The sequence below is a fragment of the Amblyomma mixtum genome, chromosome 2 (assembly GCF_055824585.1).
Source record: "Amblyomma mixtum isolate Tamu chromosome 2, ASM5582458v1, whole genome shotgun sequence".
Classification (NCBI taxonomy): domain Eukaryota; kingdom Metazoa; phylum Arthropoda; class Arachnida; order Ixodida; family Ixodidae; genus Amblyomma; species Amblyomma mixtum.
In genome coordinates this window covers 107,313,965-107,386,053 of record NC_143013.1, presented here as the reverse complement: position 1 = coordinate 107,386,053, position 72,089 = coordinate 107,313,965, and the positions used below count along the sequence as shown (strand labels likewise).

The following is a 72,089-nucleotide window of genomic DNA, read 5'->3' as shown; positions in this document are numbered from 1 at the left end:
GTGAGCCGCGACGGCGCTTAGCACATTCAACACTCCGCATAGTCCGCGTGGTGAACAGCCGAGGAGTAACGACATTTTTAACAAGCTAACATTATTGTTGTAGAGCGCAAAATCACCGTATTATTTCACAAGCCACATTTCCTTTTTTTTTACGAGAAGGTTATTTGCCCCCTCACTCTTGTTTTTGTGAGGATGCATGTTTATGAGGCGGCTGTTGGCATAATATACAACCGCGAAAGGAAAATACCTTTCGGAAAGCGCATCTATTTGGCAACATAAGCTAGGGTAGATCTCGTGACATGACCTAGTTTGATTTGCATCCTCTAGAAATGGGGCAGTTCTGTCTGATATGTAGCATTACAAGCTGTCAGTGCAGCCAGTCATAGCAAGCAATAGCGAAATTAATCCCTCCATCACCGTCAATCGGAACGTCGGACAACGAGCGCAAGGTCATGTCTGCGAACTACGTTAAGTTTGGGGTAGCACAGAGTGAACGGAAAAGCATTGAGTACGTAACATAGTGGCCGATACGCAAACGCTTCTCGTCGTCTGCCCCGGCGCCTATCATTAACGAGTGTGGTAGTCAACGACGGTAGACACGTTCGGAGAAAGGCAGGCCTGTGGCTCGGCGAGTTCGTTTTAATACGGAGAGCGTGGTAGGTGCACTTTAAGGAATAATTACTTTGGTGCTGCAGTGCCATTACCAGGCCTGAATGAAAAAAAAAAACCGCCAATTCCAGGCTTCTCGCCGTCTGCTCCTGGGACAATTTATGTTTGACTCTTTTTTTTTTTCGTTTTCGCAGCACATTCGTTGGTAGCGCGCGCTTGAGCCGTAGCATGAATGGCGGTATATGGGCACAGAAAAAAAAAAGGGGGAAAGATATAGGTCCGCCATTTCCGATCGCCAGTATACGAGGTCTGTTAGAAAAGTATCCGACTTTATTTTTTTTTTTTTGCGAACACCTGATGGATATGAAACAAGCTCGCCTACAGCAGCCGACCTTCAATCCTCGTGCGCATGCACGAATTTTTTCCTGCCTGCCGATAGCGTCAGTCGCTGGGAAGCAGCGTTTGAGTGAGGCAGTGCGCAGTGCTCTCGTCGGTTTTTTGTTGCAAGGAAAATGGCGGAGCGAGAGAAGCAGCGCTACTACCTCAAATTTTGCCAGAAACTTGGCGATAGCCAAGTGGAAATCATTCGAAATGTTCAGACGGCTTTCGGTGATGATGCTATGAGCAGCACACAGATTAAGCAGTGGTGCAACTGGTTTAAAAACGGCCGCACATCCGTGGAGACAGAGCCACGCTCCGGTCGGCCATCAACATGCCGAAATGACCAGGTAATTGCCGTAGTGAACACTGTGGTGATGCGGGACTGTTGTGTGACCATCCGAGAAATTGCGGAAGAGGTGGACATCAGCAATTTTTCTGCACATTCCATTATCACCGAAGATTTGGCCATGGAAAGAGTTGTGGCGAAATTCGTGCCGAAGCTGCTGACGGTGGAGAACAAGCAGCTTCGTGTCGAAGTCACACAGGAGATGCTGGATTCCACAAACAGTTACCCTTACTTCACCGACGCCGTAATCACTAGTGACGAGTCTTGGGTGTACGGGTACGACCCGGAAACCAAATCCCAGTCATCACAGAGGACGCATTCCACGTCACCAAGACCAAAGAATGCCCGCCAAGGGCGCAGCAATGTCAAAGTGATGCTGACTGCTTTTTTGACTCCCTCTGTGTGGCACACCACGAGTACGCACCCCACAGGGTCAAAGGATGACCAAACAGTACTACAGGGATGTCCTCCATCGCCTACGTGGTGCTGTGCGGCGCAAGAGACCGGAATTGAGGTCAACAAGAAATTGGCGCAACACTCGCGGCATTGCTCCTGCACATTCCTCGCATTTTATTCAGACTTTTCTGGCAAAAAACCAGACTCCTGTAGTTAAACAGGCTCCTTACTCTCCTGATATGTCCCCCTACGACTTCTGGATGTTTACCAAAATCAAGAGGTCATTGAAAGGAGCGCGATTTCAGAAAAGAAAGGACATTATGACTGCAACGACAGCAGAGCTAAATTCCATTCCGAAAAGGGCCTTTTCGGAATACTTCCAACAATAGCAGCACCGCTGGGAGATGTATATGGAGCCCCAAGGAGACTACTTTGAAAGTTATGCCAGTTTTTTTTCTTCGGCCAAAGGTCGGATACTTTTCTAGCAGACCTCGTATAAGCATTTCTCGGTATTGTCTTTTAACGCATAGACAAAAAACACTGCATCGTTCGTAATGGCCTTATTGTTTTAACGAGATCGGGTCGCTCAAGGCATAGTAGCTGCGAAGCAAAGTTTATTTTTTTTTTAAATCAGGCTTTGCGCATAATTTTCACTATTGATGGCAGTACTGGGAAGCAATATATCATGCGGTCTAGTGAAGAAACGCTGAAGCAAGTGCTCTGATGGGCAGTGGAAGCGGCAGATAAACCGCTTCTATTTACTCCGCAGCATTTACTTGCTGAATTCATTGATTTAACTGGTTGGCGTAGACCTTTCCGATAGCCTCTTCAAAATTTTGAGCGAAAGAGCTGTCGGAGCGTAATTCCTTGTGCCGGCGGAGGCGCTGGTAAAGTTGCGTGGAAGTTTGGCAGTGTGCCGCAGCGAAAGCATTGGAGAGGGGGGGGGGGGGGGGGGGGTGATTTTGCGAGGACGTAGGCGCCGCAACGCAGTCGGCGTTGATAGCAACCGAAGGCCGAGCATGCTCGACCTCGCCGCGCACGCGCCGAGCGCGGGCTGCGTTTGTAAGCGTGTGTACGTGCGTGTGAGTTTTCACGTGCTGTTTCTGACGCTATTCAGATAGCATGTCGGTCAAACGGGGAGCGTCGCTCTATAGCAGTTTGGACGTTGACTATTTGGAGCGGGATCGGAGGGGAAATCAATCCGGAGGGGAAATTCCTCCCCGTTGTCGGAAACCAATGCGCAGCTCGTCGTCTCGAATCAATAAAATTTGCATCTTGAAGTCACTCTTGACAAGTATATAGGTGGATTGATAAATTCCGCCGCCAAGTTGGTGCTTACGAAAGGCGCTGATTGCAGTTGGAAGAATCAAGGTAACGTAAAGAAAGCAGAAATGACGCGCAGACCGCAGCGTAAAATGCTAGTGTGCCAAAAATACTACTGCTGGGAAGCTGAACAAAAGACTACGTATGCGGGATGCGGATGTAATGGCCGAGCGAGAAAAAGAGAACGAAAGGAGGTAGAAACGGAAAATAATAGAAGCAAACAAACAATAAGGTCATTCAACATCACATGCCCCTTCCTTTACTGTCGACCATGTTCGCATTCTTTTTTAAAAAATCATGGTATATGGAACTACCGCGGTCAACACTCTCTCATATCTGTTTTCAGGCAAATGACTTTTTCCCGCTCTTCTTAAGCTCGTAAATGAAAGCAAAACCCAGTACCACAAAACATCGCAAAAGTAAAAATTTTGACAAACAAGAGAAACAACTTTGGGCCGTCCAGCAGGTCATCGAGGCACTCGCCCGGCAGGGATCCAGCGAGCCGGCAACGGCGAGCAGGGACCCAGGCCGCGCGGCCGGCGCCCAGAGGACGACGGCCCCGTCCGGAAAGCGCGCGCGCGGGCGCGCGTTCTACTGCAGGCCCCAAATAAACGTTTTAACAATCCAACAATCTAAACCTTTCCATGAAATTTTTATTGCGTAAATAAAATAGATTCTACCAATATACCTCGTGTTACAGGAAACCCTGCCACTAATTTTTAAAACTCTGACTTTAAAGATTAATAGAAGCTTTCACACCCCAGTAATGCCTCTTTTTCCAGGCATTCAAAATCAGGCGAATGATATTAACTAGTTAAGGGATTAACTAAATCAGAATAGTAAAATTTTAGCTATTTCCAAATAGGCACGTGATTGCAATTACAGATATGTGACACGGGATTTCTTATACCCATACCAGCTTTTAGAATTTCTAAAGAGCGACTACCCTCGGCACTGCGGCTGGACAAAACGCGGTTATTTTGACTAGTTCCGTGCACTGTAGGGGTTTTTAGCTATCACCAAATAGGCACCTGATCGCAATTACAGATATATAAAAGTGGGCTAGTTATCCTCATATAAGTTATTGGCAGTTCTAAACATCGATTACAATCGGCACTGTGGCTCGGCAAAATATGGTTATTTTGACTACTTCCGTGCACTGGAGGGGTTTTTAGCTATTACCTAAGAGGCACCTATTTCAATTACAGATATATGACAGGTGCCTAGTTGTACCCTTATCAGTTTTTAGAATTTCTAAAGAGCGACTACCCTCGGTACTGTGGCTCGACAAAATGTGGTTATTTTGACTAGTTCCGTGCACTGGAGGTGTATTATTTTTATTTTCATTTATTTCAACATACCCCTAAAGGCCCTCTTCACGAGGGTATTACATAGGGGGTGGTAAATATTTCAACTTGAATACATAGGAGGAAGATTAACATGAGTAACAGGGCAAAAAAAATGAAGCAAGAAAAGAGCAATAACTGGTAGTCAGCAAGAATCGAAATGTGGCGGAACAACAAGACACAAAATAAACAAAATAAAAAAACAAGAAAAAAAAACACAAAGATAAAAACAGCGGAATAAACAGAACGAAAAGCAAAACTCGAATACATTGCGGTGAGCAGAACAGAACTAGAAGAAAACTACACATGGCTTTGATTTTTTAAAAGTTCATGAAATGATGTCGCATTTGTTTCAGTTGCGATTGTGTAAGGCAGCCGGTTCCAATCAATAATGGTTTTGGGTATTAATGATTTAGCATAACTTGAAGTCCGACATGTGATGCGTTTGATTTTGAAAAGATGGTCTCGCCGTGGAAACACTGCTGAGGGTAAGTGAAAGAAATCGTCGTGAAGCAATGGATGATGGTAAATTTTGTGAAAAAGAGTTAAGTGAGACAGTTTACGACGATGGGAACTGTCAAGTCCAGCACGAGCTTTTAAAGCCGTGACGCTAGTAAAACGTGAGTAGTCAGAATAAATGAAACGAGCAGCACGGTTTTGCAGATATTCTATGTTATCTTTGATGTAGGTTTGATCTGGGTCCCATATGGCGGAAGCGTACTCAATTTTAGCTCGAATTAATGTAATATAAGTAAGTTTACGCACATGCGCCGGAGCATGTCGAAGGTTACGTTTTAAAAGGCCAAGCGAACGGTTAGCAGCTGCTAGAATCAAGTTAATATGATAGTTCCAGGCTAAGTATGATTGAAGGTGAACTCCTAGATACTTGTAAGTGGAAGTTGTCTCAACTGTTATGTCATTAAGAGAGTATGCGGTTGGTATGCGATAAGAATTTCTAGTAAAGGAGACGAGCTTTGTCTTAGAGGGATTTAGGGTCATAAGCCACAATTGACACCAAGTGTTAATAGAATCGAAGTCAGTTTGTAAGGATTGTCGGTCACAGTCATTTGTAATGGTTCGATACACAACACAGTCGTCAGCAAACAGTCTAATTTGTGAAGAAATGCAATTTGGCAAGTCATTAATAAATATTAGAAAGAGCAGGGGACCAAGCACACACCCCTGAGGCACACCAGATGTGACATGGGCCATTGTAGAGTTAGAACCATTAACAGAAGTGAACTGAGCGCGAGATGAAAGGAAGTCTTTAATCCATGCTAGTACCTGAGGGTGAGTATTAAGGTGCGATAGCTTGAGAAGTAGTCTATGGTGGGGAACCCGATCAAATGCCTTTGAAAAATTTAAAACCAAAGCATCGACTTGAATTCCGACATCTAAAGAAGTAAATAAGTCGTTAGTAAATCCGGCGAGCTGAGTGTCGCAAGAAAATTCCTTGCGAAAACCGTGCTGATATTTAAATATGATGTTATGATCTTCAAGATAATGAATGATCTGAGTGTGTATGACATGTTCAAGGAGCTTAGAAAAAGTGCAAGTCAATGATATGGGTCTATAGTATAGAGGATCAGAGCGGACGCCAGATTTGAAAATTGGGATTACTTTGGCTATACGCCAGTCGTGCGGGATGGAGCCAGAAAATAAAGACTGAGAAAAAAGTACAGACAAGACTTGGAAAATACTATGAGATATGTTTTTTAGTATTTTGTTGTTAAAGCCCAGTGGATCCGCGCTTGTGGTAATTTTAAGATTACTTAACAAAGTAAGAATACCATCTTCCCTGATGACTATTGGGGGCATTGAATAACCTCGAAATGGGTTGAGAACTGGAGAGGTGGTGATGACTTCTTGAGTGAAAACAGATGAAAAATCATTGTTGAAGAGCTGAGCAGAATGGACATCGTCCAGCTGGTCACCATCAGAACTTGTCAAAAAAGAATCGGCACGCAAATGAGCGTTAATTACTCTCCAAAACCCACGGGGGTTATTTGATAGGATGGTAGGCAAAACGTCATTATAAAACTGGCGACGGGTAGCTTTAAGCCTTTTTTGGTAGTTTTTATCACTTTGTTTGTACTTTTCTCATGTGTTTAATTGGTTGTCAGCAACTGCCTGCCTATACAAACGTTTCTTGTTATTAGCTCTTCGCAGCCGCCCACTGAACCAGGGCGCACTTTTGCTGCACTTAATTGTGATAACCAGTATGTGTTTTGTAATGAGGTTAATTAGAGTAGTTTTAAACACTATCCATGCAGTTCTGTTCAATGGAACGGAATGTAGATTCAGCCAAGAATCGCCCAGAGAAAGAAGTTAATTCACGGTTCATTTGGTCAAAATTAGCTCTGCTATAACACCTGATCATCTTGGTGGTAGTTTTTCTTTCGATAATTCTGCAATTGATATACCCAGTAATAATGTCATGGTCAGAAAGACCATTAGGGTGAAATATTTCAGAACAAGCATCGGGATTATTGTTTGGAATCAAGTCAAGAATGTTTGCTGTGCTACCTGAGGATCGCGTGGGCTTTGTAACGAGCTCAGTTAGGTGAAAATCAAGACAAATCTGTAGGAAAACGTGCGCATCCTTATCACTTGGAGGAACAGATAGTGTGTCACAATTGATGCCTGGGAAATTAAAGTCGCCAAATATAATTAGGACAGAATTTGGAAAACAAGTACACACATCGGTCAGTAAGCGACAAAATTCATCTGCAAAGCCATCATACAGGTCGGGTGGGCGATACAACACACCAGCAATAATGTTCGTAGCAGTACATTTCAAGGAAACGAATACACACTCGAGAAAAGTAGAAGCAACAATTGGTATAGATATGAGCTCTTGCTTAATCGCGATAAGCACACCACCTCCTCTTCTGTTCTTTCTGTCGCAACGAAAAAATTTAAAACTTGATTCGCATGAAAGGATGTCATCTTCTGAGATATAATCGGTAAGCCACGTTTCAGTTAGTGCTATTAATGAGGTTCCAGACGAGTCGATAAGGGAGGAAAGGGCACCACTTTTCGCTGTAACGCTTCTGATGTTAGTATATAAGAAGCAAATGTTATCTAAACACTTCGGTCCCGGCAAGATTGGTAGCGCACGATCGGAAGCACCATGATGATTTGAATGTTGTCAATTGGTGGAAGGCTCACTTAGACGCACAGCCCGGTTGCCAGTAGTAGCTATTACAAATTAGTAATAGCTATTACAAATTAGGTACTTGATTGCAATTGCACATATGTGACAGGCAGCTAGTTATACTCATTTCAGTTTTTAGAATTTGTAAACAGCGACACCCCCGGCACTGTGGCTCGACAAAATGTGTTTTTTTTACTAGTTGCGTGCACTGTAGGGGTTTTTAGCTATGACGAAATAGCCACCTAATCGCAATTGCAGATATGTGACAGGGGGCTAGTTATACACATTTAAGTTTTTAGCATACTTAAAGAGCGACTACCGTCGGTACTGTGGCTCGACAAAATGTGGTTATTTTGACTAGTTGCGTGCACTGGAGGGGTTTTAGCTATTACAATTTAGGTACTTGATTGCAATAGCACATAAGTGGCAGGGGGCTAGTTATACACATTAAAGTTTTTAGAATTTCTAAACAGCGGCACCCCCGGCACTGTGGCTCGACAAAATGTGTTTTTTTTTTTACTAGTTGCGTGCAATGTAGGGGTTTTTAGCTATGACTAAATAGGCACCTATTAAGGCGAAAACCTTCAATGCCTCATGCTGTCGTTAGCAATCCGTGTCGGCAGCCGTGTCTGCGTGCGTGTCTGGAGCCGTGTCTGCGTCCGTGTCGGCAGCCGTGTTAGCCGTGTCGACAGCCGTGTCGGTAGCCGTGTCGACAGATGTGTCCGCGTTTTCACGGGTGTCCACTGAGATATGTGAGATAGTAGCTGCGTAATTTCCTTTCCTCAAATACAATTTTGAGTTTCTTCATTACGGCCCCTCTTTCTTCTTTCACTGCCACTTCCTCCCTTCCTGTACAGTGCGGTTAAGGTGTCCACCGAGATGACTGAGAATTACAGCGCCATTTCCTTTCCTCAAAAAGCGTTGCGTTCAAAGGGTAAGGGATAGCGCCGAACGCATGGTAGTGTTCCGTGGACTCCCTGCCAGCGCTACAACACGCTGTCGCGTTCCACTCCTAAAAGCGAAGCTTAAGCGCCATTAATTAGCAGTAAATTAGTGCTGAGTGATTAATCAGTAATTAGTCATTTATTATTAATTTTTCATTACTTCGTCATCAATTATGTGGGACGTCATCCAGTGGTGACGTCACCAGTGTCACATAGGCAAAGTGATGCGGAAAACGCTTTCGCCTCTACGCACTTTAGACAATCAAAGTGCCCCCTGAATTTTTTTAATTACAGATATATGACAGTTGCCTACTTGTTCCCTTATCAGTTTTTAGAATTTCTAAAGAGTGACTACGGCTCGGTAGTGTGGCTCGACGAAATGTGCTTATTTTGACTAGTTCCGTGCACTGGAGGGGTTATAGCTATTACAAATTAGGTACCGTCTTTGTCAAAAGTAATCAGGCTGCATGGTTTGCTTCTAGCTTGTATAGTGCACCCCTTGTAACTTCCCTAAAGACCAAAAGTTGTTGGAAGGTAAGAAGAGCCCCAGTCCTTACCTTTAACGACCATTTCAGCTTCAGGGAAGCTGTAAAGGCTCCACTGTATGGGTTAGAAGCAAATCATGCAGACTGGTTACTTTTGACAAAGACTGTACTTGATTGCAATTGCAGATATGTGCCAGGGGGCTAGTTATACCCATTTCAGATTTTCAGAATTTCTAAACAGCGACACGCCCGGCACTGTGCCTCGACAAATAGTGGTTATCTAGACTAATTCCATGGACTCGAGGGGATTTTAGCTTTTACAAAATAGGCAAACAATTGCAATTACATATATGTGACAAGGGGCTAGTTATACCCATGTAAGGTTTTAGCAATTTTAAAGAGCGACTACCCTCGGTACTGTGGCTCGACAAAGTATTGTTAAAAACTATACGAAGGGCAGAATTAGCGGCATGGCCCTCAGGATAATCAGTGGGGCAGCAGCCTCTGCTGAGAAGACACCCATACAACACATCATCTGGGTCCCAGGCCACGCAGGCGTAGCGGGGAACGAAAGAGCAGACAGCCTAGCTCGAGGGCTTACATACCGAGCAGGCATGTCAGATGTTCTGGAACTTCAGCTACTAGCATGCGAGGGGGGATACACAGAGACATTACAACTATACAGGGGGACTAGATTCAAGTACCCACCACCACACAAAGCCCTCACGAGGGTGGAAGCAGTCGGCTGGCGTAGGCTACAAACAAACTCCTTCCCCAACTTGTACATCTATAACAAGATGTCACCAACACAATACAGAGCAAACTGCCCCTGGTGCGGCGACACACCCACACTATACCACAACACATGGGAGTGCGAACGAAATAAAGCATTCCACCAACACGAATTCCCGAGTGCGGAGCAATGGGAGAGCCGGCTCACCAACAGCGAGCTCGCGGCCCAAAGGGCCTTAGTGCGGCACGCTACTGATGCAGCGCGACTCAGTGGAGCCCTGGACTAGGGGCCCAACCTTGCTGAAGAGAAGCCTCAAGTCGCCGGCGCCACGAAAGACGACGGAGGCTTCGAATCCGCGAATCTCTTAAAAGATCTCAATAAAAGTTTTCTACTACTACTACTATTTTGACTAGTTCCGTGCAGTGTAGGGGTTTTTAGCTATTACCTTATAGGCACCTATTTTCAATTACAGATATATGACAGTTGCCTAGATGTTATTGGGTATCTGTCCTCGCTTCGCCGAGCGCGGCTTCGGCCGCTTGTCTGTTTTTTCAGCAGCGTCCGCTCCGGCGGACGCAGTTGTTGCTGCGACGCGCGTCTTTTCTTTCCTTTTTCTCTTTCCTCTGATCTATTAACTCTCCTCTGTCTGCACGTGGCAGCGGTGGTGGCTTGGCTTGAGCCAGTAGGCAGGCCCGTGCAATTTCCTTTTCATTCTTCTCTCAGTCACAACAACAACTACTTATCAGTTTTTAGAATTTCTAAAGAGCGACTACCCTCGGTAGTGTGGCTCGACAAAATGTGGTTATTTGGCTAGTTCCGTGCACTGGAGGGGTTTTTCCTATTACAAATTAGGTACTTGATTGGAATTGCAGATATGTGACAGGGGGCTAGTTATATATACCCATTTCAGTTTTTCATTATTTCTAAACAGCGACACGTCCGGCACTATGGCTCGACAAATAGTGGTTAGACTAAATCCACGGACTCGAGGGGATTTTAGCTTTTACAAAATAGGCAATTAATTGCAATTACATGTATGTGACAAGGGCTAGTTATACCCGTATACGTTTTTAGAATTTCTAAACGGTGACTACCTTCGGCGCTATGGCTCGACAAAAAGTGATTATTTTGCCTAGTTCCGTGCAGTGGATGGGATTTGAGCTGGATGGATTTGAGCTGAGCCAGAACGGCGACAGTAATAGCGTTTTCTAAATTCCAAAAATTGGTATGGCTATTACAAAATACAGGCTACAAATCTCTCAATGCAATCTGGTACCTATCGGCAACTGTTTTATTTATTTACTTACCGTCAGGGCTGAATAATTACAGACAACGGTGGGTAAGAAAAACAATTTCATGAACAGAATTAGGGCAGTATTACCGCGGCGTATCATCGCTAAAGGCACTATTAAACATGCAGATGTCTGTAATGGAGGCGTTCGGAATGGGAAGGTGGTTTCGTTCCTTAGATGTCTTCAGGATGAAGGATGCGAAATACTGGTTGATGCGACTGCTTTGTACGTCAGCCTTGAACCGGTAGTTGCTGCGTGACAAGATATATGGTGGCGGCACAACTAGCGAATCTAGAGATCAGGGTTATAATGGTAGATTTTGTGAAAAATACATGGCGTAATTTTAAGGCGAATTTAAATATTAGAGAAAGTAAGATTTGTCTTCATTTGAGTTATACTTGCAGTTCGATGATAGATAGAGAAAATGAAACGAAGAGCCCGATTTTGAATGGATTCGATCTTCCCAATTAGCGAGGTAAGTTTAGGGTCCTATACTGATAATGCGTATTCAAGTTTCGGTCTGACTCCAGTTTTTTAGAGTAGAAGTTTCAGGCTAGTGTGTGCCATGGAAAAATTACGTCGTAAGTAACCGAGTGTGTTATTAGCGTTGCTTGTTATGTAGTCCACATTAGTTTGCCAGGAGAAGTTGCTATAACTGTGCAGAACAAGTTACTTAAAGAGGACACCTGGGTTAATGGAATATCATGAAGCGAATAATAACAAGAAACCTCATTAGCAGCATGACGGAAAATTCTCATTAATATGCATTTAGTAATGTAAAGCTTCATTAACCAAGAATAACATCAAGAAGAAATGTACTTACCCAGTCATGAGCAAAAAGTTTTATATAAGAAGATATGCTATTAGATAAGCACTTTCAAAGGACTGCGGAAAAAGGTTGGATAACAATATTGAAGAATGCACTTCAGTGTAGTGAATACGCTTATTCCATCATAACCCGGTGTGGAAGAGAGCTTAATGCCATGTATTATTTGCACATTCCAGTCCAATCTATGATGACAGGATCCATAACTGGCTAATCGAACTGAGAACAATAGGAATGGTGCAGGAAACCGCTTTCAAACAAATTGCTTACAATTACGCTACTTCCTAATGCGAAATTTGAGCGCAGCTCATCAGCTGTTTCAGCTTTTCGATAGATTGATGCAAAGAATTCGAAGACGGTGATGGTAAGCTTCTGCTTCGGCGGCAAGCACCTCTGTATTCTGGCGGCGACGGCGCTGGGCCTCTGCTCTGCCAGCTCGTTTACCAGCAGCGGCAGACGAAGGACTTCCAACGGTTGCCTCGCTCATGGCTCAGAAAGAACCGACAGAGAATAAACTATCTATATAGGGAGGCGATTCGCAGTGGCGAACGGCGGCGGCTATGCTTTTTGGCTCGGGCGGTGCACATGTCGAGATCCTCCGCCACCAATCCGGCGCTCAGATTGCTGCCGCGCAGGGGCAACATTGGCAAAGAGAGGAATTTGTTATCGGGAGGTTGCGGGAGATGGCGCCAGGAGCGCGCGCAACTAGAGCAGAGCGCTGCCCCGGCTGCGGAGCTGGTTACACGGGACAACGGCGACGCCGCGAAATGCAGGAACGGACGCCAAAGAACTGCGCTCTAAAAGCACGATGCAAATGTCTAGTTTAACAAAGTATTACAGCTTTCTTTGGGGACAACAGTTGTGTCAGAAGCGAGTAATTCCATCTGTTTCCTGTCATTACCGCGAACAACATCCATGGCCATGGTACCTCGATTACCGTTGTCTGAATACACCCATACGCGAGTAGGTACATGTGGGGCTCTACGGCCCTTTTATACATATATAAATTTTTCAATTTCTGGTGACTATTTCTGGGGATATATATATATATATATATATATATATATATATATATAGCCCCAGAAATAGTCAACAGAAATTGAAAAATATAACAGGATTTCATTCACGACGTTTCAGCTGGAGGACCAGCCTTTTTCGAGCTGGTCCTTCGAAAAAGGCTGGTCCCCCAGCCGAATTGTTGTGAGTTAAATCCTGTTATGTTTTTCAATTTCTGGTGGCTTTATCTCATATTGATCAATCAGCTGCCAAGAAATCAGCTTGGATATATATATATATATATATATATATATATATATATATATATATATATATATATATATATATATATATATATATATATATATAGGCGCTCCCCCGCGCGCTGCTTTCCCCGCCCTTATCAATTCATCGCCCCAAGGATCACATGCCACATCTCGCGAGCGACAATTTGGTCACGCGCAGTTGCGCTGCACCCGTACCCAGCTAGGTGGCTCGAACACAGCCGACGCAGTTTCAATGTTTAAGAATAGAGCCGCAGAGCCCCACAACATGTACAGTCTGTAAAAAGTAACCTTGGTTCCATGGTTTGCTTCTCGTTCGTATAACAGAGCCATCACGGCTTCCCTAAAGATCAAAAAGTTCTTTGACGGTGGGAACAGGGGTTCTTCTTACCATACAGAGATTTAGAGCTTGAGGGCTTGCATAATAGCTTTAATATATGACTGAGAAGAAAAACGTGCAGTCTGCTTACTTTTGACAAAGACTGTACATACTAGTGTATGAGTGTGATCAGATAAGGACGGTAATAAGAGATATCAGGGGCTTCTTTTGACTTACGAATGAAGGTAACCAAAACAACCACCGAACCAAGAAGCTCATAGGCACAGTGGTATTTTTAAACTATCTGATCAATGGAAGATTAAGGTGTGATTACCTCATCGCTTAAATAGAACTTTTAGAAAGCAGAATACAGAACAAACACGTGACGATGGTGGGATCCGAACCACCCACCTCCGAGATTCAGAGGTCACTTCCTTCACCGCAAGGCCGTCCTCCAACTAGAAACTAGAAAATGACAGCCCTCTAAAACTCATTCAGAGAAATATAACAAAGAGGAACTGCCGAGCATGGCGGCACCTGCCACCCCTCCATTTCAAAGGGTGCTCCTAACCAACACCGATTCATCCATGCATATAGGAGGGACGTTGAGTGCGCAGCATGAGAGGTCATTGCAGCATTTTAGAAACTCACGGATTAACTTTAATTAAACCCACACATGGAAAAACACAACAGGGCTATATTTACAAGAAAGGATATTTTCAGGGCTAGAATTATTTACAGGGCCCTACTACCATCCTTGTTTCGCACTGTGCCTTCGAAAGCCACGCTTTGACAGCACAGAAAACATCCAAATATGCATATAAAAAACACACAAACACAAGTAGAGGCTCGCACATATGCAGGGGCTCTTTTCGAGAAACGCCAGAAGGCTCTTGGGTCGGCGCTTCAGATGTCGTACGAGACGGGACCCCCCGCGGCGGGGTCGAAAAGGCGCGCCTCCCTACTTACGAACAAAAGGGGCACCCGCCACTCCAGTGGTCGAACAAAGGGGCGGCCCCTTCATAGAAACAAACATAGACACAAAAATGACGCACGCTAACAAGGGTGACACTCACGGAAACAAAGACATAAATGTAAAAGGCGCTCGCTTACAAGCACTGGTATATCACTTACACAACATTACCGAGAGTTAAGGTCCCTCCCTCCACGGCAAGGCCATCCTGCATCTAGAAACTTTTGTAAGTGAGAGCCCTAGAAAACTCGGCAACCAGTTTGGCCGAGAGAGGCTCTCCCGTTCGCTCTTTGAGTTGAAGAAAATGTAAATAAACTTCGTTCTTTTCTTTTGATCATCACCGAACTCCTTCTCTCAATGGCACTCCAGTCGTGGGTGCAACGGGGGTCGATTTTACAGAGGATCTGTCGAGCGGTACCTGGAGCTCACATCTAACAACTGGTGGCAGAGGAGGGATTTACAATGTGACATGGTGCTGGTTCTTAGCCAGTCTTCACAAGTTTGAAATGCTAGCAATCGGTCAGGGTCGTGCAGAGAGTGACGCGTTAACTCACAACAGCAGCTCGACGGCAAAGCCGGGGCTTTGAGCAGCAAGCACGGGTCTCACGATGTGGCCGGAGGCAGAATTGTTAGCGTTGTGCGAGGAATTGGGTGTGGTATTACAGGATCAGATTAAGGTATTTGATATTTATAAATCTCTTTTTCAAACTACCAACAAAGAAATAATCAGCTTTACGAGAGAACTCCTGAAACCTGAGGTGGAAAAGAAGATAGCAGTAGAAAAGGAGGAGGGCGAGCTGAAGAAAGTAAAGCAGAAGCCTGAGGACATCATCATCATCAACTGGACTGATTGCATCTTGAAGTTGAGGCGTTAAGAGGCGCAGTTCAGATTACAGAAGGCCTAAATTAAAAAAAAAAGTGAACAGCGAGATATTGGAGTGACAAGGAGGACAAAAAGAAGGTAGTCGTTAGCTGTGTGAAAAGACGCGTGAAACAGAGCACGAGTGCATAATGCTAAAAGTTCACCGGAGCATCGGCAATGGAAATAAGGGGTGTGACGTTCTCTCAACAGCCAGCATTGAAAAGAGGCGACAAAATTGCTAAATGTCTAGACAATTTTTAAAGTATTTTAGACTTCAAAATAGAACGAAGATCTTTGGCGCTGCATACAAGAGGCCCTTCCGCCGCTTGAGGTTGCTAATGTTGTGCTGAGCCTATCACGTGAAGATACGGATAACAACGAAACAATGAAGGTCGGTCTTTGCAGGCATTTCGAAATTTGTGGAAGGAGTGAAGGAGGCAGTTAAATGTAATGCGGCCTCTGTTGCGGGGAAACCCGATAAGATTCAAACGGTCCCCGAGTTACAGGCCGCGACTCTGCTAATGATAAACAGGCGTGTAGTCCACACGGGTGGAAACGAAACGCGAGAACCCTAGAGAGATTCCGAAGAGGCCAGAGAGCCGGTTGCCGAAGTGGGTCGGCGCGACGACAGGATAGAGGACCCAGTGGTGCACGCGCGCGACAGTGGGAGAGGTACAGCAGGAAAGAAGGAACACCTGATCCCACAGCACAACGATACGGTACGGAAGACCACGGTTGAGTTGGATAAGCGTGACGCCAAGAGAAAGAAGTTTGTTCCGGCGTCGAAGCGGCACGGACATGTAAAGGAAAAAGTTGAGGTGTCCAAAGGTGCAGGTTCCGAAACTAAAGTTACGGATGGCACTGGAAAGTATGCACAAAGCAGTGTTGAAAGGTCCCACCAGAGGGTTAGTTATATAGAAAAGCCAAGCGAGTTAGGAGGCAGCCAGGAAGGTGCTCAAACGACGTAGCATAACCTTTAGAGAAATAAGTTTCATAACCCAGAGGCAGTGACACGTCCTACGATAGATTGTATGGAGTCAAGTTTTAGCTGCGATGGCAACGACAAAGCAGTTCGTCAATCGTGAGAGCAGTGTACATTTGGCGCGTATGGGTAGCCTAGAGAGTAGGTTGGCGATCAAGACGTGCACCGGGAAGCTCGCAGAAAAGTGAAGAGCGCTGCAGCAGCAGAAAAAGTGAAACGCTCGTATCTTGAGTTACCAGTGGTAGCGGTCACTGGTGAAAATACAGGTTTGGTTGTTTTGAAATCCAACGAAAAGAAAAAAAAGTTGATTCTGATCTCGCGATGTAAGAGAGTAAACCTCGGAAAAGTGCAGGGAAGTTTTCCTGCAAGGGTTAAAGTGAGACAGCAAGAAGCCAACTACGTGCAAATACCACCCAGTAAGGCTGTCTTCGGAAAAGGGCAGCAACCGTGAGGGTGAATCGGCCGGCTAGAAAGTAGTAGTAGCAATGGTTTATTCAACAATAATAATAAAAAGGGAGGAACCGACTTTTTCTAGCCCCGGCATCTGCCATCGCTACGGGAAGCACCTGAGCTGGAGCAGCGGAAATAGAGGGAAAACAGGCAGACTGGAGAAATGAAATAAAAGAAGTGAGGGGATAGGCAGAAAGGATGGAGCACAGACGGGACGTCAGGTTCGTGCCAGCTAGAAACAGAACACCCGCTTCTTAAAGTAAATGTAAAGAGCTTTGACCGCAAAAGCACTCGAATACGTCATTCTGAAAATGCGCTGCCGATTTTATGCCTCACTGGGCTCCTTGTTGGCTATGCATGGGCACAGATGCATACGGACAAAGGTGCACAATCTACGATGATGAAGTGAGGGTAACCCTAATGGGGTGGCCCGTACCGTGAGGGAGCTGCGGTCTGTGGTTTAGAGTTGTCAAAGAGCTAGCATTCCCGCTTTCAGCCTACATGGTCCTGCGTAGAAAATACAGGAGCCAAACCTTCGGCTTCACAGTGGCAATGCGTTATAGGCATGAAGTTTGGGCTGCCTGAGCAACACCTGCGACGGTCCCGCATGGGCTGAGCATGGGCACATGTGCTATTCCTACATCTTCCCCGCCTATATCCTACATATCCTATATAAAAGGGCTGAGCTAGGGTTCCGCAATGGCGAAACACGCAGTGTGTGCATAAAAGACGCGGGCTACATGGTGGTGAATTGCGGGCAACCCCAGCACGCGCTTCACGTGCCGCATCCTGAAAAAGTCAATTAGGCTGTCTGTGGGCAAACAGATACTATACCTGCAGTCCTCGTAAGTCCTACATAAATTACTATGGGCCTCACAAGGCAGAAAAGCGAGTTGGCAGGCGGCCCCTAACGACGGTCCCACGTACATTAGCTATACACGGGAAGAATTGACATTCTCACATTTGGCCTGCCTGCATATCTTACATGAGATCTAAAAAGGCTAAGAGGACCGAAATAGCAAACCTTGCGTGTTTCAATCCTCTGATAAGCTGCTGTTTCAACGTCGTAGTATCAAAATAACTCGCTCCTTTCCGTGGGATTTATTCGCGCTTCTTTTGCGCATATCACATTGCATTTTTTTCTCACGCACTATGGTCGCCACGGAGAAAGCTGCTGGCATAATGTTTCTTGCTTATTTACATGCACACGCCAGCGTTACAGGTGCATTCGTTGTCTCTATGCGGAAAGTAGTACTTGGCCTTCAAGACTGCTTGACGAATACAGCGAGCCTAACGAAGCTGTAGAAGCTTCGTTAGTGCCGTCGTTAATTTCAGTGGCTTTCTTAACGTGCCCTAGCCACCGTCTGTAGCGATGCGTTAACGAAGACAGCAAATTCTTGGGTTTCATGCATGGATTATCTCCGCTTCATGTTCGCCATGTGATCTCCCGTTGATAACGCAACTTGTCCAAGTGCAGATTGCATGCACCATCGGAGCCAGCCACGGCCTTCACGTTACAAGGAAGAGATACTAACAGAAATCGCCCAGAACCATTCTACTGACGAACGACAGTAGGCTTACTCAACCGAGCCGGCACGCTTTAGGAGGGCCGGCGCTTAGGGCTAGCGAATGAATACAGCGCGCCGGAGAAAAGAAATACAAACAGCAAACACTCATAGAAGCATCACACGAGTGGCACGTCTTTACGCAAGTTATATTTTTCAAGCTTTTCCTTTCACCCCTCTACTACCTTCCCCGCTTTTCCTGGGTCCGTTCGCAAAAAGAAACTGGCTTATCTCTAGTTTGTCTGTCCAGCTTTGATCCTTCCTCGAGGGCACCTCCGTATCTCTTCCCTTTCGCTCCCAGCCCACTTCCCCGAAATAGCGAGGAGGTGCTCACTCTACAACCAATTACCGATGGTTTTATGCCCCCACCCCGCCCGCCCACCTCTCCCGGCCTGCATCAGAGCTCGTGTTTCTAGTCCTATGGGCGAAAGACGCCGCGCACCGAGGGGGCTGTAATCGGGAGGAGAATGGGTGCGACCTGTACCGGTCTGTCTCTAAACGGGAGAAGAAATGGGGCGGGGGAGCGATCGTCCTAAGCAACAGCGGTTCAGACGCGAAAGTGGACGACGCTTTTGCCTGTGGACCTAGGATGGGGTAGCACGTTAGGGTTCAGCATGGCCTGGACACTGTGATGTCCGCTGCACTGCCACCTTCTGACGCCTGCAGGTGCCCTCTGAGAAGCCCATTACTACCCATCTTTCTAAAAGGAAAGCCCCCTTTCATCACTTTTATGCATGCAGACCATAAGGGTCCTTTGCTGGTGCTATGTAGCAAAACTCACTGGGCGGCCCTTATTGGTCCCGCCCGATGCCGAGTTTGCAAATACCACACATATCCCACGTTGGTCCCCCGTGGGCAGTCTGTGCCAGGCCCACAAGGGCCCCCAATTCAGTCCCCATTTCTGCTACTTGGGTGAGCAAAAGCAGAGGAACTTGAGCTCACCGCTTCTCTAGTGCGTAGTGGCATGTGGAAATTGCTGCTCGGTCCTGCCGACTAAATGAATAACACCAAAAGCTTTCTTTCTAGAACTGACAATTTTGCTTACAGAAGTGAAACGGAACCACAGTAGAAATGAAAGTTAGCTGCTGTGGCGAAGAGCTTATGTCACTCTCAGAAATGTTCTGCAGTATCTTGCAAGGAAACTGAACTGTCTTGCGAGGACACAATTTGAGGTTTCGGCAATTCAAGTTAATTAGGAGTCACAGCTGCCTGCCATTTGCGTTTAAGGTGCAAACTTGCACAGTGTTTGCTGCACGAGTTGTCATCAGATAGCGTTAATAGAAAATAACGCCATGTAGACTGCACATAGAAGTGTTTTTGCATGAGCCTTGAATTTTGGTCGCTGAATTAAATCAGTTTTTTTTTATCTGGTCGGAATTTTGAGATGGAAAGATTTTTAGCGATGTTTCTCCGGAAGGAACCTGCGAAGGCAAGCTGAGCTAGATTTTGAACTCCGATAGATTATTTCAGTCGATAAAGGCCATTAGGGGGATCCAAGCTTTGCGCTATCCATCAATATATTTGTTTTAGGGTTGAAATGTTTGGGAGATATCCCTTTAATCGTGCAACATAGCGGTTCCGCTTTGGAGCCCTTTTGAGGTTAAGTGTTGGTTTGCTTTAGTAACCGAGACTTTTTCTGCCAAGTAAAAAATTTTTTCCTCTTAATGCTTACAACGCATTTTTATGCAAGATAGCCTGCGGCCTCTAAAGTCTGGTTCATTGCACTGCCCGTTGAGTGACACGGTGTTGTGTGATTGGTTTCGACTTACGACTCTATATGTGAGAGGATTTGGACTTAGTTTTGTGTTCGCAAAGCAAAGCAATAGATCCCAGTTCAGAACCAAGTCCATCTGTGCTCAGCAAGCGATTTCCGCCATGCGTCTGGTCTCTTCTGGAAAGAGCCAGCAAACATTTGCCAGTGCACCCTCGGTCTACTCGACGAAGATTGCTCCCAGGCCTGCCGTAATAGACCACACAGAGAGCATTTGGGTGTAATCTGGGTAAAATAACCGTATATGGCCGCTTCCCAGTGAGTACATCTTGAACCAAGAAGAATGTCGAGCTGAAGAATGAACACAAAAGGCCCAATTTGCTGTGACTCTTGACGTTCCGAGCCCCGCCGCGGCGGGCGGACATTATCGCCTATTCTCACGACCATGTCTAAAGACAAAGGATTAGTTTATGAACTACGCGAATGCGAGCACATGCAGTGCGCAGGCACCGGAGGCTCCCCTCATGATCTTCGGCGATATAAACGTCGACGCTAAGAAATCACACTGTTTGCCAGTGCTCATGCGCTAACTACTGGGGATAACAGTTGTTAACAACCTACTTCAAGCCACAACCAGAAGTGCATCTGCATTGGTTACATCTTTGCACGACACGTCGATGTAACCAGCATGAACTATGTGTCTTACTTCAGTTACCACATGTCCTTACTGGGTGTCCTGCGCGACAGCAGATAGCACACGCGTGATTAAAAGTGTTTCCCAAAAAGTGTGCTTTGTTTATGGCAACAGAACATGGGTCCGCACGCACGCATTCTTTCAGTAGAATAATATAGGCGCAGCACGGATTAGGCCACTAAATGTTCTTTTTTTTTTCATAGCTGGCTGCGTTGTCCTTAAATTAAGCTGAACCCTTTTCGTTAGCCTCCACGTTGCTACCCCATGGGTGAGTACCAGTAGGATAAACGTGTTGTATACTTTTCTGCTGAGGGATATTGGTAAAGTGCCATTAATGATCTGAGAGAACCTGCCATATGCGCTTCACCCCATTCTTATTCTTCTATTTATTTGCCTCTCATGATCGGGATCAGCAGCAACTACCTGCCCTAAGTAGACGTATTTCCTCACCACACCGAGCACCATTTGCTACCATTCGCTAGTACCACTCGCTGCCATTCGCGAACTGCTTTTTCCTTGCGAGACTGTTGAACATTACTTTGGTTTTCTGCATGTTAATTTTAAGACCTAACATTATGCTCTGCCTGTCTAAATCATCGGTCATGCTTTGCAGTTTATCTCCTGAGTGACTTAGCAAGGCGACGTCATCAACGAAGAGCAGATTAGTTAGGTATTCCCCATTAACTTTTATCACCAACTGTTCGCAATCAAGGCCTCGAAACACACCTTGTAACAGGCGGTGAATAGCAGTGCCGATATCGTGTCTTCCTGCAAGACACATTTCCTCAATGGAGTTTTATTGCCGACTTTATGAAGGACTATGGTAGCTGTGCATTTGAAGCTCCCCGAGGAAGAGTTCCTTCGGCGTTGGAGCACTCGCTTCATCGCCGTCGACAGGGGCCGCGTGACCGTACGGCTCCTGCCTTATTGAGTGTTTGCAGTGCGCGGTGTTGTTGCGCGTTTCTTATTTAGTTAGGGAGCGTGCTTCCCCCGCGGCATCCGGACATTATGGACACTGTGGACATTATTACGTGCAGTGAATGACTTTTGTTCGCAGGGCGACAGGAGTCGCCATCGTGTCTTGAGTGATCGCTTTTCCGTAATCGAGCGACACTAGACGCGAACTGTACTCTTGTATTTTTTGAGGGACTGTGGTCCCTTATCGTGTAACCATGGGGTCCAATAAAATTCTCTTGAGAGCTGTGCATTCGTTATAGATATCTGAATGTCAAGACGCTGAATGGTGGATACGCTGAATGTCAAGCGAAATCACTTCGGTGACCGCGAGGAAAAGCAGAGTCATGAGGCGGAGAAGTTAAGCAGTAAAATTATTGAAATTAGAAAAATAAGTTTAGAAAAAAATAAAACTAAATAAAAGACTGTTGAAGTACGAGAAAGAAAGTACTGTGGTTCATTCGAATTCTCTTCTTCATTTGTCATTTGCACGTGTCTACACAACCAGCACGAAAGAAGCTAGGAGCTGCCGCAGGGGCCACACTAGTAATTACTGGCGAGTAGGTAGCGTATTGTCTTGGAAATGATAACACAAACACAGGCCACAAAAGAACTGTTACGCACGCCAACTGTGGAAAAGTACGAGTCAGTATGAAGAAATTGTGTTAACGAAAAACTTTGTGGGCTTCTCGGCCTTGCGCACTGTGTTCTCAAGATGCGTCCTCTTGTGCACCTGAATAAAATTGTTTTCAGTGGGAGAGCGCCGAATTTTTACCTCGCGCTGGCATCGCCGATGAAGTCTGACCGGTAAGAACCGCATTGTACAGCGGACTTTGTGAAAGAAATAAACGTTCACTTGGCCACGTGAAAAGACAACGCACAGAAGACGAAGACAACGGTCCTTTTCACTGTACTGTCAGCCATGGGAAGAATGGACTCGGGTAAGTAAATATTTTTTTTCTACCCAGCTAACATCAATACCTGTTTTCTAGCAGTGGTGCACTGTTTCGGCCGTGTGGCTTGCGCACTGGTCACTGGTGACAAACCTTACTCTCTCCTCTTGGAAGATAATGAACCCCGTTCTTAACTGCATACTAGCTATCAGTCAGCACGCATACACTTTTTAGTTAGTCGGTATGGTGAGTGAAGGCGGAGAAAATCCCTCCGGAGGAGATTGTTTGAGCAATATGACGTTAGCGTTTTCAAACCCGGTCATATCAAACCGAGTGAATGATGCAAAGACCATAAAAAAAACATGCGGGGCGCTGAGCCAATTAGTTCTATGCGTGTCTGCGCAATATCAATGACGGATTTCTTTAGCTCTTCTTTGTTTTGCTATCCTTAAAGAGCGCAGGGCTGCAGGCAACTCACAGCACATTCCTCAGAGTGGACGGTTCGGTGAATAGCTCGCTGCGTTTCTTTTTCGCAGTCGTGATAAAACATGAAAAGCATCAATACAGATCTGAAATCCTAAATTTAAAAAAAGCCAACCATGTCCAGTTTTGACCAAATTTATTGAAGATGTTATACTGAGCACGTGCAAGCGGTTACTACGCCAAGAGGAATAGTAAAAAGTACACAGGCCTTAGCGCACTCTGAAGAGAGCTACAATCCAACCGAGACTCCCCCAAGACCTGCAGTAGAGCTTGTTCGCGACGCCTCCACAGACGAGAAAAAAAGCGCAAAGGCGGAAGTTGCTCACGCCTGCCTGAAGGCTGCAATGGCTCGAGTTTGATAGTCAATGTAGCTATCGCAAAGCAACTTGTCATATCGCCATCAATGTTTCGTATAAGGGCTGCCGAGTTGTAATCGGGGGCCTGTCATGAATACTTCTTGCGTGCAAATGATAACTCGTTCCGGCATTTTCTCGCGTGTATTATAGACAAGTGAGACCACAACTGTGGACGCGCCGCAAACTTGCCTTCTCGATGGCCAGGATTGATATGGAAAAAATGGACACGCTGTTTGCTCTGCGTCCCGATGTCTCCGACAGTAACGTGCTCCGAGATGACCACCCCTTGCCAGTAGCTGCCCGATGGGTATCGCGGAGCGGTTCCAATACCAGTTCCAATTTCTATTCTGGGCGCATCCTGGGCACGCTTCGATGCACTGCCATGGGGTAATGCGCGAGGTATGAGTTTTGACAGCTTGAAGTTTGTTTAAAAAAAATGCGGGTGGGGGTGGGGGGACAAGCAAAGGGCGTAAGCTACTTCAATTGCACTTGTTTCAACGTTTGCCTAATTTCGCACATCAGAACTCGGTCGCTAACGTTTTGCCAGCTGAGAGGAGACAAGGCGACAAGGCAGAAGACATGTAGGGGAGATGGGGGAAGAAGAGAGAGAGAGGTGACGGTTGGCTAGATGAGGCGGCGCTGATTCGCTTGAGCACAGCTAGGCTTTCTCTTATGGCTGACGATGTAGACTCCACAGACAAATGGAGAGCTGAAAGGCTCTATAGGCCCCAAACCTGTAATATGTTTCGCCGATTGGTTCGCTAAGCCAGTAAGCTCGGTTCTTCAATATTTTTCGTCTCGCCCTTGGCTCGTGCAGAACTTTCCGGTTACAGGGAGGGACTTTAATGCTTCTTCTTGCCCCACTAGTGATCACCTCAAGCTACGAATAACAGTCTTTATTGCCTCGCTACAGGGCGGAAAGAGTACCATTGTTCCAGGCGCTGTGTGACCCTGTGTACAGCTGACTACCTACAATTATTTCTCTTGTTCTTTTTGTCCACGCAGATGAGTACGACAGGGAGTGGGCTTCAGACTACTCTGAAGAAGTAGAAGACACGGACACCGGTACATCATCGTCCTCCAGGCACGACGTGACGCGTGAGTTTATCAGGCCGCTAAAACGCCATTACTGCGTTGCAGTAAACCAGATTGCATAGAACAAGCAGGTAATATCGTGTGTTTTCTGATAATATCTCCTAAAACGTACCGTAACGTTATTCACACTACGCAGTTCTCTCACCATATGAGCACTGAATACCAGTAGGTTCCGAACATTCAATCTGAGCCTTAAAACTTTCAGCTTAACATGCCAAACGCCGAGGTTGTTGCTAACCGCGTCATCCCTTAGATCGACTATTGGCGCTGTGCACGAACAATCAACTGTTTTATGCCGTTAATCTCACTCTGTAATAAACTTGCTGTGTCCGAACATCACCTTCACTTCACTTGATCTTTAATTGGAACAAGTTTCGCCTTCTACATGTCCATTAATTTCTCTTTTTGTCTCTAACAGCAACAAAGTAAGTTCACGGGTTCCTTCTGGTGAAACCGCATTTCTTCGGCATGCTTACATACTTTCAACCCGCACATGTTTGCGCAAGGCTTACTATTTTGAAGCTAGACTCTTCGAAACAATGACCGCCTTTTAATCTCAAGTCTGTGAATAGATCCGTCAGTCTGTGCAGGACCGTACATGGTTGTAATGTCCTGCAAATTAATGAATACAGGAAGCCCCGGTGACTGACTGTAATTTTTATTACGGCTAAAACATTATAGGCTCATCGGCAACGAAACCTGGTGTCGTTGATCTCAGAAGTTGTCACGAAAAATCCCAGATTGCGTCAACTTGATACAAAAGAAAAATAAAATTTCGTCAGAAGGCGCGGGGAACTTGAACCAGGACTTTCAGATTGTGGGGCGAGAACTAAACCGATTGGCCACAAGACCGCGTTGGTTATTGGCGAACAAAGAACCTAGTATATGCGTTGCCTTCAGACTAGATGATAATGAGGATGCGTGTCATCATAATGGAAGAGAAAAAAAGTTGACATAAATGAAAGAAACGAAAGGGAAATAAAATTTAAAAAAAAACAATGCTTTGGCGTTCAAGGCGCGTAACTAGTCTTCAGTGCCCGCCGTAAAGTACTGCGTCTGAGATGGCAATTTCTTTTCTTTCTGATCTCTCGTTCCCAGGTGGACTGCAGCGCCAGCGGTTGCAACCTCTCTGCTCTTCATCATCGCACTGTCCGTGACACTGCTGCTGCTTGTGGCCAAAGACAAACCACGTACGCCAGCCTCGTTGCATTCTTCAAGAGCCTAAGCATGTTGGTTTTTGTGAGAGGCAATTTGTGCGTGCGCCCGCATGTCTGAAACGTGCAACGATGTAATGCAATTTCGGTTTAGGTCGTGAAAAATGACCCAGAAATTTGCAACTGATCGGGAGGTTTTTTTTTGGTGCAGCGCTAAAGAAAACCACACAAAACTAGCGTTTATTGGCAGAGGCGTAAGATCAAATATGAGGTATTGCCTCGAACGTTAATTGTGTTTGTTTGTTCGCTCTTCAATCTGCCGGAAAGCTGCTTTATCGCTGTAGTTGTGATGCAAGACGCGACAAGATTTATCTCGATTGACCGCATGCAGGCGGAGCCGAGTATACGCTGTTCCAGATATTGTTGCGACTTCCCACGCTTTATCTCGAAAGTTCCCTATCAGCTTTAAAATGAGCATGGTCTAGAGCGGCAGGCATAGGGTTCGACGACCGCCGCGCACGATTGTTGCTACGCCGCCGCCGACTCATACTGTTCGTTGCGGGCGCATGTCAGCCCAATTAAAGGGTTTCGTTTAGAAGTCACTTTCAGTCTTCTTGCTCTCCGGACTGCAGTCAGCACTACGTTGAAATATGTTATGCAAAGGAAAGTCTCATTTTGCCGGTTTTTGCAGTGGAAAAAATGCAGCGTGTGGGCAAGGCTAGCGGAGATAATATTTTCAGTTAAAACAGCTTATATTTATTTGGAGGTGGCATAATTTACTTAAACAACACCTTCCGCAACTTCAAAATCTAAAATTTTGTCCAGTGACATCGGGAGCATAATACAACTAAGAAGAGACAGGGGCTAGCGGGGTAATGCCCCCAAAATCCCTCGTAGTGCCAATCCTGCATCAGTCGCAATGATCGCCTGTGAGTTTTTACAAACTGCTGGCGAAACTGTGCCCTAATACATGAATACATTTCTGCGATGACGTTTTGTTGCTTCGAGTTCAGCGTGGTATGCCCCTGGATATACCGCTCGGCGGCAGAGATGGAGGTCGTGGGTTCGCTTACCGACCATGACGCGGGCTTTTCTGTTAGGGTGAAATGCAGAATGGTGGCGTACTGAGAGATATTGGCTCGATAAAAAACTCCAAATTTTAGAATTTAATCCTCGTGCGCACTTAGAATTTAATGCTCTTACGGCACGCTCGTATTAATGCGTTCGCCCTCTCGTTACCCCCGAGTGTCGCGTGGCCCAGCATCCGCGTGATTTGGTGGTATTCCTCCAGCTGCGGGCCCACGATATGAGCCGCCAGCAGCGGTGTTAGCCCATTGTTAAAGTTCCGGCAGGCCCGTTGCGAGTCGGTGACGACGTGAACTTTCCTGCCCATCATGTCGTGGTGCTTGATAACTACTGCTCCGGCTATGGTTTGATCCGCAGCTGGGCTCTCTGCCGTGACCGAGGCCGCGAAGGTCAAGGAGCTGTCGCTTCTGTTCACTGCGGTATCGCAAAGAGAGCCCCTTTGGAATACGCCGCCACGCACGAACACGTTCGTTATGTGCTGGTCGCCCTTGAATTGCCGCCGCTGTCAGTCAACGAGAGCCTTGCGCCAACTTTCTTGGAGATCGTGTTCCTTGTGATTCGGAATGTTGCCGGTTAATGTTTCCAGAAATGTTCGTTTTTCTGATAGCTGCAATGCGCACACATTCAGCACGAGTTGTCGGGCTAGTTGGTCTGGTACTGAAAACGCCATGGTAGTTTGTTTGTCAGCCTTATTTAAATATTTATTCTAGGTTGTCGTGAAGATGCACGTTTACCAGGCATACTGTGAGCGTATCTGCCATGCATGCGCCAACCTGTCTTATAAATGGATCTGTCAACCCTGAATAAACTAGTTCTTGGTCGTCGTTGTCATCGTCTTGTATTTGTGTGTAGTGTTTTTTGTGGAAAAAAAAACTTTCATGGCATTTCATGTCCTCGGATTCATTAAATTGAAATAGTTTGCATTAGATACAAATACGTATCGATGTCATAGTTGGCAAAAGGGCGTTTCACTAAAAGATAGATGAAGTGGCGCTCACAGAAGTGCTAGTATGTTCTGCAACGTTGTGAGATGTTACTACTCACTGAACCCGGTCAATGGGGGTGATTTCTAAGATAGGTTTAACTTCACCACCATCGACTAGACCTTAACTGGCAGGAAGCTGGGGTGCCACAACTGCAAAAGCGTCGTGCGCGTGTGTGCAGCAGAAGGCCGCTACGACAGGGGCGTCATTCCTACAGAGACTGATGAGCCGTTCGTCTGGGAGAGTCGTGCATCGAGCAGACCGGAGGTGCGTCCTTTGGCTTTATTAGGGGACGCGTCAACTAGAAGTATTTTCATTTTTGTATGCGTGCAATGTAATGAAAATTATGTATATATGTGGTACAAACACTTCCGAACGTTTTTTTATTGAAGGCTAGCTCTTATAATTGTTTATTGATTACAATTAACCACCACCTAGGTATGTCGTCTTATTAAAATGATTAACGAAAAAGAGCTGAAGTTATTGATGTGAGCATCTTTACAAACGCCCGTTTAGTGAAACAAAGCTCTAAGCTCAAGATTCTTAGTACTCATAGAATTAAAATTAAACTTGGCTTGCGTATTTGCAAGCAAACATTTCTTGCAAATATAACTTTAAAAAACTATTGCACGCATATCTTCGTCATACCCGACGTACAATGTTGTGAAAATTTATCTTTATCAAGATATAAAGAAAAACCTCACTTGTGCAGCCTAAGTTATTTTGGATTTCAGATAACACTCACAGTGTGCACACTTAGTCAAGTTTTAAGATGTCTGCCACAATAGAGGGCGCGTTTAGGAGCCTTAAATGTTGGTTGATTTGCTTACAACAGATTTATGCTCCCAGCGGCCGAATAGCTGCTAACTCTGTCATGCTTTATCATGGCGCTTCATCATGTTTCAGTAGGCCAAGAAGCCCATAGCAGATAGCTTGTAAAAAACTTCCAAAGAAGGACCTATTTTAACTGCAGTTGGAAATTTTTTCGGGTGCATTCAAGGGAATCCTCATACTTGCGAAATATATATGAATTAACGCTCACAAGGCTAATTTCTGTTCTTGTCCGACGAGTATAGTTAGATGAGAGAGACCTTTATTACACTCTTAAACGGCCTGTGACACATACACACACAAAAAAACAATCATACTAAGTTTATTCTTTAGAAAATGTCGAAGGGACGAGTCATAGCTACTGAGGGAAAAGTAAAAGCTGAGTAAATAGGCCTTAATGAATATTTTGCCTCATTGGGGGCAAAAATAATCTGAAATGCTCACAACATTTCTATGCAGCGCGATAGCGTGGCGGCCACGGCCGCCTCGGTCACTGTCGCACTGGAGGTAACAAGCGTCACTGAAGGAACGTTGCAAAAGACGGTGTTTGGGAGGCAATCTTTCTGTCTTAGCGTATCGTGCCCGCTGAAGGTGCCAAACATGCCGCCGAAGCAGACGTATGTCTCTAGAAAATAGCAGACTACACAAGCGCAACCCGCCACAACTTGACGCGCACCTGTCAAGCGTGCCGCCGATGCGTAAGTGCCTTTCAGAAAATGAAGGCGTTCTTTAACTACCACTTGACTAGATTGGAGCACTACTTGCCCTGTTATTTAATCGCCTCCCATACCTTTGGTTCTGCCGCGAGAAATATGGCATTGTGACGACCGGAACCTCTGATCTCTACTCTTCGCGGTGACGCCGAGGAGGCGGTCCTTTGTCGTCCAAATTCTGCGGAATCTGCGATGGCCGGGGGAGACAGAAGGAGGGTTTTCAAACAATTCTCGACGAACACAGATCATGAAAAGATCATTTTCTAGGTTTTTACAGCACTTTCGTAATATTTTTCTTGGCGTTACAAGTGATCAAGATTTGAGGATTACTAAGAAAAATGAATTAAGAAAGAAACAAATTTTGCCAACGCGGCCATTTTGTTTTTTGCGTCCCGCCTTGAGGAACTAGCGGCTGAGAAGTTTAGTGGGAAAATTAAAAAATATTAACCGTTCTCGGCTGAAATGTTTCAGCACTAACGGTTTGTCTAGTATGGGACAGACTTACGGTTAGGAGTTCAAAATCGTGTATAATGAAGCCCTAAAAACGTAGCTAACAAGCATTTCTGCGCATATGCCGCTATTTCGCAATCTGACTTCGCGAGCGTTGATAGCTGTTTAAACTTCAAAATAAAGAGACGATTATGGCCGTGTGGAGAAACCAGGCTCATGTATTTCAACTGCGGCCACAGCTTATCGACCGTGCGTTCCTGAGCCTACATTACAAACACCCAAAATGTGTCTGGAATAAATTGATTGTAGTATTGGGAACATCTACGAGCTCTGGCATGCATTTCGAAAAGATTAGAAAACTCCGAATGAGTATCTTTCAAACCATGGGCTTGAATCAAAGTAACATTTTTGCGACAATATAGCCCGATAAAGCAACGGTTGCGGATAATGCGATTTTCAGGGTGTTTGCTGGCCACATTTCATGCAGCACGCGATAATGTATACTGTATACGCCAGCTCAAATCAAGCGTCAAATTTAATTCCAACTGCACGGTTGTGTCTAGTAGAGGGGCTACGAATGCATGTACGCAAAACATGTGTTCCTAACAACGGCTTCGACTCCTTTGGGACAACATCTAAAGCATTTGTATTTGATGATAAGCGCAAGTTACGTAGACCGAGTGATTGAAGGTTCCCTCTTACATCGTAGGAACCCTCGAGGCGTGAAGCGACCGTTAGGAAACGGGGTTCCCGTACAGCGATGGTCCCGAGGCACAGCAAGACAACGCACAAAAAATTTCGGCCATCTCCGGCGGCAGCGACCCTTACGAAAGGAGCAACGGAAGAGGAACCTATCTCCGGATCAACGGAGTCATCAGCCGCTGCCATAACTACATCAGAGGACGAAGAGATGACAACCGCGAGCCCGGAAGGAATCGAGCTCACCGCTCCATCGACACCCAGGCAGAAACACAGTAAGAGCATCGCTAGAGCTGTGTACTTACCCTTCGGTATATATCTTGAATGGGGGTGTAAGGCTCTACTTATCACGCCGTGTTTCTGGAACAACAGGTAATTGCGGTAAGCCATTCACAGCTATCGTACTTATTAAATTTTAACGTAACACCGATTTCAACGAGTAACATAGAACGCTACAATTCATAAAGAAGTTCTAGTCACACTGACAGTCTGTTTGCACTGTCAGCGCGTCACAGCATGCCAGCCTCCGTATCGTTGTAGCGACTAGCTTATCTACTTATCGTTTACTACTTATCAAGCCGGCGAGAGAAACCAGCGAAAAGAAGAGCCGAAGAGTTGGGTTTACCCGGCCAGTAAAATCCCAGCTGCCATCGCAAGAAGTCCTAACTGCCACCTTGTGAAAGTAATAACGCTGGGATTGTTCTCAGCTTTTGCAAAGTAGCCTTAAGTTATAACAGGCGTGTGCCAATGGCCTCGGTTGTGTACGTTGCACAAATTGGGGCATGTTTTTTTAAACAGCGCTGTTGGCAGCTGGCAGAGCAAAGTAGACACTGCCGAACAGGAGCTGAATGGGGCAATGGTAGCAGGGGCTGGTACTGCGCATAGAAGTGCTTCTTCGATTTCCTAGGCATATCGGCAGATGCAGGAGGTGATAGAACCAGATGGCAGGGGATCAGCGCCTAGATTCTGGTCGTATTTAGCGTCTATGGATGCAAGACCAACGGAGCCATAGATCAGGGGTGAGCCAACGGGCAAGACGGACTATCTCCACCAACAGCTAACGGACACACATGCGGAAGCTATACGAAATTGGCGCCCTGTAAACCGATAACGACTCTCTAAAACTACCCAACTCCGTCTGGAGGACAAAGATTGGACAGCATCACAAAGAGCACTGGATAAAGCAATTAGCAGCCTCAAAGAGCGCACAGCGTGACGGCTAGGTGGCATCCCTGCTGGATTCATGTGTCTGGCAGCCTTAGTTATTGATACAGCACTCCGAAATCTTCAGCAACAGTCTGGTACTGGGAGGCGATTCGATGTCAACAGACTCGATTCGTGCCAGAATGACACTCATTTCCAAGATGGATCGGGACAATACCCTTCCTTGGGACAATCGGCTCCTGACACTAATAAGCGTAATGTATGGCCGTCACACAAACATTAAAGGCCTGGAGGATTGCCTGGGCGAAGAACAGTGGCCATTTGACCGAGCTTCATAATGGCTTTCTCTGAGGTCTACGGCTGGAGGATAACGTGTTCCGCCTCCGCATGTGTCTAGATATCGTCCGAAAGGAGTCTTGCTGGCTGATGCGCTTCTTTATGGACCTGAATCAGACAGCTCCGCCGCTTTCATGCGAACAGCACAGCAATTGCCACTGTGTCCGGCGTCAGCTGGTGGGAGCCTGTGGTAGGGAAGGGGTTGAGGCAGGGCTACCTGTTATTCCCCTTTTTTGTATGTTATATTGCTACACAAGTGCAGCGCAATCCTTTGGACTAAATGCTGGCTTCGGGCTTAGCCACCTCAGCGACGGTGTGAATTACGGTTGGATCGTGCCAGGCTGGTATACGTCGACGCATTGTGTTAATTTTTGGTACCACTGAGGAGATGTAAGCACTCATTAATATTATGGCCGGGCGCCATTACACCACTTGGACTGAATTACAATGCTAGGAAGTTGTCGCTCCAGTCCTTTCCAACGCCCTAGGACGCCGACCATTTTGTCCGTATAGCCAGTTGAGAAGAGAGTGCGAAGGCTACGGGGTACAGGTATCCCGCCATCAGACTCCGCATGCAACCCGGGCACACAGCAACTTACGGAAATCACCTTAAGCAAGCTTCACTGGGATCCGGATATACACTCTGAAAGGGGTGTTTATTATGGTACAAACGATTTGTCATGGTCTATGGAAAGCCGTTGATGGACCCACGCTACCGTTTTCAAACCTCATCGTCTGCTTGACATCGCCTAGACGAGAATGGCTCGAGTGTGGCTAGCGCACGACAGGACATCATGTGTCACGGTGCCACGGTCGTGTCTCCAATGAGGCTGTGCAGGGCGGTCTCGGTCGGTCAATCACTGAGGCTCGCAATACACACAGGAAGATAACCTATGACATCAGACTGCGGCTCACGCAAAAGTATATGTGCGGGCGAAAAGTGCTTGACTGAGTGCGCCTTAACAGCCAACGGACAAAGTGGATGCAGCGAGTCCACTACCTCCGCCGCAAGTTCGGATTTTCAGCGGTCAGGTGCAAGCAGAGAACACTAAAGGGTGGGCTAAGGCAGCTGGCATTCAGCTGCGCGCAGAAGAGCGGCAATCCTGGAGAGCTGTCATAGAGGAGAAACCGACGCTAGATTTGTACCGGAGAAACAAAACCAAAACCCACGTCGAACCCCTCTATGACAATAGCGTCGGTAGCCACTCTACGCTCGAGGCTCGCGGAGGTCAACGCTGTCTTACCGCAAACAGTTAGACCCAGAATTGATTGCACCCTGTGTGGGTAGCCGACATAAGGAAGTGTATTACAGAACAAATCGAGCACGCCCTAAAGAAAGCAAGTAGTCTGAAGGCAGTGAAGAGGAAACTAGGCATACCTAAAAAACGGATGTATGCGCTACGGGACCAAGAGGGCAATGCTATTTAGTAATATGGATAAGATGGTTGAATTGGCCGGAGAGTTTTACACGAATCTATGCACTGCCCAATATAATCAGTGCGTTAGTGAGAGGGACAGTAGCGCACAGCTATGGGACAGCCAGCTAGTAAGGAAAGAGGAAGTTGAGAACGCCGTAGCAGCAATGCAAAGGTGGAAAGCAACTGGTAGGGATAGGTAACAGCAGATCTCTTGAAAGAAGAACATGACCTGCAGGGCATAATCAATGAGTTAGACAGGAAGAGCAGAACGGTGAGGCTAGAAATTAACATGCAGAAAACCAAAGTAATGTTCAACAGTATAGCAAGAGAACAGCAGGTCGCAATTGATAGCTAGGTGCAGGAAGTAGTAAGAGAATATGTCTACTTAGGGCAGGTAGTGATCGCTGATCCGGATCATGACAGGGAAATAACCACAAGAATAAGAATGGGGTGACCACATATGGCAGATTCTCTCAGATCATGAATGGAAGTCAACCAATATCCCTCAAGAGAAAAGCGTACAGCAGGTGTATCTTACCGGTACTCACCTATGGGGCAGAAAAGTGGAGGCTAACAAAGAGGGTTCAGCTTAAGTTAAGGACAACGCAGCGAGCTATGGGAAGAAAATTGGTAGGTGTAACGTTAAGAGATCGATCGGAAGCAGGCGGAGTGGGGGATAGAACAAACTCGGGTTATTGACATCTTAGTTGAAATCAAGAGGAAGAAATGGGCTTTGGCACGCATGTAATGCGAGGGCAAGATAACAGCTGGTCCTTTTAGGGTAACGGAGTGTATTCCAACAGAAGGCATGTGTAGCAGGGGGCGGCAGATAGTTTGTGGGGATAGGGTGCCCGCAACTGGCAAAGGACAGGGTTAATTGGAGGGTCGTGGGAGAGGCCTTTGCCCTACAGTCAGCGTAGTCATATTGATGAATGATGTGTAGGACGTGCGGCAGAGAAGGTGAAACGACAGGAAATACCGTCCAGTGAGTGCGAAAGTATACAGACGCTACCACAGGTGGCCACTAGGTTCCCGCAGGCGCTGGGTTTCTTCTCGCCAAACCGGGACGGCGCAGCGGACGAAACTGCAGTCATAAGAGACGAAGCTTGGTTATGCCGAGTGGTCAACGCTAGAGCGGCGCGTCCAACTGTCCCTGCTCGCTAACATTTCGTATTTCGGCGCCTCCTCGTTTGGATGTGACGGCAACGCTTTTATCATCACCATCATCGTCGCCTCTGCTTTTGCCTTTGTTGAACTAAAAGCGCGGATGCGCGAACAAGCGTAACGTCCCACAAAATGTTTCCGTTTAGTGTGCGTAAACGTGCATATGTTACTCGATATGTCTGGTATGCGATATGCCTGGTATGCTGGTTCGTGCCTTCGAAATAAACGAGATACATTTGGAAATAATTCACGAATCTCAGTAATTGAGTGTAGCTTCATTTAAATTGTTTTCCTAACCTATGTTGCCAAACTGCGTAAAACACATATTCTGTTTCCCAACTACGTTGGTGCTCTGAAAACAAGCAACGACGTAACAAATGATATCCGTGCACGCATTTACGGGATCTGTTATTGCCAGACTGCAACAAAGCCGTTGTCTCGCTACTTAACGTTCGAGTGGGTATTTTTGGCGCCATTCCTTTTTCAATAAACGTACACCGACTGACGGCCTCAGCTCTCTAACTTCAACACCACTGCGCCGTTTCTCCGTGCAGTCCAGCACCCCCTCGTGGTGTGCATAGTGGGGGAGCAGCTGCGGCGTCCAGTCTCCCCGCCAGCCGGTCTCTGCCACTTCATGGTATTTGCCGACGTCACGATTCGGAGCCGCACCGAAGACTTCGTGGCTGTCTCCAATCGTAAGATCCTCCTTGCTTTCGCATAGCAGCCGATGCCGATAGCCAGGACGTTCCTTCTGCTTTCTTGTTTTGTTAGTATCGCTTTTTGAGTCAGCGCTAACAATCGCTTCTAGCTGAATGAATCGCTGAATTGTAGAAATGATTAATTTTTCGAACAACTTGCAGTATAAAGCTAATTGGCGGGATTTCGTTCGTCGCTGCATAACGAACGCCTCGAAACTGCACATGGGCTATGAACTTGCACAAAACACGATAAGCGTTCAGGTAGTAAGGGAAAATAGTTCCCATAGATAGTTCAACTGCACCGATTTATTTAAATTCGAGGCGCACTAAAGCTACACTTTAAGGGAATGACGGGATAGCGCTAATGTGTCCCTTCAACGGCCGGGAGACCTCTTCGCAGACTCGCTCGCTGTTCGATATTTTATTTCATTTGTGCATTTCATGTTAGTTTTATTTTAAATTTTTAATTTATTTTAAAATTTTTCATTGCTATGTTATTCATTATTTATGATTTTAAAATATTTTTAATCAGTAACATACGACTCCCTTTATCCAGGTTCATCAAACTTGTCTCGAGGTTTTATATAATATAAAACAATAAGAAAAAGCCGCTGGCTACTGGCAGTCTGAACCGCGACCCAAGAGTATCGGGTCCGATTCGCTTATCACTCCAATTTTAAGGCGAAAGCCTTGAATGCCTGATACTGTCGTGACCAAGACGTGTTGCAAATGTGTCCGCGTTTCGGATGCATGTCTTATATGGGCATATGCCAATCAATAGCCAATCGATGCTTAATCGGATGCAATCGAAAGACATCGGAACATGATATAAAGGGATTTCATGATTACGCCATCATACTTAATGACTAATTGACTGATTGGTAATTAGTAGTAGTTAAGGAGTGACATGTGGGACTGTGCACTGCGCCTGTACCTTAACTGACACTAATTAATCAGTGCACTAGTTAAGGTCACGTTAACTATAACTAACCATACATTAACTAGTATCACGAAATGCGTCATGCTTAACTATCATTAACCATCATTAATAGTTAGACGTTCCTACACGTTTCGTAGACATTGTGTCAAACATTCTAGAGAGTTCCATCACTTGACAGGTGAGTGACAGGACATGATGGATGGCATTAGAACAATAGTAAAGACCACTCAGCCTAATTAACCTTTCTAGTCAGACCACATAAATAAATAAAGCCGAGTAGGAAATTGGTCGAGTTGGGGAATCGAACCACGGTCTCCGGAGTGCGAGACGGGCACGCTAGCCACTCCACCATGCTAGCTCCATGGTATGGAATGAACAAAGGCGCATCTAGCTTATATGGCGTCTTCGTTCACTCCCATCTTCCTCCCTTCCCTTACGGCGAGGTTCAAGTTCCTTCCGAGATATGCGAGAGAGATACATTTCCTTCCCTCAAAAACGAATTTACCGTCGAGCAAGGCGTACAGCCGAACGGGCGATGGCTTTCTGTGGACTCCCTGGCAGCGTTGCAAGACGCTGTCGCGTTCCACACTCAGAGGCGAAGCTTAACATCTTAACCACACATCAGTGACACAAGCAGCAACACCGCGCTAAAGGCTTTCGCCTCACCACACTTTAGGTCAACAAATTGCCCGCCTGAATTTTTCTTTTCAACGCAATTAACTTACTTTGCGTTCCTAAAAGCCATAATGACGTTTGAGTCATTTTGCGACTTTATGATCTCAATTTATCTGATGTTATAATCAACCCCACTTTCTTGTGAGGCCACGACTGTGTAGATTGTCGACCAATGGGAATTTTTTTCGCATACCACCCCGGGTTCCCGCTGAACGCGCTCTCTGATGCTATCGTGTTACAAGTGTTGTATATAAAGCAACGGTTTAGTTTCCATCTAATGTAGACATGTGAGGTATTCGGGTGCCATTAAGGAACCGGGGAGGAGCGCGGCCAGGCAGTGCACTTACACTTTTTGTACAACTGTTTCTTTATGTAGAACAGAAAACTGGGCGAGTTGGTGAAGGTTCAACATTATGTACAGCGCGAAAAACTAAGACAGGGGAAGAAACACGCAAACAAACAAGCGCTTGTTTGTTTGCGTGTTTCTTCCCCTGTCTTAGTTTTTCGCGCTGTACATAATGTTGTTTCTTTATATCACCGGTAATATCCTGATACGTAACACATTTATGGACATCTAAGACACCAGAAAAAGAATGCTTTTTTCTAGTATACAATACTTGACATTAAGCCACGTATGTGTAGGCTTGCTTATCTTGGCGGCAAAAAAATACTATATGCGCCTGGAAAACAACGTTCTCCATAGTGAACGTAATGTATGTAAACTCGAAAAACATGCAAGTGAGACCTTTACAATGATGATCTCAAAATTTAAAATCTGGAAATTCGACTGCAGAGGAAGTTTGTACAATCGCAAAGAGAAGTAGTCTCTTTAACTTGGCTACTGCAACGTATCGATGTGCCCTGAATCGGTTTGCCGTTGCAGCTTTTTTTTTTGTGGTATGTTTTTTTTTTCGTTTCATTGTTCTGTTTTGTTTTTACTTGAATGTAGTGTACATAGTCGTTCGGGGATCTTGGCCTGACTAATGATGAGCAACTTCACACATATTTCTTCGTCTTTCTGGCATCACGGAACAAGTTCTTCGAAATAATAGGCGTTTCTCTTTTTTACAGTTTTCGAGTGCTAATTAGGTGGTCATCCCAAAAAAGTTTTGTTTTTTAACTCGACCTGCCGCTGCCCAAAAGCCGTTGTTACGGGCCCATCAAGCTTCAAAGACACTGTAGCGCAGCAAAAGACGAGGACACAAGAAACGAGAGACGAACACCACGAGCGCTAACTTCCAACAAACTTTATTCTCCTGAAGCATCACACTTTTATACACCAGAAAACAGTAATCACACGTGCGAACAGTATCAATTTCTTAGAAAAACGAGCTCTTTATCTGAGAGGAGAATGGAAGGTGTGCTTACACACGAGCATCCTGACCTATTTATCTTTTCGGCTTCAATGATTTCGCGCGTTAACCTTTCTCTACTTTTTCCTATTACCAGACTTTTATCAAAGTAAGGCTTACAGGTTTTTGACTTGCATGCGAGAATGTGGTCAACCAGCGATCCGCCTTGCCCGTTTCTGACGTTGCGAGCGTGTTCCATTAGGCGCTCGTTCAGACATCTCCCCGTCTGGCCGATATAGTGTTTCCCGCATGACAAGGGAATTTGATATACAACACCTTCATCGCACGTGACGTAGGGCTTCTGGTGCCTAGTTGCGCAACCGCGCGCCTGCTGTCTGCGAGTAGCTTTTGCTGATAGTTCTGGCCATCTATAAATAGATCGCGTGGTGAAATAACATGATGTGATTTACGTTTAATTGCACGAACAAGAAGTGGGCACTTATAACGGGCACACCACGCAGCGAGATGAGGAAAACTGCAGCGAAGTGACGATCGCACTTCTGGGCGAAGTCATGGGCTGTAGCGCACCTTCAAGGTATATGTTCGGCGTCACGTTGACATCTTTTGACTTCGTTTTTAGGCAATATTGTAACGTGGCGGCCAGCCGAAGAAGAGGCGTGTTGAACGATGGATAAGATATTATTTTAATGGCCGCTGGCCTAGCGCGAGCGCTCCGTCCCGTGCCACTGCCAGCTTCCTCTTCTTCACATCACCCGGGGCCACCGAGCGATCGTCCCGATCTTAAATAGAAGACGTCAATGAAGGGATGGGCGAAACGGTGATGGGCTTCCAGGTTAGAAAGAAGTGACAATGTGGTGAAGTGGTGGCCGCCACAGTGGATGAGATGATCGAAGGATGAGTCCCGGTCCACGAAGCATCCGGGCCGGAGGGTGCCAGGAGCTGACGGCCGAGGTGCGTGGACGCACCGGACGGCAGGGGCAGGGGGGGCGGTGTCTTCACGTGTGGGTCTTGGGTCTTGGGATCCGGGAACAGACAACCCTTACTCGGTCCGCATTTCCTCGCAGAGGCTGCATTCGACGCCTTCCTGGAGATGGCCGGCGGGGACTCGTCGGCGCAGTTCCTGCTCTCCCTGAGCGCCAACGGCGACTTCTACGACAGCCTCGAGGTGCGGCAGCGTGCGGTGCCCATCATGCGCCGCTACCGCGCCCACAACGTGAGCGGATACGGGTTCGCCCGCCACCGCGTGGACGCCTCGAGCGGCGATGCCGGAAACCTCTGGAAGCACCACGTCATGCTCTTTGTGAGTGCTCACAGACGTGCTAGCCATCGTGCTCTCAGATGCTCTCTCAGAGCGCAGTCGCAGTAAGCAAAGAGAATCTAGCACTCAACGGCAATGAGCGTCTTTTACGGCGAACCTGTGAAAAGTCGGTGATTCCCACATGGATGGCTTAGCTCGTTTGGCGTCCAGCTGCTATACCACGTTCGAGCGAGTGAATCGCTGGCGCGTAGACCCCGCATCAGTGAAAGCGGAATGCAAAAGACGCCTGTGTGGTGTGCAATATCAGCGCTTGTTGAGGAACCACAGGTGATCAAAAGTTCATCCCGTATTCACCTATAGGCCCTTCCTCAGAAACTTCTTAGAGCTTTGGGATGTTGAACCCACCTACCACACGTCTCCCGAAACGTCGACAGCATTGTTTTAAATATTAGTTTTTAATCATTTCCTAAAAGTGAGACCCAGCTGTGTATACTTGGAAGGAAAAATAGCAGCGCAGTTTAAACGTGGCTCCGCAGTTCTGACATGGTGCCACCTAAAACATGACACGAATTTCTGTCGTCATCATGGCTGTCGCAACGACGGCCTGTTCTGCATCGCAGCAAAGCCTACGTTGCCCCACAGCAACATTCCATGATGCAATATTGTGGCAAAAAATACTACCACTACGTCAGGCAGGTTTGCGGGTCACACACATTTCCCTGAAACTTTCCGAGTCTGTTTTCAAGGGGATTTAGGCACCTTAGGGCATTGGGGATTAGGCATTTAGGGACTTAGGCATTTAGGGGATTTGTCCAGGAATCACGTTTTTTTTTTACTTCTGTTTTACTTCATGCAGCTCACTTTACATTTTGAATGAAATATTCCACAATGCAACAGAATGCAGAGCACATCCGGTTGTCGAATTCTCCATGTTAAGCGTCATACCGCGTTTGCTATCACAAAGCGGGAACGCAGAAGCACTCTAACTACGAGCAAACATCAATGTGACCACAACAATGGATGTTCCTTGCTAACACCGTGGTGCATGATCACTGCTTCCCGGCGCATGCTTTTCTTGGATATCGTGCAGTATCTGCGGCACTGGTCCCACCAGTCACTCACCGTATTCCTTGGCATCCAGTTTGAGTGCCGGCGGAGTTACGTGGATGCTTACGTCACCGGACTCGTGGCCGAAGCGGCTGCGTAAGTGGAATTCACAGGGCGATTAAAGCCGCTGTACAACGGTAACGCTTTTCTCCTTGTTTTCTTCGCTCCATCTTGACTTGCGAAGCACCAAGTGTGAAGTGTTGTTTAGTACTAGTTGGTTATATTGAGGCGAAATCCTTTACTGCCTCAGCGTTTTCGACAAAAGGTTGTCAGCAGAGGTGTCACGATTTTCGGTTGGTCGAAATGGCTTTGACGTCAGAGTGCGCGGATTCGAAGTAATGAGGTCCCCCACGGATGCCTGACGCCCCTTTTTGGAGCAGACGACAACTAATAAAATAGTTGTCGTCCGCTCTGACAGGGGGCGCAAGGCGTCCGTGGGTGACCACATTACATACTTCATTACTGCGAACAGAGCGACGGATACAACCGAACTCGTCGAAGCAGAGAGAGAGTCGTTATAAAGAAGCAGTCAAAGTCGGCAGTCGAAGTGTGTAGTTGTAATGTGTAGTCAAATAAAGCACTAGTGCAGCACAGTCTCGCAGTCAATGCCAAACAGTGCGCCAGGAAAGGCTTTCGCCTTGCAGCACTCAGAGAGCCAAAGTGCTCCCTGAATTTTTAAGTTGCGACTTTACCTTCTTAGGGAGGTTACTGCCTACGGGCAGCAGCGATTTTCATCTGACTTCGAGTTTTGTGAATGCGATGAACTTTTTTTTTTCACTCCCTCTACACGAAAGCACAGTACCTGCCACTTTGATACCGGTTACAAATCTGTACATTATGACCGGATTTAAGAATGGCGCTAGGTCTGGTCTCACAACCCTTCATCGAGGATTACCTATTCTGGAGAACACTGCGGAGACCTCCAGTTTTGAACAGAATTATTATTTGCGCGTGCACCTGTCCAAATGGTGAGAGGGGAACTACACACCTATTAGTTATACATAAAGTTATCACATAGCTTTGGGCCTCAATCTAAATCATCTCCCATTTGGTCATGCTTGCCAAATAATAAATTCACTAAATTTACTTTTCTGTTGAATGCGATAGCAAAGCCTCATCAGGAAAAAACGTGTCGTCAGAAACTAAATTCCCTGAATGTATGGAGGGAACTAACGACATCCCCGCCGCAGTGGCTCAGTAGTTATGGCGCTCGGCTGCTGGCCCGAAAGACGCGGGTTCGATCCCGGCAGCGGCGGCCAAATTTAGATGAAGGTGAAATCCTAGAGGCCCGTGTACTGTGCGAAGTCAGTACACGTTAAAGAACCCCAGGTGGTCGAAACTTCCAGAGCCTTTCACTACGGCGTCCCTCATAGCCCGGGACACTTGAGGACGTTAAACCCCAATAAACCAAACCAAACTAACGTCAGCAGATCGGAGCATTCACAGTGCATGGAGGTAAGTGTGGTCACCAGACCGATAGTGCCGTCACTTCACAGCTTCTGATGATGTGTTCCCCCACGTGATACAACTAGCTGCCCCTGTGAATTTTATATCTGATTCGTTAAGAAATATTCCAAGTTAGGCACCAGAAATTTCATTCGCTAACCTATCTCATAATTGTCCCTTTCTTCACTACTTTCCTGACACTAAGTTCACGAATCCAGATAGAGTAAAATCCGCGCCTTATCTTCATGCCTAACCTCTTCCTGCTTGCTTTAAATTTTTCAGATGGACATGCTGAATTTCATAATCTTGCTTCATTTCTACTTTATATTTCCCGCGGCTGGCTCACTGCGTATGATTTTTCTCTCTTTCAGATCGGTGGACTTCATTATACTCGTCACGCATTCCACCCCTCCGATCCCTGCACCCTCACCCAAGCGCTGCCAAGTTGAACCCATTAGCAGCTGGGAGCCCCTCACGTTTCAGGACAAGCGCACCATAAGCATGGTACGTACACTAGGTGCCGCTTCATTTCCCTGGCGCTACGAACCACTTCAGCACAATATTTCGACTCCTGCAAATGAAATACATACCACTTTCCCACCTCCCACACTCCAAATGCGATTCTTGTGGACGCTTATAATACTGGGTTCCCCCCGACTGCATGATATCATTATTACTGTTCAGATTTTTCTGGGAACAAAAGGCTTTTTTATCTCTAAGATATCTGTATTTCAGTCAGTCTATGGATATTACAAATAAGCCACAAATGGCCTGGGGTAAAATCTAATCGTTCGATGCAAGATCCTTTCTGATGCTTCATTTCGAAGTAGGGGAGACGGTCTAGTGGAGTGCTCGATAGACCTCTGGAGGTTCTCAATATTACCTATAGAAGGAAAGTTGGCGGCACGACACTGGATCCACCATGGAGATGTGCAGGAATGCCTTGATTATTAGGTTACGTATTTGGCATGGTTATATATGGGCAGAAGTCATGGATTTAACCTTACGATACTTTTCTCGAGGCAAACCTCGAAGAAGTGCTGTGAACGCTTTCATATCAGCAAAACAACAAACTTTCAGTGCCATAAATTTTTTTAAGAAGTCAAAACGGACTATTAAAATAATCTGTAATGCGCACAGAGAAGTGCATCGCGAGGCAGTTGCCTATACCGCGGCAGAATCTACGTTTTCAGCCAAACACTAGCCAAGCTCGTTTACACAAAATTCCCGACGTGGATCAAGTGTTCCTTAAGAAACTGGCACAAACGGTGGCACCGGCTTGCCTTCCCGGAAATATCGAGAGACGGCATGCTTTAGATTCATTTCCGTTATTTGTGGTGCTTGACGTTCTTTTCCATTGCACCTGACACCGGTGATTTTAAGCATGAAATCCTATTAACATTCATTCTCAGCAAAATAAGACGAACATCTTCCCCAAACCGCGGCGGGGCTGGCACCGAAGGCTGAAGCTAAAAGCGCAAAACTACGAAATCTACTGCCTTTGAAGTGAATTTTTGTGTCCAAATGGTTTCCGCAAAAAAAAAAGATGACTGATGGGTTAGCATTGCGAAGCAAGAAAGAAAATTCAGGGGCCACTTTGGCTCTCTAAAGTGGTGCAAACAGTGCGCCTTTCCTGGCGCTCTGTTTGGCATTGACTGCGATACTGTTTGCTCTGTACTAGTGCTTTATTTGACTACACACTATGACTACACATTACAACTACACACTATGACTGCCGACTTTGACTGCTTGTTTAGCACCACTCTCTCTCTCTCTCTCTCTCTCTGCTTCGATGAGTTCGGTTGTATTCATGTCTCTGTTCACAGTAATGAGGTATGTAATGCGGTCCCCCACGGACACCTTACGCCCCCTGGCGGAGCGGATGACAACTATTTTATTAGTTCTCGTGTGCTCCAAAGGGAGCGTCAGGCATCCGTGGGTGACCTCATTACTTCGAATCCGCGCACTATGACGTCATAACCATTTCGACCAGCCGAAAAGCGTGACACCTCTCCTGACAACCTTCTGCCGACAACGATGAGGCATTAAAGGCTTTCGCCCTTAATATTGCGTGAGGGCACAGTTCTTTGCTAGTCGACGCCACCGCCACGTGCCTCAAAGCGCGATTGAGGTATCCGCTGACCCAGGGTGCCAGTCCTTTGTGTTTTCAACTTTTTCGTCATCAATGCCAATTTGCCCAATGTACGCCGGCGACCTATGCTCCAGTGAGTCGTTCCTGCAGCAGTGTTCTCAACACCAACGCGTATAGCTCTAGTGCCCTGTTTCTGCCACAACGTTGTCCCACGCGAACACATGCAGCGTACATTCTCTGTCAGCACCACCACATCGCTCAAGGCGCAGATATTAGTTTCATAGTAGTATTAGTTGATGAAGAAGGCCATGTATGCGGCAATTTAACACGAGGCGTGTTCGGCTGCGGTGATAGCCTCGTGCTCTCATGCAGTTGCCGGCGAAGCTGATCTGTTTGCGCCGCCGGGGGTTCGAATTCCAGTCGCGGATATTTATTTGATTTGTTTTATTTACGAATTTCATTTCGCACAAACCTACAAACACCGCAACATTTTATCTATTATTTTATTTATTTACAAATACTACAGGCCCTTGTCCGGCCCATGCAGGAGTGGATACAAAGGAGACAATACAGGGGAACAGGTTAGGTACATATATAATACAAAATAAGAATTCATCATCATAGCGACATCATGGTGGTAATGATGCCAATTCAAGGAAACAAAAATAACGGGTTCAGCACGGAAACAAATATAGTTACACAAAATACAAAATAAACGTGAGCATCACAGTTTTATCAAGGTGGTATTACTGACGAATCAATGCTATTGACATGCTCTATGAATGATTCAACTGACCTGCAGTTCACAGCAGCCGAGGTTATGTTGAATTCCAATGGCAGATCGGGATCAAGTTTTTCTGCTCTGTTTGGATCAGTCGTATTCCAATGGTAAAATGGGAGCGCGAGTTATATGTTCCAACGGCAGATCGGGATCAGGCGTAAATCCCGGATCGCTCCATGGAGCAGCGATACTTGATCCGCCGAAATCAGCGGATTTGACCGGAACCTCGCGTGACGTTTTCTTTTCCGCCGCGTTTGCTTCCTGTCGCAACCGGCAGCGGCTGCATGGACGGTAATGATCTTGCTTCGCGCCGTGCGGCGCTAATTTTGCTTCATGGAAGTGACAGTTCCGACTCGGGCACTGAAAGCTCAGAGTCCAGCAGTGAAGAATCGCCTGAAACGGACAGCGAGTGTGAAGCTGCCGGCCTGTATGCCTGCTGCCGGCGTCAGAAAAATGCGCTAATATTCTTTGTTCGGGTTCATACCAAGCCCTAGAGTAGAGGAATGTAAAAAATGAATCATTTTTGAGGATCGTTGGCCAATACCGAGTTGCTGGTAGGTGTGATAACTGCGATACAAGCAAATTTCTTCCTGATGACCAGTGCGGCTGGCCTGTTGTCTGCTAGCTCCGCTGTTGAAGGCGTCGCAGAAAGCGATCATGTCTTTATTTTATTATGAGACGAGGAACACCGTAAAACGGTGACGCGAGTAGCACCTTTACTACAGCGCTGGCCAGTTCCGAAGCGCCCTCAGCTGCTGCATCGATGTGAAACAGTTAGGCTTAGCGACGACTACGGCAGCCAGGGAGCAGCGCAGTTCGTCGCTCGGCGTGTCCGCGGACGGCGTCGTTGCCGAAAGCTCTCCTGTCTCGCTGATTGGTTCAGCGGCTTGCGTCTCGCAATCGCAAGGCTGGAAAATCGAGCAGCGAGCGACTTGCCTGCGCGTCGTTTGCCACTTCTTTCGTGAACGGTAGGGACAGGTTCACTGGCGCTCCGAAGACCGCGGCCGCATACTCGCGTGTTCACGGTAAGAGTGGATCATCCTGTACATACGCTTTGGTTCTGTTTTTACATTACGGCCTTCGTACTACCTCCTTTTTGCTTCACCGAGACGGCGTCTGTCAACGCGAAGATTGCGCCGCGCGCAACTCCTGTCGCACTTGCACACAAAGCTAGCAGGGCATGAAGGAAGGCGTCCGCTCCAGCGTCGCCCCTACTTTCCGCGGCTCGCCGCTGCGGCGCTGGCGTCGCGCTTTCGAGAGAGCATTCGCATTCCAATCGCAAAATGGGAGGTGGCGAAGCTACGCGCTCCAACGTGCTCCGCACGCGATCCGACGAAGCGGTCCCGATCTGCCATTGGAATTCAGCATTAGTTTGTTCCAGCTAGATATAGCTAGATATAGATATAGATTTTGCTCCGGGTTTGACAGCTGGAACCGTGCTTTAGCACTAATAAAGCCCAATGCGCTCCAGCGGAATTCTAACAAATAGAAATAGAATAGAAACGATATAATTAGTCTTGCCATTAATAAATATAATGAAAGAAAGAGGACCCATCGCCAAGACTTGTTGTACAGTAAATCCCACACAAGCAGTAAGGTGTTGACATTATTTTCATAGACTATGGTTATTAGGAAATTATTCGATGCATATTAATAACTAGGGTGTTTCTTTTAGCTTTGAACCTTGATTAGTAAAAAATGTTGGTTAGTATTTCCAAATGTTTTGGCGAAATCAAAGACAACGCGTTAAGCTTGAAGGTGGTGTTGGAGAATTAGGCGCGAAGGATGTGCAAATTTTAGTAATTGGGTCTAGCATGAGTATGATTTTCAGAAACCATGCTGCTCCGGCTTGAAAGGCTTGGATGCAAGAATATGAGTTAGTAGAGAAAAAATTACACGTCCGATTAATTTGTATGGTATACTTGAGAACGGGTGCGCATATTTTGTAGTGGGCTATTAGTGCATGTAAACTCCGCTGAAACTCAGCCTCTGATGCCACGCCACCACTCACGTGTGGGTAGACTTCGCTGCCCACTGGTAACAAGCTGATTCCGTTCATGTTTCTTTGCGAGGCGTGACGTTCACTCGCAGCCTCATGAGAAGGCATTTCGTCTCGCAGCACGAAGCCACCAGCATCCTGTCCGCCTCGAAGCTAGAGCGCCACGTGAAGGTGCCTCTACTGCTGTCACTCTCCTTGGCCACGGTGCAGTATGAAGTGGAGAGAGACCACAGCGTGGAGCGGCCAAGACTGAGGAGCCTCAAGTGCTCTAACGCTACCCTCGTGCCCTTCACCGAGGTATGCACCTCGGGGGAAAGCCACAGTCCGCGAGCTCGATGCACGTACTTCGCATTGAATGTATTCGGCGGCATTCAAGTGTCTGCCGGCCTGAATCGACTGAGTTATTGTAGAAGTCCTATTACTCGACTGCGCTCTTCCATTATGCCTGGCTTTCACTAAAAACGTACGTGCAAGATTTGTGTTGAAAAGTGATTACTTAGGTATTAATTAGGTGCAGCTTCCTTCAAAAAGTAATTGCAGTTACAGTTAAACTCCGCTTTATTTTCGCACAAAGCAGGCACTGCACGTAGCCAAGGCAAGGATTCTTGAACATCAGTTTTAATTGTGAGGCTACCGTCAAGCATGGTTATCAAAGGTTGAGGAAATATTGAAAACAACAGTCGATTTTTCCGACGCGTACCGAAATAATATTAAGGTTTGCACATCGCTCCCATCGAATACCATTTAGCAGTGTTTTTCACTATAGCAAAAATAATAATGGCAAAAAAATGCAAGCCTGCAGAGGGTAGACCGCCGGATGCATTGATTGTTATACAGTCGGGTCCACTTACAACGAACCTGACGGCCAGGCGGATTGTGTTCGTTGTATGTGAAGTTCGTAGTGGACGCGTCCAAACGTACCCTCAGGGGAAAGAAAAAAGTGGCGTTAATTTCTTTAAAAAAAGTGGGTTTTGCAAGACTGTTTCTTTAAAGCAGACCCTATCAAGCCACTTTCTAAGCTCTTCAGCGCGGTCATATACTCCTGGCTGAGACCCTTGCTGCGGCCGAACCACTTTATGGTCGCAATAATATCAGTAATCTCTTGTGGGGCTCACGGCAACTAGTGTACGGCAGTATCCTCTCCTTCAATCCTCGACAAAGCTGTAAGAATTCCGCGATGAAGCTATCGCAGCGCATGCGCCCTGAACATACTGTACAATCTGTGCGTGCCGGAACGTGGCAGTAAAGCAGAAGGCGGACATCGGATTTGGCAGGCGACTCACACCCACGTGACCGGGTGTGCAAGCAAAGCATACCTCGTGACTGTTATTCAAATTTCCCAAATCGCTATCATTGGTTGTTCAACAGCCGTGTGCAGTAATTTCGTTGTCAACTCTGCTCCATTCTCACTCTTATCACTACTTCTTCCCCTTCAAACGCTTTACCCAGCCGCGCACTCGCACACATCAATTGATCTCTTTGACTGTCGGGGCGCGCTTGGCCGGTGGTTAAATGCCGTTTCAGAGCCACCTTTTTTATTGCTTTCTTGCGTATCTACGCTATCTCTGGTGGAGGGAGTCATGGGGGTTGGAAGAAGCTCTTCGGCTTCCGCGCTGGTTAGAAGCGCACATTTTTCTACGGCGGGGGAGAGTTTACAGCGCCTCTTCGTTCGTTACAACCGAGTGGTCTGGCCGCGGTTGTTCGTTGTATCTAATACGCAGTGCCGTAGCCTTAGTGCATAACTCGATAACAACGCCACCCTCGCTGCTAATAAAGGAGCGTTCGTTATAACTGCTGCCTTCATAAGTGGGCTAGACTGTTTTGGAATTTAACGATATATGCAAAAAAAGGCGTTCATAAACAACATCGTTTTGAGAAATGAGGTTGTCGTGAACTTCTGGGTATGTCCTCCCACAATTCTTAAATTTCGCAATTTACTGATCCGCCGCAGCAGCTGAGCTCCAAAGCGGGCTCAGAAAATTTCACGCTGCGTTGAACAGTGCTCTTCGCTATGCTGAATAACCGTTCGGAGGATGCATTTTAGGCCAACCATGAATTGTGTTTGATGAAATGTTTTTCTGCCGCGAGAAAAGCTAAAAAAATCGCATAATCGTGTTGCGTTATGTCTTTGTTCGTGTGAAGCTGCAGAAGGTATGCAGCTTTTTCTTTTCTCAGTTCCAATGTAGCCCGAGCACACATTGCAGTTCTGCCGCGTATGCGACTTCGCTGGTTTGCTTGCCCAGGCTTTTAGCGCAGTGCACCTGGCTTCGAGGTGTCCGACCCGTCAAACGAGGGATCAAACCCTTGCTTAAACAAAGAACAGTGGTGCACTCTCCATTAAACTAATGTCGACGCAAATTAATTACCAACCAAAATTAATTCATTAGAGTCCTAGATGACTAGAACAACGAAGTAATTCATTATATTTCAAATTGCTGAGACAGTAATTATGCTACTGTAATTGCATGACAGTAATTTAATCGCTGCTATGTTTCCTCCAAAATGCAGCATTAAACCCTTTAGTGGTTTTTGCCCAAAATAGCTTTGCTGGTCTATGAGAACGCGCGCCTAGATCAAGAGCGGAAAGGAGCGGTAAAGCTATCTTCGCTGCGGTAAATTTATGACATTTTCAGAATTTAAGGAACTACCACTGACGCTTTCAAAATGCCTAATAAGGCCTAGTGGTTTGAGCGCCCGTCTCGGCTGCGGGAGGTGGGTGGTTCGAAACCCACCGCCGGACACCCACCGGTACAAAAGGGTACAAGCGTCCCCCGGCCTGGCGCTCGGCTTCCTTTAGGGGTGTACGTTTGGGAGAAGTAAAAAAAAAAGGGCCACAAGTTGGGCTTCTACCGCACGAGGCGGATGTAGGGTTGCTTGACGGGGGAACTTATCTCTCATCCGTCAAGGAAACTGTTTGGTCTACGACCCTATGTTGAGGGGCAGCTTTTGCTGCGGAGCAGTGCCACTGAACTCACGTTAGAGCGAACTTACTTCGTTGAGCTCTCGACACTCCACCTGTCAACTCTCCACTGAATCACGAACCACCTTTGCAGGCTGATAGTGTTCGAAGCTTGTTCTCGCCCCCTAAAGGGCGCAGTGGGGTTTGCGGGGCATCCTCCAAGCGCACGCCCCTGAAGAAGCCGGGCGCCGGGCCGGTGGGTTTCGAACCAACCACCTCCCGCATCCGAGGCGGACGACCAAGCCTCTAGGCCACGACTTTTTTACTTCTCCCAAACGTACACCCCTAAAGGAAGCCGAGCGCCAGGCCGGGGGACGCTTGTACCCTTTTGACCGGTGGGTGCCCGGCGGTGGGTTGGTTTCGAACCACCCACCTCCCACAGCCGAGAAGGGCGCTCAAACCACTAGGCCACGACTGGTTGGTTTCGCTGGTTTCAAAAGGCCTAATAAGGGTTTAGAGCAGGATAAAAATGCAAGGAAAAGCATGTATGTTATCATATGCGTCGTTTTTTATCCTAGCTGGCAGCACTAGACTGCTGCTTGCATTGGTTGAGAACCGACTTGTACAACAGCTGTCATAGACAATGCAATGATGAAAGAGGGCACAAATGCGTTTCCACAGGTCGACGTGTATCACATTTTCTCATATACAATAAACCTGCTGGGAGGCCTTGTTTTGGTGGAATACTAGATGAACAAGTAATCTTTTACGGCTTACACACAGCGCTTAGGGAAATGTGTGGTAATGTCGCTGTCGCACACGTGAGTCCTATATTGTACGCTTTTAGCTGCGCACCTAATAAATTACATCTTTCGTATTAGGTGTCCATAGTGTACTTGATTAATTGTGACGACATCTCGGTTGTGCAGAACGCCTGGGATTCGCAACAGCATCCAATTATGTTATCGTTGCTTAGCTATACCACTGTCGACGTTTTCTAATCATGGTCTATGATGCAGTAAGACAACTGCTGTTCCTGATCCTTGTTTTTCTACTACCCAAGGTTTGCCTTTCGCCGTCAACGTACATGACCGTTGGACCCGAAGAATATGCGTTCTCTCATTATGAAGATGACCCAGTACATGGTAGATGGCGCACATTCATGACGTCAGCGGATATGACAAAGGAAGTGAGTGATGTTTTTCAGATATTCATCTTTAGTAAGTATTGTTGTCGGACTAGTTCGTCAGATTCTTCATTCACCATAACTGCTTTTTTTGCGCAAAAAAAAAACACGACACTTAGGCAAGAAAGGCAAGACGCCTTTCGTCATCGATGCATTTTTGCTTCCACTAAGTTTAGAGTAAATAATATGTGATGTTAACAGGTGCTTGACCAAAGCACAGAGCACGGGGTAGTATCTGAGGCACAGGCGCCGCACATGGAAGTAAGGGCTGAAGTGCTGATTCTAGGCATCCCTTTATGAGAATGTGTTTTAACCCAGCAGGGCACATTTAAGAAGCTTGTCAGAGTAGTGAGTTGATAGAGGGAAAATAAAATGTGTTCCCGGTCGGCGGATATTATCAATGAACCCTCTGGTAAACGAAGGTTAGAAACAACGTGGAAAAAAATGATCCAGAGCAGCGGCCTGATGGTTTGAGCCTTCTCTGCGTATGTGTGAGGTGCCGGGTTCAATCCCCAGTGCCGCGTGGTAACCAGCAAGTTTCTACAAAGGGTACTAGCTTACCTCTCGCCTTGCGCTCGGCTTCTCTAGGAGTAAAATGCTTACAAATACTCAGTCCTTGACGCAACCTTTTGCAGGCCAATACACACGTCAGCCATGGCCACTTTCAGCAAAGCTGTCATTGGGCTAGTAAATGGAAGCGATTAACATAAAAATCAATCAGCCATTTTTGTTCAATCAAGAGGTCGCCTAGATTGCCTCTTCTTGCTAGGAAGGCAGGAAGTAGCGAAATAAGTGGCATGGCGTGCTATTCAATGCAGGGAGCGGGGATTAGCATTGATATCCGTTTAGCCAGGCTGACTACTGTTATAAATTCTGTTGGCAAAGCCACTTTTGGTAGTCCTGAAAGCGCGTGAGAGAGTTGATGACGGTGCGCTCTACAAGTAATAATAGTGTTGAGAATATTTTAGAAACTAAAACGTTTCGCGTGGTGTTGAACTCCTTGGAGTGAATGGTGTGCTGAAGCCACATTAAGAGGAGGAAACGTCTGCAGTAGTAACACACGTCGACACTTATTTTAAAACTTCACGGGTGGCGTATAAGCAACCGCTTAGCAAAACGCAGATCGGTATTTCTTTTCTACGTGGTTTCGGTCTAAAACCAGCTGTCCGTTCAAGCTATGCATGCCACTACGACTACGGCGCCTGAAGGAAGCCGCTTCCTGAGCACATCCGGCGCCCAGATGGGTAGCCATCGATTTGGGACGGGGAAGGGGAGTCGAGTCTGTTTCTATGTTCATCTCCTCCAAGTTATGCAAGCGGCCACAAAGCTGGATAGTTGCAATGTTTAGGAGAATCCTACAGGGAGGATATTTGAAATAAGGAATTAATTAGTCATTACCATCCACCCAAGCGCATCCATACGGCTACAAAGGAAACCCATACAGCTTTCAGACCAACTTTTTAGTTGAAGAGAAATTCGGCCTAATCCATGGTACGAACATGGGACCACTGACTGCCACACCGGAGCAGTCGCTCTACCAATTGAGCTAACCGGGACGGCAAGCTTATGGTAGGGCGAGAGGGAATTGTACAGTAACTCGAAGTGGGAATGGTGGTGGGTCTTTAGGTCAAAACAGACCCCCAGCGTTTCTTCAAATACAATGTTTCTGTGAAAGGCGTGCAGCTTTGCTTTGTAGCCTTATGGCTGCGCTTGGGTGGATGGTGACGAGTCATTACTCCCTTATCACAGCTGAATCGCCTGCCTTTATTTGTAAGCAAATCATAGTATTCCAATTATAATACGGCTCCGTCCTTAACCGCTGGTCCTTAAGGGTAACGGAGTGGATCCCAAGAGAAAGCAAACGTAGCAGGGGACGGCAGAAAGTTAGGAGGGCGGATGAGATTAAGAAGTTTGCGGGGATACAGTGGCGGCAACTGACAAAGGACAGGGTTAATTGGAGAGACATGGGAGAGGCCTTTGCCCTGCAGTGGGTGTAGTCAGGCTGATGATGATGATAATGATGAATACGGCTGTGTGCTATCTGGTACTTGGCACCCGCTTTTCTGTCCCTTAAAGGGCATGTCGTCGGCATGTTGTCCACAATTTGGAGATGAAGACAAAAGTGATGAACAACAAAGCGTGGCATTTCAAACTGAGTCGTCTCGTTTGTTCTCTGTCGGTGGGTGAGGACTGTAGAGTTGGCAATGTTCCTTGCTTTCACAGGTAGGATCTGTGGCAGCTGAGCTGGACCCGTCGCTGGCTGCCAGCATTGGATGGGCCTTCTATGACCTGGAATTAGAGGACCAACGTGGCGACTGCTCTTCTTACTGGGGCACTGCCAAAGCACACCCCAGCAGTGCTCAATCATTCGCGTACTTCAGACTTAGAAACGCTTTGCAGCAAATTTCAGAGCTCAAACGAAGCACCGTACAATATTTCGTCCCCAAAGTGGACAGCAATCTAACCAACGAGGCCTCAGTTTCTACATCAAGGGATTTCTCGCTGCATTCCACGAGCCATGACTGAGCCATAAAAAAGTGCGCAAATTAAGAAAGAGCCTCTGGCAACGAAATTCCCCATCTGCTAATATATGTAGGATTAAATCACGGCGTAAAGTTGTAGCAAACTCAGTGTGTTCCTCGACTCTCCTAATTTTCGAAAATACTGCAACGCACAAACCACATTCTCGTTACGAAGACATATACACACGAAGGAACGCTTATAAACAGCGACCGTCTGTGTATGCGTCTTCTTATTGTGTACGTGGTTTTACTCTGCAACGTGCCAAGCAAACTAGCCCGCAAGCTTAGTTTATTTCCCAATCAATAATGCACCGCAATGAAGTGAGGCTACTAGGGAAATCGCAACTGCAATATACTGCGCGCCGCCCATAACAATCAGTAGTTTTCGCCTCCACATCCTTCCAGGCTGACTCCAGAAAGCGAGTAATCTTGTTGCGAACGTAAAAAAAAAATACTGAGAAAAAGCGCTGTTTTCCGCCTGTTGTACTCGGCACATGTATGCCGGGCATTTTGTCACACTCCGTGGCCGACGTATTAATTGAGCTTGTTTTTTTCTGCTGCCAAATGATAATCACGCCTTACAGAACTACTTTCGAATTAAAAAATTACATACCTGTGAAGCTTAAATTACGCCCATAGATTGGCTTATCTTCGATATGATCCCTGAGCTTTGCTCGTTGGTAGGAACAAGGAACAGTGTTATCATCGAGATGTATTATTTATTCAGGCCTCTCCTTTTGTGAAGTGTCAAATTAAAAAGAAATCAGCCAGTGCTACCTTCGCGTTGCTGCGTACTCGGGGCAAAAGGCTCTGGTAAGCTAATGTGTACACAAGGATGCCGCCTCTGGTATTGCCAGGTGTAGGTTTCACAGCTCGCGCGTTATAAAGAAAGATGCGAGCTGCAAAGATGAATCCGTAACGCCTCCCAACCTCAAAAAAATGCTATGAAGTCAGCCAATTCACGAGACTTATTGACGATGCTTTAAAGCCAGGCGTCGCGCCTGCCAGCGAATAAGGCGGTTTTAGAGAATTTCGTGTCAGTAGAATAAGTAATCAAGCTCAGATCAGATAAGCTGCTTTTTGACAGCAGCGGCGTATGTCTGCAAAGAATGTTCATGGTGTCAAGAATTTAACGCTGCGCATCTTGTGTGCCGAGATTTCTTCTAAGCTATTTCAAGGACAAAGCTAGAAATTCAGGCCAGCCCAGGGACACAGTCTGAAAGGCCTTCGCTTCATCCTGACTTAGAGGTTTAAGCTTCGGCTCTGGCCAGGGCCCGCGCAATGATCTTAGTGCACTGTCAGGCCTCGCTCGCAAAGCTGAGCCTGGGTCGTACCTGTCGGCATAGTTGATTCATTACCGACGCTAAGAAGTACCTGCGCGAACGCGACACGGACAGCGAAGAGGCAAAGACACACAAAATGCTGACTGACAACTTCATGACGTGAAGGAATACAAGGCGGATATATAGGCGTTATCAAATAACGCCGGCCCGTCAACAAGCGCCCAAGCAGGAATTCAAACAGCTAGACAACTATCGCATACAAATTGATAGTAATAAACTGGGCCGGCCCACTCTGCGCAAACTTAGAAAACCCTAAAAAATCGCTTTTTCTTCTAAAGTTATTCGCATCAGCTTAGGGTCCGGTCACGGCGTGGTCCAGGAAGCCACTCATATGGGAAATTAAACACTGTGGTTTTGTAGAGGCTGGCATGACCAGTGTAACTAAATCGTAAATTTAGTTAAAATACTTCTCCATACAATGCCTATTAAAGGACGCCATGAAAGCGAGAAAGCTATAGTATCAAGTTGAAAGCTGTGTGTGATCAACAAGCTCACGTATGGGTACCGAAACACCGTGGATGTGTAAGACGGGCCGGGCTTCGTCTCCGCTATGTTCCACATGTGGTGTGTTCTGGGATATAGAACATTATCTTATATGCTGTCCAGTGCACAACTCGGAAATGTGTGTCTTGTTAGCTTCCTTCAGGAAATACAGGATCCCCTCATAGTTCCATTCAGAACATTGTCTACCCACGCGGAAATCAGTCCTGTAGAGAGAAGGTTTCACACCTTCTTTTAAAGTTCATCCTGGACTCAGATTTGGACTCCAGATGGTGACAGAAGGAGTCGACAATTGACAATTATGGGTGTTTGTGTGTATAGCGATGTATATCAACCAGGTCTCAGGTATGTGTTTGGGAAATTAGGCCTTATTTAACATTTAGGTGTCGCTATCGTGGAGCAGTTGTCGGCAGAATCCGTAAGGATAATCCCACCTGTAGCTGGCAATAACCTCAACTTAGCTCAACCAAGCGCATGTGTTTGACATGGCGATTTCTACTTTTTAAACGTGATAAGTCATTCGATTCAATTCTCTTACACATCTGTCTGCTTAAAAGGGTATTATTCCTTTTCATAAAAATATCAAGGGTTTGACATAGAAATAAAACAAGAAAAACACTGCTGGTGCCGACAAAGTGCAAAAATATGAGCCGAAGGTTGCAACACTTGGCTAATACAGCATGAAATAGTCTAAGAATGCCCCAGCGTACTTGTTTTTATAAAATCTTCACGCTAACAGGGGTGACCAAAAAGTTAGCTCATTTACCAATTTTTTACTTACCTGGCCGCTTACCCTACGTGCACTTCCGTCCTTTTCCGGAACTCTTTCTTTCGATGTCCATACTTACTCAATTGCAAATCAACTTCATAGGGGACAGCGTGTATTGCTCATTCTTTGCTTTCAAGAAATTGTGTAAGTCCAGTTGGGAACACCCTATAAGCATAGCCCTTGCAAAGCCTTTCACGAATGCACAGAAATTGACAGCTGCATTGAGTGAGCCCTCCTCTTAATTCTCTCCTGCATCCAACCGAATACTGGAAACAAGCACAATACATCCGTATTTCAGTCGAGAAGACATTCTGAACAATCGCGCATAGCAGTAGTCGGCTGGCAGATTTCTCCGACATCTCACTGCAAATTGGTACCGTGCTCAGGATAAGAAAGAAGTCTTCCTAAATTTTTTTACGGTCCCCATTTACAAGATTACGAACTGCAGAGAGAAAAAAATTTTGGGTGCGCCTTATAAAATGAACTCTACTTTCCAATGTTTCCTGATAGATGAGTCACATCAGACAATCCGAATGCGGTGTGCCCGGAACACAAACGTTTCACAAATAAAAGCTATACAGAGGCTCCCTTAGTAAAACATGCTTCTGGTTGAGGTGGTGCTTAGCTTGAGAAGATTCCTCTCCCTCCAATCTCATCTAATGGCTATATCGATAAATCGATAAAGAGTTGGTATTAGCGCATCTTCCATCGTTCCTTTGTGCTGTCATTTTCTGCGCTTCATCATCTCAAGCTAGGCTTCTTTAGTGGTTGTCGAAAGGAGACGGGAACGCCCTTGATCAAGTTACTGGCTGTCGGGATATGAAGCGCTCTGCATCATTACATGTGGCTCCATCACACTTTTAAAGTGAAACTTCATAGGTTTTAGAAATCAACGGACTTAATAGGGTCGAATTTCTGAAACTTGGAGGTAAAGCATGCGAACTCTTTTTGGACTAGCACTTGAAATAGGGAAGTAATCGCTGATTAAAATCTGGATGCCCTTCAAACTTCTCCGCAGCGCACAACCCCAAGTGGGGACGAACTTGGTCAGGACGAACTGGCGGGCTAGTTGGTTACACATCTCAAAAATTTTAACGAGCGCACGAGAATGAAACAAGGACTGAAAGAAGACACACACCAAGACGACAACGTCATCATGCGCCCCCAAGTGGGGGGCGCATGATGACTTTGTCGGAGGTGTCGGTACATTTCCAACGCACAAACGCCTACTTTGAAGGAAAAAAACCAACGCCACCGAAGGCGAACACTGCCGAGAGTTGTTTGGCAGCGTCTAACGCGTCAGGGCAGGATGTGGATGATGACAGCGGCAATTCGAAATCATACCTTCCGTGACATCACGCTGAGTTTTTTTGCATTCCTCCGGTGCAATGAGGAGAAGCGCAAATTTAAATCGCCTATTAAGTCACTGTTTTAATAGCTAGTGCAAAAACACTGGGCATGCTTTACCTACAGCCTACATAGATATGAATCCTTGAATATCGCGAAATTAAAAAAAAAAGTGCTGCAGCTGTCCGTTCACGCGAGGACATGCGACAGCGTTAGTACTTTTATGTCGGAAAAAAATGGTGTCCGGTGTCGGCTACCATTTGAAGCCTTGCAGGTGGATAGGCCAAAGCAACCGGCCGCTCCTACAAGTAGGTGTGCCACTTAAGTCACATCACATTGTGGTGTGATGCCAAAGTGCCCCCTGGATTGTGAACAAACTGATCACCGAGGCAGGTAAATGACGGACGCCAACACTGACGGAAGCCAAGGGGCATAGGGGTGTTTTTTTGTGTTTTACCCATGGGAGATTAACAAAAGCAGAAGAAAAAACAACCACATGACACAGATGGAATCCGAGCCGACGACCTCCGAATTTCGCGTCCGGTGCTCAACCAACTGAGCTACGGTGACTTCTGTCCAATATTCTGCTTATGATGGTATTTATGTGTAGAGTAAGCGAACCTTGAGAGGGTTCACCAGCGACAATCTCATCCACAGCGGAGGACGTGGTACCTCCTGTACTAACGCGAGTGCCACGTAAGAACGCGGTCGATCGGTGGGGGTGGAAGCTTTGCTAGAGCCCTCTTATGCTACCTATGGCATCAAGACTGCCAGATTCGAGACACTCGCTGAACTGTTCAAAAGACAGGGGAATGGAAGAAGGTGCTCTTCAGGACATAAACAACGGAAGCCGACCGGACCGAAACCAAGGAGCATAGGGGATGGTTTTTTTTCAGTTTTTTTTTGCTCTTGCACTGCACATAGATACTCCCGAATGCATGAACTTGCATGAACTGCATGAACTATGCATGCATGAATTATGCATGAACTATGGCAGCCGTCGCCATAGTTCAGTTGGAAGAGCATCGAGCGCGAAATTCGGAGGTTGTGGGATCGGATCCCACCAGTGGCATGTGGTTGTTTTTTCTTCTGCTTTTATTTATCTCCCATTAGTAAGAACTACATATATGCTCCTCGGTTTCGATGACTGCTGGCTTCCGTCATTTATGTCATAACGTGCACCCCTTTCCTTTGTCTTCCCACCGAGGCAGGTGAGAGTTGATTTAATGACTGGTCATAAGAGGCTCCTCGGCAAGAGCAACCTGTGTCGAACAAGCCCCACCGGTGGCAGCAGGTGCCACCGCGGGGCACTGTCGTGTCCTTTAACCGGTGCACCACGGCGCCAGGACAGGTATGAGAATGTCCGCGGGATCTATGAATGCAAAGTGGAAAATGAGCAATTCCACTTAAGTGGGCATTAACCCATTAACACCATCGAGTCATAACCGTAAAGGGCAACTGCAGCACTTTTTTGAGAATTTCGCGATATTCAAGGATACAAATCTATGTAGGCTGTACGTAAAGCATGCCAAGTGTTTTTGCTCTAACATTTAAAATAGTGACGATTGAAATTTGCGCTTCTCCTCAATGCAGCGCAGGAGTGCAGGGAAATTTAGCCAGACGTCACGGAAGATATGATTTCAAATTACCGCTGTCGTCAGCCACACCCTGCCTTGACTCGTTAGACGCTGTCAAACAACTCTCGGCAGGGTTTGCCGTCGGTGGCGTTGGTTTTTTTTTTTTCCCTTCGTTTGTGCATTGGAAATGTACCGATACCTTCAATGACGTCATCATGTGCCCCCCACTTGGCGTTGTACGCTGCGGAGAAGCTTGAAGGGCGTCCGGATTTTAATCGGCGATTACTTCACTATTTCAAGTGCTCACACAAAAGGACTTCGCATACTTTACCTAGAAGTTTCGCACATTCGACCCTCTTAAGCTCGTTGATTTCTAAAGCATATGAAGTTTCCCTTTGAATGCCCCCTCCAGTTTTTTTTTTTTTTTGCACAAGGAATGCCGTTTTAAGTGCGCAATCCATATTTTAAAGCTCCTCAAAGCCTGCTGCTGAAGCGTAAGATAATAAAAAAAAGCCGCACATTGCATGAAAAATAGCAATACGTTCGATAAATCGCGACTGTGGTACACTTACACCTTCTATGCCGGATATGCCAAGTGATTTAGGAAAGATGATCACTGATTTTTAAAAAAAAAACACAGTTTTTTGAGGTAGAGAAATTTTCTACGGCATAGTAATACCAGTTTTGGCACACGTCAATAAAAAGGCGAGTCATATCAACTAACAAAGCAGTTGACTAAATTCTAACAGTTAAATTTTTAAATATCGCCGAAAGGCACCTGATCGCAATTGGAGATTTATAGCCGGTGGCTAGTAATACCCTTATTAGTTATTAATATTTCGAAAATGTGATTACCCTCACCGTTGTAGCTCGAAAAAATTTGGCTATATCGTCCCAAAATTCATGCGCTTTCGGAAAGCATGAAAAGAAAGCAACCCCTCCAGTGCACGTAACCAGTCGAAATAGGACCTCATCATCGTTCACTTCTTGGTTTTATTAGATCGGCAAACCTTTCCTCATTTATATAGCCATCCTCATCTATCATTACATATCGTTTTATGCCCTGAGGAAATTACCATCGCTTAAAAAAATTGCCAGATTTGGCCGAGCCATACCAACGAAGATACTCGTATCTTTGAAATTATAAAAACTGACATGGCTATTGCTAAAGGCCGGGCGCAAACGTCTAATCGCAATGAGGTACCTATCGGTAGACGTCGAAAAGTTAATCTCAAGAGTTCAGTTCACTTTTCTTGGGACATGATTCGCCTGTTTTCTGACGTCCGCCAACACTAGTACTACTACGGCACAGAAACCTTCCCTTCACTTCAAAAACCGTATTTTTTAAAAAATCATTGATCACATACCTTGCAACACCTTGTATAACGCACGTATTAGAAAAGCAGCTAGTGAATGAATCATACTGATATTCGCTACCGCCCTACTTTCCTACAGAAATTGAGGCTGGGGTTCCGTATGATATGATCATGGTCCTGAGCACCACAGCTTGTTTAGGTTTAGGTTTACTGGGGTTTAACGTCCCAAAGCAATCCAGGCTATGAGGGACGCCGTAGTGAAGGGCTCTGGAATTTTCGACCACCTGGGGTTCTTTAACTTGCACTGATATCGCACAGCACACGGGCCTCTAGAATTTCGCCTCAATCGAAATTCCGCCGCCACGGCCGGAATCGAACCCGTCTTTCAGGTCAGCAGCCGAGCGCCGTAACCACTGAGCCACGGCGTCGGGGTCCCTAGCTGGTGGATAACAACAATGACAGCCAAGACTATCGATGCAAGTGTTAGCTCTGTGGGTCATACTTTTTTGAGAACACCACATACATGTGGGAGGCTTACAGAGCTGAGCCGGGGCCTCCAGAGAGGCTTAGCTTGTTTGATAATTTAGCGCCGCTGAAAATGTCTTAGTGTCGAAGTGTCAACGCAGCAGGTTGGCGCGTCCTTCTCCATTTCTGGTTAAGCTGTACAAGGTAATATAAGCCACCAACCAGCTGAATACCGCTTGAATTACCAACGCGGACATGGAAAAATGTTTTCTTTAAGCTGTTCTTCTATTTGGATGAACGGGCGCATACTTACGTTTTTAATTTTGGGCGACCACTATTTACGGAGGAGATCCCCAGTCCAGGGTCCCGTTCGCCGAGGCTGCAATTGCCGCACGGAGAGTCTGCCATTGCTAATTCGTAGCAGACTAACGGTTAGTTCCCTTTTTATTCCCCTCATTCCCTTCCCCAGTGCAGGGTAACCAACCGGAAACCTTTCTGGTTAACATCCCTGCCTTCCCCCCTCTCTGTATCTCTCTCTCTCGAACGGTAGTCCGCGCAGTTGGCCTCCATGGAGACTAGTGATGCTGGCAACGCAGTTGGTCTCGAGAAGGACTGAAAATCGAGGAGAGAACGCAGTGACAATCGTCAGAGGGGTCTATTGCGCAGGTAGTTTTCTATTCAGGTTTCAACTAATCGGTCAGAATACGTCCTTGCATCCTAAGGGAGAAATGGGACACAACCGGTATGAGGTATCATCATGATCATGATGTTGATAGTGTGGCGCGGCCCTTGGTAGCAGGCGGGCGCAGAACTTGTGTCCTAGCCGAAGAAAAAAAAACATTCTTTAAAGAAACAAGAAAAACGAATAAATAAACAAATAAAACGAAGCAAACGCAACCAGAAGTCGAAGCATATGTGCACCGCGCCGTGCCAGGTTCAGTGGCGCCCTCTGTGTATAGCGGCGTGAGCTGTCGCTTTCGTAGAACGTTGACGCCGGAAAAACTGTTAAAAGAGCAAAAAGCCGCTAACGCTTTGAAACAGCTGCACATCGCAGCTCTATACATTGTGCCCATGTAACGCAGCTGCTAATGCGGCCGCCGGTAGGCGCAGCTTCACGAACCATTAGAGCAGTGCGTGGAGATCAATGAACACTACCTGCAGCGTGAGAGGCTTTAAAAAAAAGCCGAAAAAACGTGAACTTACATCAATCGCAGGAACGAAAAGGGTGAAACGAATCTAGAGTTGCATCGCAGGTAACATGGATCTTCACTTCTTTTACGCTCCTAGTCTCGAAGACGAGAACGATGCGTATCATTTGCTGAAGCGCGCGCAGCAGCAGCTTCCCTTTGGGTGTGTTCTCAAGCGCGGTCAAGAATCAGCTTCGCTATGAAATCTGCGAAGGAGAACCCAAAGAAAAAGGAGCCCAAGGGGACGACGAAGCCTGCTACTGGGCCAGCGAAGACCACTAGGCCCCCAAACTCCGCCGCCACCGAGAAGGCGGCCTCAAGTACCGTTGGCCAGAGCGAGGTGAGCCCACCCTATTCGCCACCTTGCACGCGTTCCCAGAAGGAGCGCTTTGAACGTCAACTGGAAGAACAACTGGCTGCTTCCAAGGCCTCCATGATGCCTCCAGATGTGGGAGCCGATGGCTCTGTTCTCAGAGCTATGGAGAACCTTTGTGTGACTGAGAAGAAGCAAGCTCCCTCGAAGAAGAATCTTCCAGGAGCCACGACCAAGGCTGCTCCAAAGGCCCCTGCTTCCGCTCCAAAGGCCCCTGCTTCCGCTCCAAAGGTCCTTGCTGCCGCCCCGCCGGCAGTGAAGCAGCGGCAGGAGAAGGCGCAGCAGAAGCAAGCTCCGCCTGCTGCTTCTGACCGTGGAAACCTGTCCCGCCGCAGGAACAAGCCGTAGGAGCCCTTGCTGCTTCGTTCGGGCGCAGAGACAGCCCGAGGCGAGTGGACGAAGCAAGTCCTGGCGTACACGTTTTTTTTGCTTTTTTTGTCAAAAGAGAAAGTCTGCTTAAAAACTTTTCTCACTGTTTCATGGTTACTCATTCGTAACGTATTCACTGGTGAGTAAACAAGGTTTGCACGATGGACCTATCATCGCACTGCAGTAATCGCAGCTCGAGCGCAGCACTGCGATTCACTAAAACTCCGGTAATGGCAGTGGCAGAGTTTCCCTACCTCTCTGTCCTACGGAGGCTGAGCAGGATGTCATCCCGCAAAAGTATTTCTGTTTGGTTTCTTTATTTCTTTTCCGTCGTGCCCATTGGCGCTCCCTTGTGCTAGTCTTTCTTACCCGCCACTGTACGCCATACGCCAATATGCATAGCGAAGACGCGCTCAGTAATCCCTACTGTGGGACACCTGGATACATTCAAGTATAAGTCCTGGAGAACGTCATAACTGCATGATTCAAGGAAATGCAGCCTCTCAAGCAATACCATACGCTCAGCATACCTACTATTGGAGTACGTATTGCAAGTGCGACGTCTCTCTGATTGCTGTGCCATCGCTCCGTTATCATATAAGGGGATAACACAGCACCTTGTATTGTTCCAGATAGTGTGCTCTCCTGAGCACTCCATGTCATTCAGAAAGTGGAATCAGTGGGAGAAAAATGCATGCTTCTGGTTTTGGTTTTATTGGGTTTAACATCCCAGAGTGACTCGAGCTCTGAAGGCCGCCGCAGTGGAGGGCTCCGGATAATTTCAACGACCTGTGTTTTTTTAAAGTGCACTAACACTCCACACATTATCTATAAATTCCGGTTCGCGGGAAAATGCGCAGAGGCGAAACAGCGCCAAATCAGACATATGCAGGCAGAAATTTATAGGAGGGAGAACCCAGCTCAGCCTCGACAGATAGATTTCAAGCCGTCGAGTTCTACGAAATTTCCTGCTTCAGGCATATCCCAAAGGTTGAAAATGCGTTGAAGTTAAAGGTGTCCCTTTTCGAGCCCTCAATAACGCACGACTCAAAAACCTGCACTTCTGTTCCTTCTTCCTCTGAAAAATGACTGCCACGTAGGTAGTATCAACTGGCTCTCCTTTTTATTCCATCGAGTTAAAAAAAACAGGATCTGTATTTTTTATCTCTCTTATTTTGATTTCTGCCGAATAGTTCTAACATATTTGCACCATTTTTCCCATAAATTCGTAGTAAGGGGAATTTCAGTAGTTACTTTTCGACATAGATCCGCAGTTCTCCAAGGTCATAAAATTGCTTCCTTAACTTAAAAGCTTACATTGCAAAATGTCGCTTATATATGTGCTGAAAAAATTCAAAAACGTGTGATACTCATCGTCGGCGTTTTCTATTTCCAAAATAGTAATTCCGTTGTCATAGCAATAGCTTCAAAATGGCCGTCACTCTTTAAGTACATATTCTTTATTAAAACAAGCAATCGGAGGTAGAAGCTAAGCTCGGCAAAATTTTGTACTCAGCAGTTTTTTTACTATCGCTTTCTATTTCAATATTTTACGAAGCCATCCGTCGGCGCATTCTCACGTGCTATGAAAAGATTGTGGAATTTCCAGAAGGGCTTTTTAGTACGGGAGCATGCTGTCAAGGTGAGATGCGCTCTAAAACACTCTCTGAAAAGCAAGATCACATCCTGTGGCACTATACGTGACTTGAGGCGGCTACGGAGACCGATGTCGGAAAATAAATGTCTTCTCTCTCCTTCGACACATGCGATAACTGATTGTCGATTAAATCGTAGCTCCTCTTGTCTTTTCCTTTTCTAGACGGCCAATTTTGAGAATGTAAAGGACAGTCATCATTTGCGCGAAGCCGCTGAGCTTCACTATCGGTTCAGCCAGAGATATGTTTCTTCCGCTGTTCAAAATTTCTGGCTTGCAGGTCATCGACTGCTTTGGTAGACCTTAAAATAATTTCTTTTATTTGTATTATTACATTTTTAATAATTCCACCAATCCATTTTTTTCATTCAAACTTTTCCTTTTTCATTCCATGCCTTACATGAGTTAGAACCACAAGTGTTGCTGCCCTGCGTGCGTACCTCCAAAGGCTACAAACTATGTCGTTTAATAATCCAGCTACGCTACACGCCATTGAGCCCGAGTCCTTTTCGGCACAGTGCAAATTTTGTGGCCAGAAGGCAAACTTATACCATATCGTACGGGCTCGTCAGGAAAATAACAGTATTGACATAATAAATCAGCCAACGTGGGAGGGCCCGGAGTTGCCCTGTCGTTCTTTAAAGGAGCGGCTCTAAAGATCCGGCTCGCTCCTGAGCGACCCAGTCACTGTCACCCAGGGCCAACTCGATGGGCATATCCTAGGCGTACGGGCGGAGCGCCTACGCGTACGGGCGTACGCTGCCGCCTGTCTGCGCATGCGCGAGGCGTGACATGCGAGCAGACGCGAGAGGGGCGCAGCTGTCTGAGCATGTGAGATATCGCCGCCTGTACATGGGTGCTAGCGTAGCGCGCGCGTCGGAAGCGGGGTCCGGTTTACAACAATCGGCGGACCGTGGGGCTTTCGGGGGCTCCTTTCTTCATGGCTGGAAGTTCTTTCAGGTTTCCCCAAATTTTTCTGGAATTCGTGCAGCTCCCCAAGCATCTTCTCTTCACGGCTTGACCTTTTTTCAGTCGGCTCGCGAGGGGCAGAGAGCCAGCACCAGGAGCATGGAGTTGCATGCCGCTTTTCGACGTCCGTCGCGGCGCGTGCTGGGCGCGCAGGCTCTCCGCACGTACAGCCGGCCAAATCTTTAGCTGGCGTGCGTGACGGCCGCGTTTTACGCGCTCCTGTAGCTTATGACGGAGCAAACCTGCGAAAATATCAAATATAAGCACAGGCTCACTAAGGCCGTGCTTAATATTGAGCTTTCCGCAAGTTTGCTTCATCCCAAAGTGCAGGAGCACAGAAAAAGCGGCCGTCGCGCACGCCAGCTAAAGATTTGGCCGGCTGTACGCCGAGGTATTGTTCATCGAGCCCTGAAGTGCGACTCTCCCCTTCCGAGAAGGGCAAGACGACTTCCTGGATGAATGGAAACAGGTTTGGGGCGCCCCTTCTCATTCCTGGTGATCAGCTGAGCGTACCCGTGTAGCATATACTACCAGAGATTGTAACGCCCTATTCTCGATCATGTTACTGGCTCATTTCTGAGGGTCGATGGAAGCTGTTTGCAGCTATGACTGGCGGATTATGGTCCTGGGTTGTTCCACGTTTCAGCGAAAGTAGCCCATAGAACAGTCCAGTGGATGTTTACATTACATGTAAAAGATCTTCACCGCAGCAGTTTCTGTGTGATGTTAAAGAGTCGGAAAAAAATGGAATCCACCACATTTATTTTTTTTTCTACAGGAAATTTACTGAGATAATAAAGTTGAAATTACATGGGAAGGGATACAAAGTACCACAACTGTGGGGGTACACAAAGGATTAAGGTAATGTTGTCCTCTATCACCTCTGTTGTTCATGCTTTATGTGATAAATATGGATAGAAGGCTACAACAAAGTTGGTTTATTAGGTTTCTGACAGTTTTACGTCCCAAAGCGACTCAGGCTATGAGGGACACCGTAGTGAAGGTGTCCGGAAATTTCGACTACCTGAAGTTCTTTGACGTGCACTGACATCGCACAGTACACGGGCCTCTAGAATTTCGCCTCCATCGAAATTCGGCCTCCGCGGCCGGGATCGATCCCGCGTCTTTCGGATTCGATAGCAGATAGCCAGCCACTGTTAGCAGATAGCCAGGAAGATTTGCAAACATTGGTTCATTGTTGTGGAGACGAAGGAGACGCTCTCGGTTTCAGTTTTGAGCGCAACTAAGTTCGGTGCGATAATTTTCAACGATACAACTGATCAGGTACTATCGCGCACAGTATGACTTCCAACAAGCGTCAGGTGGTACGAGCTGATGTCACGAAGCAATGCGAATGGGGCGCTGCTGCAAAGTTCTGTATATAGCTGCCGAGCAGCGTCCGTACTGTGCAGAACAGCGTATGCATTTTTTACCAAACGCAGACCAGCAGAAGGTGGCCGCCAGAGCGTTGCAGGTCATTCTGATCGTGACTACACTTACAATACAAGGCCACGAAATACCCAGAGTGACCTAATACAAATACCTCGATTTATGGGTAACGAAGGGCAGTTATACGCGAAAAAGCATGAACAGTCTCTTAAGGCAAAAAGGCGAAGAGACGCCGGATTAATGAAGCATAGGGCATTATGGGGGTACAACAAATATGAAGTACTGAGAGGTATTTGGAAAGGAATAATGGTACCGGGGCTCACTTTCGGGAATGCGGTTCTGTGCTTAAGGGCAGAAGTTCAGACGAGCTTAGACGTAAATCAGAGAGCTGTTAGAAGATTACCACTAGGTGCCCACGGCAAAACAACAAAAAAGGCAGTACAAGGGATATGGGCTGGGCATCGTTCGAAGCACGGGAAGCTAAGAGTAAAATACTATATGAAGAACGCCTGAGGAAACTGAACGATAACAAGTGGGCAGCTAAGGTATTTAAATACTTATACAGAAAGAGCGTTCACTCACATTGGCGGAAAACAACTAGGAAACTAACCAGTAAGTATGCCGGACGCGAGGACGGAGAAATAACGAGCTTTAAACGACAGGTTAAAAACGCGAAAGTTAAAATTGGGTTCATTCAGTTGAAAAGAAGCCTAGTGTGAACTGTATCGATACTACAGAAAGCAGATCAGGAAATAATTTTTATATGATAACTCAAGAGACAGTGCCGTACTCTTTGAAGCTAGGTCAGGGTATCTTAGAACGCGCAGCTACAAAAAAAAATCAGCGATGATGATGACCTATGTGCTGTGTGTGGTAGATCTGTAGAAACAATTCAACACCTCATACTCATATGTGATGGTATCCATCCGGCGGTCGGTGCAGGCAAAGTCGCTCTTCCTGAGGCCCTAGGTGTTAAAGATAAAAATGGTCATGTAAATAAATCTGCGGTGGAAGTTAGCAAAAAGCGATTGGAGGATTGGTGGCTGAAAAGCAGAGAGGTGACATTAGGTTAGAAGTGTAGAAAACCGTAGTGAAAGAAGATGGCGAATCTTAATCAGAATTAACAACACAGTCGAACAAAAATAAAAAAGAAAAGCTGAGCATGGTGGTAGTTGCCACCACCCCGTTTCAAAGGGGGCGCTCCTATCCATCCATGCATACTTCCGGGATCGCTATACATTAACCCTCACTCGTATGACAAAGCAGATTAGGCTCAAGATGGGAGCGGCTGTCCCCCTCCGCTGCAGGCACTGCGCGAGATGCCACTAAGCCGCCTGACATCCTGTGGTACATGTAAACAATGGAGTGTAGCCTCCGCGAGATACGCCAGTAAATACGATGGGCCATTGTGGAGCCTTGTGGAGCATTGTGGAGCCTATGGATCTTCACTATGGATCTTCACCTATGGATCTTCACCAAGTCTTCAGATCCATTTCTGGGATTGTTCGCCTATCGTAATACTCCGGGTGTCACTGGTTACAGCCCAGCGCAGCTATTGTTAGGTAGAAGATTGAGAACAAGGTTGCCAATGGCTAAGTGCCAGTTGAGACTCAAATGGCCGTCATCTACGACTTTCCACTCCAGGGATCGGCAGGCTCGCCAGCTTCAGAAGAAGCATTACGACAAAAGGCATGCAGCCAGTCGACAGAGAGATCTAGAAGCTGGGGATCGTGTTTGGGTCCGATATGTAAAAACTCTTGCGGTGGTACTTAGTCCAGCAGCCCGACCGCGCTGCTACGTGGTGGAGACTCCGACTAAGATTCTAGTCCGCAACAGGATTCATTTGATGCCTTTTCTCAATGACATTTCTGTTCCGCAGTCGACAGAGCTTGTGTGGAATGACAACGGCCACTCGACCTTGCCTACTCAAACACAAGCAGCATCAGGGGAGTCCTCGGGCACAAGCACTGAACCTCAGTGTTCAAGCAAGCTGTCGTCTCCGACAAGTGCACTTGACAGCAGCCCTGTTTCTACACCACCTCGAGGGTTGCACGGTCCCTCACCTCATCGTGAGATGCTTCAGTCTTCGCCAGACGACGTCCTGGACACTCTCCCCTCTTCGTCACCACCTGGGCGCACTACAAGATCCGGCCGACGTGTGAGGACACCTCGCAGACTGAACCTGTGATGCTACAAGACAGTGAGCTGTGCCGTGTGCGTGATGGGGGTCAATGTGTCGGGAAAGGGAGATGTAGAGGGCGCTGGTTCGGCCCTATAAATAGAGACGCTGGCGACCATCAAGGGTATTTGGCTTCCGGTCTTGAGAGCGTTCACTGCTGCGGCTCCGTCCGGTGGCATGGGTCCAGGCTAGGCCTAGTAGCCGGCCCAACTCTGCAACCCTGCCATCTCGGCAATCTCTACAGAGGACTGGCTGTCATCTTACGACAGGGTGAGCGCTCATATCCGATGGTACGACAGTATGAAGCTTACCAACGTCATGTTATACCTGACCGGCGTTGCCCACCTTTGGTTCCAAAACCACGAATCCGACTTCACCACTTGGACCGAATTTAAAACCAGCTTCTCCGACATCTTCAGCCGTCCGGCAGTACGCAAACTTCGCGCCGAGCAGCGTCTTCGCGTTCGTGCACAGCAGAGCGGTGAATCATACACCAGCTACATCGAGGACGTCGTCAATCTGCAAGCGTGTCAATGCGTCCATGGCGGAGGCCGACAAAGTTAAACACATCCTGAAAGGAACCGAAGACGACGCTTTCAACATGCTTGTGGGCAAGAACGCCACCTCTGTCACCGATATATTCGACCACTGCCAGAGCTACGATGAGCTACGCCAACAGCGCGTTTTCACTCGGGAGCCGTCTCCACAGACAGACACAGTTACGAGCCTCAGCATGACGACAGAAGACAGCTCGCTACTGCTCCAGATCAAGCAGTTTGTCCGTGAGGAGGTTGCCCGGCACCTTTCGCTTCTTCCTACTGTTCTAAGTCCTTCTACCCTAACTCCGACACTTCATCACGTGATTCGGGAGCAAGTGTCCGAGGCCCTGCCATCGGTTTCACTCCACCTCCCGTCGCTGCACCACTTACTTACGCCGAAGCCGTCAGGCGTCCCCGCCCAGACACGTTCGTTTCGTACCAACATACACCGCAGTCGACACCATTTCGTCATTCCCGTCCACCACCGCAACGTTTCCGTCCATGGCGGACACACAACTTACCCATTTGTTACGCCTGCGGCATTCCTGGCCACGTGATGCGTCACTGCCGCCGCCAAGTGTTCGCCCCTGCTGCCGATACCGACCCTCGAGGTTACGCCTACGCCCCTCCCCAGCCTTTTCACCGCACTTCGCCTTCTGACACCACTGGTTCCTCCGACCTCAGCCCCTCTATTCGCCGCCGTTCTCCATCTCCGCGTCGCCGCTCGGTTTCCCCGATGCGGCGTCGTCCCTCTTCCCCTTCGGAAAACTAGTTCCCGCAGTTCCGGAGGCAAGTACTGCGTGCTCGTCGCCGAGCCCAAGACCTCGACTTTCTCCGAACAATTTGATCACGGTTTCTGTGGAGGGCACCGATGCTTGCGCGCTTTTTGACACCGGTGCTGCTGTATCTGTACTAAGTGCAAAATTATGCCGCCAGTTACGAAAAGTGATGACTCCGCTATCTGGGTTTATCCTTTGCGCCGCTAATTCGCAACTTATCGCGCCTTAGGGGGCCTGTACAGCCCGAGTTACTATTCAGGACGTTGTGTACATCGTTGAATTCATCGTCTTCGCATCGCCGTCTCACGACGTCATCTTAGGCTGGGACTTTCTCTCCCAACATGAAGCTGTCATCGACTGCACTCGTTCCGAAGTCGCCCTTCTTCCCTTCGGCGTCGACTCGGTGAACGCTTCCACTAACTTGTGCTCCAAGTTGACTGTGGCTGATGACGTCATGATCCCGCCGTGCTCTGCTGTGCTCGTCTCTGTTAATTGCGACTCTGCATCCAACGGCCCTGTCATCTTCATCCCGTCAGACTCCTTCACTTCTCGCCACTGTCTACCCCTGCCATTCGCCGTGCTTACCGTCTCAGCCGGCTGCAGCGCCTTGCCCCTGACGAATCCATTCCTGTGCTCCTCCACTCTTCTTCGCGGTGAATGCTTGGGATGTGTCCAGCCCTTCGCCTCCGTCGTCGCCTGGGACCCTTCTAAGGATGACTCCTGCCTCCTGCAAGTGTATTCACTTACTTCCTCCTCACTGTCCCCTGATCCTGCTCCCGAGGCCGTCTTCGCGGGCTCAATCGACGCGAACCTTTCGCCACCGGAGAAGACCCAGCTTGCGGCCCTGCTAGATAAGTTTCGGTCATCGTTTGACTTCTCTCACCACAGTTTGGGCCGCACCTCAGCTGTTACCCACCGGATCGAAACTGGCGCCCATTCGCCGTTGCGCCAACGCCCATATCGCGTCTCGGCCACCGAACGCCAGGTTATCGACGCCCAGGTGAATGACATGTTTGCAGCGTGGCGTCATACAACCATCGCACAGTCCTTGGGCTTCCCCCGTCGTCCTTGTCACCAAGAAAGACGGCTCTATCCGCTTTTGCGTTGACTATCGGCGCCTCAACAAAATCACCCGCAAGGACGTCTATCCGCTGCCCCGAATTGATGACGCATTTGACTGCCTGCAGGGAACTGAATTCTTTTCATCTTTAGATCTACGTTCGGCGTATTGGCAAGTCCCGATGGCCGACGTTGACCGACCCAAGACAGCCTTTGTGACGCCTGACGGGCTGTATGAATTCAACGTTATGCCCTTCGGACTATGCAATGCCCCTGCCACTTTTGAGCGAATGATGGACACCATACTGCGCGGTCTGAAATGGAAAACCTGCTTATGTTAATTGGACGATATCGTTGTTTTCTCCCCACATTCCCAGACGCACCTCGTTCGCCTGGGGCACGTTTTGAGATGCCTCGCGGCAGCCGGGCTTCAACTGCATTTAAATAAATGTCCCTTCGCCGCTCGCCAGTTGACGATTTTCGGCCACGTCGTGTCAAAACACGGTGTCCTTCCTTACCCAGCAAAGCTTCGTGCTGTCTCTGAGTTCCCGACGCCCTCTACGATGAAGGAACTTCGCTGTTTCATCGGCTTATGCTCTTACTTTTGACGCTTTATCCGCAATTTCGCTTCTATCATCGCACCTCTGACTTCCCTTCTTCGTGGCAGTAGTGAACTATCAAGCTGGAGTCCTGCCTGTGACGAAGCGTTCATCACGTTGCGCCGTCTACTTACCTCTCCACCCATACTGCGCCACTTTGATCCTGCTTCTCCAACTGAAATCCACATAGATGCCAGTGGCGTTGGTATCGGTGCTGTTCTTGCTCAACGGAAACCGGGGTATGCGGAGTATGTTGTTGCATATTCGAGCCGCACCCTGACGAAGCCAGAGCAAAACTATTCAGTC

The 72,089-nt window shown here is 47.0% G+C and overlaps 1 protein-coding gene across 1 annotated transcript; it reads left to right on the top strand.

Moving 5' to 3' along the window:
- Nucleotides 1-22,550: 22,550 nt before the first annotated feature.
- LOC149360487 (uncharacterized) lies at nt 22,551-53,502 on the top strand. Its single transcript, XM_089567860.1, has 11 exons — nt 22,551-22,569; nt 24,366-24,458; nt 27,860-27,945; nt 30,382-30,646; nt 35,008-35,148; nt 39,144-39,379; nt 40,428-40,540; nt 42,262-42,394; nt 46,883-47,059; nt 50,725-50,850; nt 53,071-53,502. Exons 1-11 carry the CDS (start codon nt 22,551-22,553, stop codon nt 53,371-53,373), a joined length of 1,692 nt encoding a protein of 563 aa, XP_089423986.1. The 3' UTR covers nt 53,374-53,502.
- Nucleotides 53,503-72,089: the final 18,587 nt, after the last annotated feature.

Coding starts and splice junctions, on each gene's coding strand:
- LOC149360487 (XM_089567860.1), top strand. Junction 30,647..35,007: donor GACACCCAGGCAGAAACACA/GTAAGAGCATCG, acceptor TTCTCCGTGCAG/TCCAGCACCCCCTCGTGGTG. Junction 39,380..40,427: donor AGCACCACGTCATGCTCTTT/GTGAGTGCTCAC, acceptor GATATCGTGCAG/TATCTGCGGCACTGGTCCCA.